Consider the following 72,089-nt stretch of genomic DNA (forward strand, 5'->3'; position numbering starts at 1 on the left):
ATATGTATGTATTATCTACAATTGAAAAGGGTGGAATATCATATACATTTTTTTTTCTTTTTAAAGAGAATATATATTGCAAATTTTTCTTTAATAGATAAATATATATATATATATATATTGCGACTTAAGTAAATAAGATTGTGAAAATGTATAAAAGTATTTTATGAGTTGAATATCACTTATGCCCTTGTTTTTTTTTTTTAACAAAATATCACTCATGCCTTTGAGGGGTTTATTTATTTATTTATTTTGACAAATTGGAAGTGAGATTACATCACTGAGCCTAATATATCGTAAAGTGTGGATTTGAAAATGCCTTTTATCAGGATTTATTTTTCATAGTACTTTTATTACGAAGTATTTCATCAAATACGTTGTACATGTTGAATAAAATGTCAGGTATGCATAATAAAAAATATTTTAAAAGATATATATAATATTTTTATACTTTAATTAATGCATTTTGGGTTACACATAATAAAAATAAAAAAAACATTTTTAAAGATATTTATGATATTTTTATAGTTTAATTAATACATTTTGTACTATTTTATTTTCATTCCAAAACATTTATTGAGAAGCACTAATCTTGGTACTCCTCTTCAAGTATATGCTTATTATTTTTTATTTTCTGCCAAGAAGGGTGCTCTTTTTTTTTTTTTTTTTTCTTTTCCATAACAACATTTATTAGAATTCCGAAAGTACTATCAACACACTCTAATCTGTCTATTCTATAAGCTTCTTTTTAATTTCCATTTTCATATTGTGTAGGGGATTTTTTTTTTTTTAACTTCTTCAGTCTTTTGTTTGAAATTTTTCAATATGAAATATTTTTTTGCTATAAGTTATATCTTTATTTGTTTGTCTTTTTTATATTATTTTGCTTTCCCTTTCAATAAATTTCTCAACAAACTTTTAAACAGAAGAAGAGAAAAAAAATGCAAAAAATAAAAAAAAATAAAAAAACCCTTGAAACAAACAAACACTATTAAAACAAAATAAAGAGGTCAAAAACTCGAAACCAAAACACTAACAACAAGGAGGCAAACATCCATCCAAGTCCAACAGAGGATCTGTCTTCAAGCGTAAAGGCTTGGAGAGGAGCTTCCTTAATCTTGTAGATCTTATGAGGCACTTTTTCGCAAGCCATTTTACATGGAAAAAAAAAAAATGTACTTACATTAGTTATATCATATGTATTATCTTTAATGATCTATAATTTTGTATAGGTTAAAATTTAAAAGAAAGCATAGTACTGTACAAAATAACTTTTTTATTTGGGATGAATTTTACAAATAATTGTCTGGCAATTTGTTTATAAGTTGTTGCGTTAAATTACTCATACAACACGAAGTGACAATTATTAGAATATGCAATGGAGATGTCATAGTCGATTTGCAATTCTCAAAATGTTCATTTACCTAACAATCGATAGCAACAATACATAATATATATATATATATATATTCCAAAGAAGTATACATTATAAATGACATGTGGGACCTGAATTCTGGGCTATACATTGTTGTAATGTTACATAAATTAAGATGAGCATCTAATCAGCTTATCATAATAACAAAACTAATTAATAATAATTGAGCAATCATTATCAGAATATAAACCAATCTTTTTTTTCTTTTTTCATGTGACTTTTATATAAGCTAATCATTTTGACTATCATATAAATCCTTCTTTATTTACTTCCTTTTTTTTTTTTTTTTTTTGCATAACCAAAATAAAAATTAAAAAGAGAAAAAAAGAAGATAACAATATTAATACCAACCTCAGCAGACACTTCCTAAATTTACTATAAGTCCATTAAGAAATAACCCCAAAAAAAAAAAAAAAAAAAAGCAAGGGCCCAGTGGGCCCAGTGGGCACGAGAAATGGCTTCACGAGCGAAATAAGCCTATTTGGACTTATGTGTTTGCTTTCACGAATCGCCGACTTTAGAAAAGCTGTCATTTTATTGTCTTTGTTTTTTTTTTTTTTTTTTTTTTCCTCCCCAGTTTCCACCGCCCTTTATTAATTATTCCCAAGGGAGCTCTACTATTATACAATTATTGTTATTTCCTCACCCAATGCCATTGGTGGTCGCCAGCTCCGATGTCCACGTGTCATATCTCTATTGGAACAACAATATGGCTACAATTCTTAACGGCTATAAAATGGCTACAATTCTTAACGGCTATATATATATATATTAGGATCGGACCGTTAAAACTCGCCGTCACCGTGACGGTAAAGCGACGACCAATATCGCAAAGCAAAATCCCAAACGCCACGTCATCTAACAACCGTTGGTTGCAAGCTGTCACTCTACTACGTTACTTCATTACCTCACGCCACGTGTTCTAAACCATTACGAAACGGCAAACGCGTCGTTCAATGGCAGTTTCGCAAATTTAGAGCGATTCCCAGGCTATTTTCTAATTTCCTTAATTTAGAGAGTGAGTATTGTTTATGTGCACTTTTTCTTCTCTCCATTTCCATTGAGAGAGAGAGAGGTAGGCTCCTTGGCATCAATCTACCAGTCTTCTTCTTCATTGTTCTGGGATTTATATTCCTTTAAGCTTTTTTTTTTTTGGTTGTTCTCTACGGCTAATAAAACCCTACGGTTCATACAAGTTGTTCCTTTTTTTTCTTTTTTCTTCGCTTAGGGTTTGTCTAATCTCCTAATCTCATTTCTCTCCGCCAAGACCCGCATCGGCAAATATTATATAGTGTCCCAACCAAGTGGGGGATTGGTTCTTTACTGCAGAGATTTTTAGGGTTTTCAATGACTTATAATGAAGAAGATGATCGCCGTGAGGTAGTGCCGGAGCTGGGTTTGAGAATTGGTGGAGGGGATAACAATGGGGACTATGTGAAATTGAAAAAGGGACCGGATGAAGTTGAATTGGAGGAGGGTTTGGATGTTTCGGTGGTGGAACCCTCTTCCCCAAGAAGAGGATGCTTTTGTTATTGGCTTCGGTTTGTGTTGTTGCTTGGGTTCTTGGGGTTGTTAGTTGGGGTTTTTATCAAATGGGTCGGACCCTTTTTATTGGATAAGGTTCGTATGTTTGTGAAATTTCTTCTCCTTCCTCTTCTTCCTGTTGTAATGGTAAATAATTATGCTCTGATTTTGATTACTTTGTTCTTTTGTAGTCCGATTACTTTTTTCTTTTCTTTTTTTAATGTTATGGGTTTGTTATGGGTTTTGTTCAATGCTATATTGCTAGGAACTTACTTCTGTTGTCAAAACTTTTTTCTTCAACAAAAAGCTTTTGATGGTTTCAGCTGTGGTGTTTTTTTTTTTTTTTTTTTTTTACCTTTTGTTGTTGTATGTTGATTGATGGGTGTTTGTAGTTTTTTATTAAATGCACATACATTGAAATTTTGTTCATAGTATTATCAATCTACTCCTTGTGATTCCTTAATCAGTCCACATTATTCAATATTTGCGTCTCAGTCTAAATTACGTAGACGACGACCCTTTTTTCCCAATAAACGGAATTAAAAAAGCAAGGGAGAGGGGGATGAGTTTGCATTACCGGAAAGGGGGTGTTAAATTCTTGTAGCTTTTGTATTTATAATGATATAGGTCATTGTATTTTTAGCATGTGATTCCTAATGTGAAGAGTATTTTGTGGGGACTGTTGGATTGTTACCGGCTCTTGTGAATTGTATCAATTACAAATAGCATTGAAATATGCTTTATAAGATGGTTAATTATCCCGTATGATAATTTATCATGTATGTAGCCAATGCAGCTAACTTTTTGGTATTTAACCGTAGTCGGTAGTTTATAGATTCCTGATATAACAAACAGGCTTTTATTCACCTTGTCATAGTGTGGTTTGCCTACCCAGCAGAAACTATATAATTAATACTTCAATGGAGAAAATTATGATTTTAAGCTGTTTGATGTGGTTTCCCCCTTATGACCATCTTTAAAGTAAAGTGAAGCACTGATAGGTAAGGCATGGGTTTCTAGTTACTACTGGAGTGGCTAGAAATATTCACATCTTTTATGATTGTTTGCTTCCTAGTTAGGTCTTATACTTTGATAGTTAATGACTTAAGTTTTTACAGGAGATTATTCCTATTTTAAATTGGGAGACATCAACATTCAGCGCTCCAGTGCTTGGAGTTCTGGTTTTTGCTTCAGTGGCAATATTTCCCACGATGCTTCTACCATCTACACCATCCATATGGGTGGCTGGAATGACTTTTGGTTATGGTTATGGATTTTTACTTATCATTCTAGCATCATCTATTGGCATATCTCTTCCATATTTTATCGGTTCTCTCTTCCGTCATAAGATTCAGGTGTGTACCTTGTGCTAGTTTTCTCCACACCCCCTTCTCTCTCTCTTCATACTTTTATTGAAGAGTGATAAATTTTATGATTTTGTAGGGATGGTTGGATAAATATCCAAAGAGAGCTTCAGTTCTAAGATTAGCTGGCGAAGGAAACTGGTTTCATCAATTTCGAGCTGTAACTCTAATAAGGATTTCTCCATTCCCTTACATCATATACAATTACTGTGCTGTGACAACAAATGTTAAGTATGGTCCTTACCTATTTGGTTCATTGGTTGGAATGGTGCCTGAAATATTTGTGGCTATTTACACGTATGGCTCTCTCTCTCTCTCTCTCTCTCTCTCTCTCTCCCTCTGCGCATGAAAAAAAAAAATTGCAATATATGCACGAATTTGTCTCAGCCATTTTCATTTTTCTGGCATGAAAAGAACAAGGCGGATTGTTTATTTATTTATTTATTGTTTTCTAGCTTTACTTCCCAATAATAGTTATAGAAATATTCTTTTTTCCCTTTTTTGAAACGTTTTTCTAAGCCATTTCACATGTTTAGTTTTGTGGAAACTGTTTTTATCTTTGAACCAACAAAATCTGGTTTCAAACTAAATCAGAAACTCTGCATTTTTTTCATTTCAGTGGGATCTTGATATTGACTCTGGCAGACGCTTCACATGAGCAGCATGGCCTTTCGGCCCCTCAGATTATCTTTACTGTCATTGGCTTTTGTGCCACAGTGGCTACCACAATTTTTTTCACAGTGTATGCAAAAAGGCAGCTTAAGGAATTACAGATGGAAGATGAACTACTTTTGCGTTAAGCTTTTGGTCTAGTACAAGTCCCAGCTAACCCATCTAGTATATGATCCAAGCCATAGCTTTATATGCACTGGGCTTGGCAGGTGAAGTTTCATTATTTTAACAACTTCATCTATGGGACATTTAATTTTGTCGTTGTGGAATAGAAACATTATGGAAGGGGCTAACATGATTGACAATTTGACGTCTTATTTGAATACCACGGTTTCTTTCATCCCTGAAAGGAGCATCTACCTTATTCCTCTTTCTCCCCTTCTTCCCCAACCATTCACTCCTTTCTCTTTCTATTGTTAATTGTATATGATTGAAATATGTCCTCTTTTTAGGAGGATTGGATTGGTTTTGGACAATATTCTTGGCTGTAAATAATAAATGAGTGTTGATATATTATAGATTACGTTTAATCTATTTAGTTTTCTGTAATTTGCATATTGTGCAACTGCAACTTTTCGTTTTCTTCTTTCTTTTAAGGGAGTACTGATGGCAATGATAATTGGCTTTGTTGATTTGACAATATTTTGACATTTGCGGCTGAATATGGTGTTTGCATGAACTGCTTTGTCTCTCCTTACTATCTCTCAAGCTAGTTTGTCCATTCTTCTTCTTCTTCTCCTCTTATTTTTCCGTCTATGGGAAATATCTTTGTTTTTTTTCCTTGACAAAAGTAAAAAATATAGCATTCCAAACCCTCACAAGGCCTGGGAAAAACCAAAACATTGAAAAATATCAGTATAGTAGGTTAAGAAAACATCTCTGCATCAACCACTTACACTTTCTCAAATAATCTGAGACCGCATTATGAGAGTTTTACCTTCTGCATTTCATGCTATTTACACGCAAAGCGGCAGATTTTGCACTTTCTTTATCGTGTGTTTAAGGTATAGAGATAGAGATAGAGATAGAGATAGAGATAGCGATAGAGATTAGGATATATTTTTTGGTGAAGATTGTGTTGAATTGATTATGTCGGTGTGATAGGGCCAAGAAGACTAGTGAACAAAGCATTTGACTCGACAAAAAGGAATGTAGTCTAGCAAAGCATGTGATTGGACCTAAATAGAGGGATAAGAAGTCGACAAAAGTATTTGAGTGTATATCCAAGCATCATGCAAAGTTAGGCTTGGTTAGAAAATGATAGCCGTACAAAGTGGATATTTTAATTCTACGTTGGGAGTGTTGACTTTCATAATATTCTGCTTGTTCATATAGCCATGATTTTTCGTTAGTATATTATATGTCATGGTTCATAAATATATTTATTTCTATAAACATTATTGGGTTTGCTTTTTCAGAATGGGTCCTTGTGTATCTTAGCTGTTCGAATTTTTTTCGAGTTGCTATTTATCACTATTTCATTTAAGATGGTCATTAATTCTGATATTGACAATTATAAATTGACTTCATTTGAATTCCTAACTAAAAATTTGGTGTTAAATTTTATATTGACAATTGTAAATTGATTTCATTTAAATTCCTTTTAATTTTTTAAGACTAAAAACTTATATGAGAGTGAAGCTATAATAATGGTTAATTAAATTGTCTTGTGGATATACAAGGTCTATTGGTGGACATATAAATCTATTGGTGATCATCACCTTGGTTTGGACAACTAGCATTGTTTTTAACCTTTTATGGGACAATTAGCAATTTTTCAACCTCTTATGGGATCAAGACTTGTGAACAAAAATCATTGTAAAAAAATTCCAACAATATGAAAATACTCAACATTGATTTTTCTCTTCATTTTCTTTTTTCTTTTAATTGATTTTTCTCTTCGTTTTTTTTTTTTTCTTTTTTTCTTTTTTGGTTTCCTGTAATTGATGATAATTTAAATATTTTTACGTTAACGTACATCTTGAGCATGAATTTGGCAACATGTATATAGCTATCTGAAAAAAGAAAACGTAAATGCAGAGGTAGGTAGGTATTGTGAAAAAATTAACGGCTAGCATGGTTGAAATGCATAAATTCATGGTGTTAGGTAATAAGTGTGCTAGTAAATGTTAAATTAATAATTAACCAAAAAAAATGTTAAATTAATAGTGGAAGTGGGCTTCTACTTTCTAACACTGAATTCAACTGTATTTGACTGAAACAGTAAATTTCAAAGAAAGATGATCATGCAATGGTTGTTATTGATAACTTGTATATATATAGAAATATTCTATGGTCAGGATGGTCCTAATCATAATGATGCAGTCTAAAAATATGAAAAAATGTTCGGTTATTAAATTTCAAATATGTGGCAAACAGTAATCTGAATTGTTTGAGAAACTCATTGAAATCTAATAACTAGATATTTTTTCACTTTTTTTAACCGCACTATTATGCTCAACTGACCGTAGAAGAATTATATATATATATATATATATATAAGCACTTCCATGCTTGTGAACATTATTGCCCTGTAACACCCGTTACTCTGTTTTCCATTTTTTAATCAAATGGCATTTTTTCCTTTTTTTTTTTTTTTTTTTTGGTTTATTTTCTACATAATCATGTAATGAAGTGCTTCATTTTGAAATTTCACACACATTACTAGTGCAAATTAATAATAGTACTAGACATTATTATTTAACAATTAATATGTAGAACACATCAACATCATAATGACAGTCTTATTACTTATATCTCTACTTAATATGGTAACAGCAATCTTCAAAAGAGTTCATGGTGGATCAAGATAACAACTTTCTCCTGAAACAAAAATGAGAAAAATAGAGGCAATTTAGCATCACCATGGGAACTTTTTTGTTTGTTTTTTAAGAGCAATTTTGACTTCTTCTTTTTTTTTCCTTTGAAGTAAACAATTGATATTGACTGAAACATTCTTGTCGGAACTGACCTTTTTTTTTTTTTTTTTTTTTTGGGACCATTGGCAAGGTTGAAATATACTTTGAATTGAAACAAACCCGATTTTCCTTGCCAGAAATTCAGATTGTGCACCTGCAACTTAAAAAACTGTTCAGTCAAAAATAAATAAATAAATAAAAAAACTGCTACTTGTCAATGGTCGCAGTGACTACCACTAATGAGGTCGGTAGTTTAATATGACAATTTAATTTTCAAATTATTCTAAATTCACATCTAAACAGATTGTTAGTTTTAGAAAAACCAAAAGCGATATAAAGCCGATTAATAATCTCACCATGGATTAGACTTTTCCAAATAGACTTTTACTTTTTGAAAAAACAAAAAGATATTAATAAAGCCAAAAAATAATCATGTTTTGAATTTCAGCTGTGATGATTACAACCAGTGACAAACGAGGGTACTCAAAAATGATAATTTTCAGTTTTCCCATCTCTTTTTTATTTTTTTATTTTGATGTATTAAATTTATGATTTCCTAATTACGGACATAAATAATTTATCAACTAAATCAATTTTAATTGATATATTTTATTATATAAAATTATTTAGATGGTATTTTATTAATATTTTTATTTTACTTTTGGATATAATAAATGATTAATTTTGCTAAATTTATTACAGAAAAATTATATAATTTTACAAAACATAATGGGAAAATAATAGTTTATGGGCAAAGTGAGTGTTTTTGTAGTTTGGAGACAAAATACAAAAGTATGGTATAATATGGTTAATCTTTTTTTTATCTTTTGAAACACCACATGTGTGAGTTGAGTTAAAAGCATCGAATAGGCATACTTTAAAATATTACTCTTTAATGATATTATCAATTTTGAATATCAAACTGATATAATTTAGATATTATCAAGGTAAATGTTTAGAGCATTTTCAATGACTTTATCTATTACTAATTTTTTTTTTTAATCATATAATAAAATAGACAGTCCTACAATAAACCTCTTCAATGAATCTAGAATCTGTCCAATAACAAAACCTGGATAGTCAACTTGGGGTGGCCACAATATAAAGGAAAAGAATGTATAGATATATGTATTTTTTATTTATAATATACAATAATTCAAAATACAAAATAAATAATAATTTATTATAATAAAATGGACGAAAAGGTATAAAAGAAACAATACAAATATCAAGAAAAAAAATGATATAAAGAAAATGGGTAAAAAAATTAGATTCTAAACTAGTTTTATTCTATTTTAATATTTTAACAAAAAATTTATTGATTCATAAAAGAAAATAATTGTTTATGAGTAAATTTAATTTTTAGAATGATTATTAAATTGATATATTTAACAAGCACATATATAAAGATATTTTTCCCAAAAAAAACAAAGGCATCTATAAAGATAGACCTGACAATTCATGTTCATGAGTCGTATTCGTGTCAATCCATTTAATAATTATGTTAAAAATGTCTAATCCGAACACGACCCATTTATTAATCGTGTCAGGTACCTAAAACACTCACCTGACCTGTTTATAAATAGATCAACACGACACGACCCATTTAACACGATTACTTTAACCGGTTGTATTGACCTATTAATCTGAAATTGACTCATTAACCTAAAAACTAACCTATTAACCCGAAAATTAACATATTAACAAGAAAACTAACCTATTTTTTATGTTTTTATTTTTGTTTTGTTAAAGATTTATTTTTTGTTTTTAAAAAATTAATAATAGAAAATTATTTTTATAAAGTTTTTAATTTATATATTTTTTAGTTATTAAATATTATGTTATGGATAAAAGTATAATTTAAAATTAAATTTAAATGGGTTGTAATAGGTATATAATCATGTCGGATTGAAATTGACATGTTTAATAAATGGGTCATAACGGATCAATTTCGAGTTATACGAATCAATCCAAAAATGACACGAATAATAATCGTGTTAAATGAGTTGACTCGATTATGATCCGAACCCATTTATAATAAACTCAAACTCATTTATTCCGTGTCTTTTTCTAGTTGTGTCGCCGTATCATAACACAAATTGCCACCTCCATATAAAGATATGTTAAACTACATTAAAAAAAACCAAAAGAAAAAACATATTGAGTAATTAGAATTTAAACAAAAAAATAACATTAACTAAAAAAACTAAACTAAAACTATAATAAAATATATTTACCTTGGTTTATCACTTTTATTATTTAAAAAATGCATAAAATTATTAATTGAGTATCTTATAATTTAAGGTATAAACTAAATTCCTTCCATTTTTAATGTAAACAATATTTGAACCTGAAACTTTTAAAATAGCAATCGGTTGTAGCGAAATTGTCTTTTACAGGTTGCCAAACAATTCTATAATTAGTTAATATAAGTAATTAGTTAATAACCATAATTAGTTAAATAATGTTAATTTGTATACCACATAGGGAGCAATTCACATTCATGATTGAAGATATTCTTAAAGTATTTTCAATGACTCTATCTATTATTATTATTTTCTTTTTGTCACATCAAAAAAATAGACAGCCATTAAAAAAAAAAAAAATCTTCAATGAGGTTGTTTAAATACTTTGTTAAGTTAATATGGAATGAAAAAAAAATAAATAGTGTTAACGTGATATTCTACATTTGGAAGATCTGTTAGACATTCTTAAATTTTATTTAAAAATTCAATTCTTTTAAAAAATAAATAAATAAATTATTATTCACTTAATTAATTTCCATATACAGTTTTTATACACATTATCATTGGAGAACAATTCTAAATATTTTATCCACATTAATGGCCATATATAACTTTTATATACATTATCATTTACCAAAAGTTGCACTGTTTTGGCATGAATGAATTGTTTTGCAACAAATTTGGTGCATTACTATTCACTTACCAATTTATTATCCTTTTTTTTATTTAAGTTTTTAAAATTTACAAAACAACTCCCAACCTTATAACAGTTTTATAATTTTTACACCAAATGCAAATTTTTAACAAAATCAATTACTTTTTGATATCAAAAAATAAAAATATTGCGCTTATTAAAATGTTTATAAAATTTATTTACCAAATGATATAGTAAATGATGTGATAATATTTAATTAATTTATTTTTTTTAATTTAATTATTCATTTAAGAGTTAATATTTATATATTTAAATTATATGAATATGTCAAATAATAATATTTTAATATATATTATTTGATAAATAAATTAATAAATATTTCAAAATATGTAGCATTATCATTTTACTTAATATTTTTAATTTTATATGGAATAAAATTAATATGAAAAAAGTGGGAATTAGTAAAAAAATAAAAAGTAGATAAAAAGGAATATGAAGATAATATTCTTTATTTGATGTTAGAAATGATGTCTGGGATAAAGAGAAATTACTATTTGACATAACTTTTGGACCGTATTGGTGCCAAATTTGACCCATTTTGCTATATTGGATTGGAGATGCTCTAAGAGTTTGTCAATTATTCTCTATTTTAAAGCCAATTTTTTTCTAAAATGTTATTTTGTTTCAAAAAGGAAAAAAGTTGAAAAAAGTTGACAGGATATATAATTAATTAATAGATATAAACAGTTTCACATTAATTATATAATAAATTTTGATTTGATTGTATATTTATCCTGTTTGTATTAAAGTATCTTCAACGATGATACATGTGAATTGTTATTTTTTTTTTGGGAACATTATAAAATTATCGAAATCTCTATATTTATAATGATATAAGTATAGATATTCAATCATTGAAGTTATTCTCTTTGTTTATATGAATCGCTATTTACATAGTATAAAATTAATATTATTTAAATTTAAATATAAATAATATAAATATATGATCAATTTTAAAATTGTGTATAGAAAATTATTTATGAATAATAATCAATTAAATATACTTTATTAATTTTTGAAAAAATTTTAACTTTTAAAGAAAATTTTTTATTTTTCAAAAAACTTAATTTCTAACGAAGCTTAAATATAACAATATTTATTTGATAAAGTATTTATACAAATTCACCAGCGAAGATGTTTTTTTTTTGAATCGCTATTTAAAATAGAAACAATAATCAGAATCATATGAGATAATCTCCATATGGTAATCTTTTCTTCTTTTTTTTTTTTTTTTTTCCAAATAACCACTGAAATCTGCATTTAAGGCCCACTATTAAAATTTAACCATGGCGTTAGTGTTTGACATGTGACAAAACCGACTAGAAGCGGAGGTGATTTCATGGTTTAAAACGTCTAAAATTTTTTCAAAATTTTTATTTTTAAAAAAAAATTAAAAAAAATAATTTTTTATTATTTTTTATAATTTTTTATCAATATTTAATATTTTTTAATATTTTTAGAAAAAATTTTATATTTTAAACTTGTGAAATTTTCATGGATTTTTTTAATCCACGCGCATGGGAAGTATCCAGCAGTGTTGCGGTGTAAAGTGTAAAACCTCTCTGTTTTCAGTAAGCAAAGGTGGTGAATAAGACGCGCTTTAAAGTACGTTTAGGCTTGGACTTTCAATTACCAATATTGTGGTCAATATTAAAGTGCTTCGCATAGTTGTATGCTTTAAAGTATTTTGCATGACGTTGATAGGAAAAAAAAAAAAATATATATATATATATATATAAATAATGATAATTAATAAAAAAAAGAAAAAAGAAAAAGAAAATTTTACAAGGCTGTGATACGCCTGTTTGGGACCACCCACGAAGTTGCCAACTGTTATTGTCACATTCGATGCATTAAAAGCAATTTCTTAATCCCTCACTAATACCATTTTATGTAACAACCAAACGAGGAATAAGCAAATTAAGCATTTTTAGAAACAAAGCGTCCAGATCACGTTCAGACTATCATCAGTCTGCATTAAATAAACGGTCATTAATAAACGTAGTTCTGTGTTGTACTTTTCTCCAACCTATTTTTTTCATTTTTTATTTTTTTATTTTTTTACTTTATTTATTTATTTGGGGTTTGGTTGATTGGTTAGTGAGATTCTTCATGCCAGTGTTAGTCAAATGCAAAGAGAAAAGCTCTGAAATTGAAGAGAGTAACGTTAAAATAAAATAAAATAAAAAAGATAAAAAACCCAAATAAGAAAAAACAAAATGCAAAAAAAATGTTCCCAAAAAACCCATTGAACCACGTGGCATGAACCCATATTAGTACTAGACCTTGTATGGTTAGAGGAAATACAGAGGATCACCTTTTTATTTCTTTTCAATTTTTGGGGTTTTTCCAGCTGGAAAATACTATGTAAGCTTTACTTTTTGTCAAGTATCTTTTTGTAATTTACTTTTACCAAAAAAAAAAAAAAAGAATATCTTTTTGTAATGTCTGTATGTTTTATAATTTATAGAGAGGGGGAAAAAAGAATAAAATTGACGTCTCATCTGCTACAAAAGATTTAACTAAAATTTTCTACCAAAAAAAATATTTAATTAGAACCTACTAATAATATTAAAAAAATTAATAATTTGTTATAATAAATATATATATATATATATATAAAATAAATAAAGCGACGAATGTCTTCTCAAAAAAGTCCCAATCGAAACGGATAGAAGAAAGTTTCAATGCAAAAACCAGAAGAAAGAGAAAGAAAGAGAAAAAAAAAGAGTTGGTTACTAACCAGTAGAGACAAAGAGAGAGTTAGAGAGAGAAAGAGAGAGAGCCTTTTTTTTGGGTAATAGAGAGAGAGAGAGAGAGAGAACTTGGCTTGTGGTTTGTTCGTCCTTCTTTACTGTTAGGGGATAGAGAAAGATAGTTAATTGTCGTGGTGGTGTGGTTGGTGGGAAAGAATAAATGCAGTGGAAGAGAAACAGGGCCTACATGGTGCTGAGAGACAGAGAAAGGGAAAGAGAAAAGAGAGAGATAGCCAGAGAGACAATGGGGTTTCTTTGTTAATTTCATATCATTGTTTTTATATAGAGAGAGAAAGAGCAACTCTGTGAAATACAGAGGGGAGAGAGAGAGAGAGGGAGTAAAGAGAAAGAGTGAAATTAACATGCACGTGGTTCAGCTTCAGTTGGGTGGTGGTGGCAAAATGCTTTGTATTTGAAGGCTTTTATAATCTGGGTTTTTTTTTTTTTTTTTTGTTTTTTTGTTTTTTTGTTTTTGGTTCCTTTTTCTTTAATTTTATTAAATTTGGCTCTCATTGCCTCTGACCTGTTTTTCTTTGCAGTCAAGGCAGAGAAACGAAGCTAACCATTTTTACTATTTTTTCCCCCATAACTCTTTGTCTACTACCTTCATTCATTCCTTTCACTATCTCTCTCTATCTCTTTCTCTCTCTCTCTCTCTCTCTTTTGCAAAGCTTGAATCTTTTAACAATTTTGATTCAATCCCAGAAAAGGAAAAAAGTTGAAAAAGGCTGTGGATCTTTTGCTTCCAGAAGATATTGACAACGGGTACTTATATTTCTGATTCTTTCTTTGCCGAAAATGTGTTTAAATTTTCAGTGTTTTCCTCAGTTCCATTAAGTACCCAGAAGGTAGAAAAATGTTGTTATGCGGTCATGATCGCGGTGTTGTACTTTTTTTCCTGGAAAACTCAGCAATCAATCAGGAAAATCTTTGCAACACTACGACCCAACTAGCGGAGGAATTGGGATCTACCCAGAATCGGATTCAACTACCATAATGCCAAACGGGTAACAAAATTCCTATTTAACCACAAACCCTTTTTTTTCTTTTCGAGCATGAGAAAGCTCCATTTTCTCCGTCTTTGTCATGCTCTTCTTCTGTGCTTACTTTCTTGCTTCCTTGGAATCCATACGGTTTTAACTCTAACTGAGAAAGAGATTCTGCTTCAATTCAAAGGGAATGTCACAAACGATCCGTACAATAGCTTGGGCAGGTGGGTTCCAAGTGGGAATCCTTGCTTGGATTACAGTGGTGTGTTCTGTAATCCTGAAGGGTTTGTAGAGAAGATTGTTTTATGGAACACTAGCTTGGCTGGAGTGTTGTCTCCGGCTTTGTCGGGGTTAAAATCTTTGAGGATTTTGACATTGTTTGGGAATCAATTCAAGGGAAATATCCCACAAGATTATGCTGGCATTCAAACATTGTGGAAGATTAATCTGAGCTCCAATGCTTTATCCGGGTCGATCCCGGAGTTTATTGGCGATTTATCTAACATTAGGCTTTTGGATTTGTCAAGGAATGCCTTTTCTGGGAAAATTCCATCAGCTTTGTTTAATCATTGTTTGAAAACCAAGTTTGTTTCTCTGTCTCATAACACTCTCTTCGGTTCCATTCCTGAATCATTGGCCAATTGCTCCAACCTTGAAGGGTTTGATTTCTCATTCAATGAACTAAATGGTGGCATTCCTGCTCGAATATGTGATATTCCGAGGTTGGATTATGTTTCAATGAGAAGCAATTTATTATCAGGTAGTGTCGAGGAACAATTTTCCGCATGCCAGAGCTTGGAAGTGTTGGATCTTAGTAGCAATTTGTTTACTGGGTCTGCCCCTTTTCAGCTTCTTGGATCGAAAAATCTTACCCATTTGAATGTGTCAAATAATGGGTTTACTGGAAAGCTTCCTGATGTGACAACTTGTAGTGAGAGAATGGAGATTCTTGATGCTTCGTGGAATGATTTGGAAGGGGAAATTCCTCTGAGCATTACAAATTGTAGACGCATTAAGCTTTTGGATTTTGGGTCTAACAAGCTTACGGGGACTATTCCACCTGGGCTTGGAGATCTAGAGAATCTTTGGGTGATCAAATTAGGTAATAATTCAATAACCGGGACAATTCCTAAGGAGTTAGCTAGCATTCAGCTGCTTCAGGTTTTGGATTTGCACAGCCTCAACCTCGCCGGGGAAATTCCAAGCGATGTAAGCAATTGCAGATATCTTCGAGAGCTGTGAGTCCAATAACACATCTTATCTCTTAAGTTTTGGAATAATTATTGTTTTGTGTCTTAACCATGATGAGTTTTTAATGTGCATTGTTGCTGCAGGGATGTTTCTGGTAATGCTCTGGAGGGAGAGATTTCTAAGAACCTTTACAACATGACTAACCTTGAAATACTGGACCTGCATCACAACCGGTTAAATGGAAGCATTCCACCTACCCTTGGAAACTTGTCAAAATTAGTTACTCTTGATCTCTCTGAAAATTCACTTTCTGGGCCAATCCCTTCTTCTCTTGGAAACTTAACAAAGTTAACCCATTTGAATCTTTCGTTTAATAATCTCTCAGGGACTATTCCTACAAATATCCAGAATTATGGTGCATTAGCGTTTTCTGACAACCCATTGCTCTGTGGTTCTCCTTTGGACAAGTCATGCTCAGCAAGTGGCAATAATACAAATTCCGGGTCAAAAAAAACCAAGCAACTTACTGTATCTGCCATTGTTGCAATTGTTGCTGCTGCAGTGATCTTTACAGGGGTGTGTCTGGTTTCCATTATAAACATTATGGCCCGGCGGAAGAAGAAAGACAATCAGACAATGTTTGTTGAGAGCACACCTCTCGGTTCAACTGAGTTGAATGGTATAATTGGGAAATTGGTTCTTTTCAGCAAAAGTTTACCATCAAAGTATGAAGACTGGGAGTCTGGCACAAAAGCTTTGCTCGATAAGGAATGTCTAATAGGTGGTGGATCCATTGGTACGGTCTACAGAACTACTTTTGAAGGTGGAGTCTCAATTGCAGTGAAAAAACTCGAGACTCTGGGAAGAATCAGAAACCAAGATGAGTTTGAGCATGAAATTGGACGGCTAGGCAATCTTCACCATCCCAATTTGGTAGCTTTTCAAGGATACTATTGGTCCTCAACAATGCAGTTGATATTATCTGAATTTATCACAAATGGGAATTTGTATGACAACCTGCATGGTCTTCACTATCCAGGCACCAGCACCGGCGGTGGCAATAGTGAATTGTATTGGTCTAGGAGGTTTAAGATTGCTCTTGGAACAGCAAGAGCCCTTGCCTACCTTCACCATGACTGCAGACCTCCAATTCTCCATCTGAACATTAAATCAACTAACATTCTGTTAGATGAGAATTTCGAGGGAAAGTTGTCTGATTATGGGTTGGGAAAATTGCTTCCTATCTTGGACAATTATGGTTTAACCAAATTCCACACTGCTGTAGGCTATGTTGCACCAGAGTTGGCTCAAAGTTTGAGATTGAGTGATAAATGCGATGTCTATAGCTTCGGAGTAATTCTTCTAGAGCTAGTCACTGGTAGGAAACCAGTTGAGAGTCCAGCAGCAAATGAGGTTGTAATTTTGTGTGAATATGTAAGGGGATTATTGGAGAGTGGTTCTGCTTCAGATTGCTTTGATAGAAGCTTGCGTGGTTTCGTAGAGAACGAACTGATTCAGGTCATGAAGTTGGGGCTGATTTGCACGTCCGAGGTTCCTTCAAGAAGACCAAGCATGGCTGAGGTTGTTCAGGTTCTTGAGTCCATTAGAAATGGATCAGAATCATAGTAATCAAAATGAAAATCAACTAGTCAAATTCTTTACCTCAGAGTTGGAGTAATAATGCAGCTTATCAGAGCAGCGGTCACTGATAGTTTTTTAGCCTGATCAGATTTTAAGCCACTTCATGGAGAGGGTAAAAAAGCTTCAATTTACATAGGAACACAGAAAATTCTTTTGCATTCAATTGGGGTTATTATACTCGATTGTTGTTAATATTTGTAATTCTTGTAATAAAAAAACCCATTTGTTTATTGCATCTTATTCTTAGTAGAATAAATTTTTTTTCCCGGTTTCGTTTATAAGCAGGTGAGAGGAGAGAGAGGAAAATAGAAGGGCTGCAAGTCAGAGAACCTCAGCAACATTGTAAACAAAACCAGTAATTTGCAAAAATTATGTTACATTTTCTGGTTACCATTTGAAAGTCCTTCCAATGGGAGATGGTTTCTTGGGGTTTTGAATAGTTGAATCTGTGTCCTGGTAGTGGGAGAAAAATATGTAAAATCTCACTGTTCAACACTTTTGTTGTCGGTTCAAAGTGAATGGTGAAGAATCTTCAGCCTTCCACTGGTGATTTTGTGCAACCAAACCCAGACACAATTATCAGAACAAAATCTCTTTTTATGGTGTTAAAGTGTTTGTGGTGGGGCAATTGGTGATGATACTTTTATATAAGATGACTTGAAACTGAAAGCCATGGGTCAAATCAACCTTGGGATATTCATAGAATTAATCAGGATAGCCATCGATTGCTTTCAGCCACGTTTAAAGTAGTAAATAGGATTACAGATTCTTTTAATAGGAGGCAGTCAAAGAAATTTATTATTGTTATTACCTCAGTTCACAAAAATACAATTACATTTACCAAATTAAATAATTTCTATCCTTAAAAATCAGTGAAAACAAAATCTTCTAGCTTTTTTAACTCTACTCTTAATTCTTAAATTACCAATTCTATTTCTTGCCTTTTTGTTGATTTGATAATTTTTTTTTTTCTTTTTCCCTTATCATAATATCTATTGTCTATGACATTGTGAGTAAAAAAATAAAAATGTTAAAACTCATGTTTGAAAATGATGGAACATCGAAAGCATATTGTACCAGGGTTGAGAATAGAGAGAAAACGACAAACACAGAGAAATAGAATAGCAAATCTTGCCAGTTTTTCACTGCTTAGACATAAGGCACGAGCAATCCAAAAATGCCAAAATTTGTTAAAATTGTCTTCTTTAAGCCTACATGGTCTAGAAATAAAATAAGATTCTGCTTACCAAAAATCTTGTATAATGAATAAATGACATTTCAACTATGAGATTTACAATTTTCGGATATTTTCCGAATTCGTTCGATAACAATAGGAATATCATTTTCAGTCAAGGTAGTAAAACAGAAACGGAACCATCCATGTTCAATACAATGACAAGAAGATCCAGGAGTTACATTGATCTTAGCCACACTCAACAATTTTTCCCAGAGCTCTAGCTCCCCTTTCTCACTGTAAGAAGGGATTAACCCACTCATGTCTGCCCAACAGTAGAAGCCCCCATCGCTTTTTGTGGACTTAATGCCTAATTGCTTCAACCCTGCAACAAATTTAGAGTACATTCGTCGAAGCCTTTGTCCATTTATCTCGATGAATTTTTGAACAAATTTTGTATCTGAAAGCATTGAGAAAAGCAACTGCTGGGATGGAGCTGAGATGGATGAGAACCTTGTCAACTTTTTAGCAGCTGCCAGAACATCGCGATTGAAGGAGTAGATTACACCCACCCCAAACCCTGGCAGAGAGAGGTCATTTGATAGACCATATACTATATGCACTCTGTTCTTGTCAAGATCTTCCAATTCAATTATTTGTGCCATACTTACAAACTCTTCACTTCCATGAGTGGACCCAGCAAGTATTTCATTTGAGACTATATGAATGTTCTTCTCTCTGGCAAAGTCTAGAAGGCTGTAAAGAGTTTCCCGATTGAGCAGATTGCCAACAGGATTTGAAGGATTCGAAATTATAATCCCACGAATTTTTGAACCACGTTTCTTTGCATGGCTGAATGCTCGGTCAAGAGCAGTTACACTTAAACTAAAGTTATCAGCACTACGGCATGGGACAGGTATTATCTCCACTCCAGATCTCCATTTTACATCCCTGTCCAAACTGCAGATCATATTCAAATGTAAGTTTACCCAAAGAATAGCTTGTTACCTGTATAAAAAAGTTCAAAAATGGTGATATTAATGCTAACCCTGGGTAATATGGCGTTGGAACAAGAAATGCATTTCCACTGTCGGCTAGGCAGAAGCTCAGAATTTCAATTGCAGGGGATGCTCCAGCTGTCAACACTAGTTGGGAGGGGTTGAAGGAAACTGCATTTCCCATAGCCTGAGACATGAAACCTGCTACAGCCTACAAAGCTAGAAAAATCAGAGATGAAAAAGAAAATATAAAATGCAGTACAAGAAGAATCTTAGAGAGAGAGAGAGCAGCTTACTGCGATTGATCATAAATGTACAGCAGTTGAAAGAACAAGTGCAACATTTAATATGTATGTTCATGATCACTTCATCATGCACGAAAGAGAAATATCAGACCATAGAGACCTACATTTTCTCAAGAGAGTTACGCGTCAAGGCTAACCCAAACTTCTAAGCAATTACAACTGCTCTTTGTAAGCTGGGTTGCATGGGAAAATCCTAGTTGCCTAAAATTTGTAGGAAATATTGCAAGCAATCAAGTCTAAAGAAAACCAATAAAGTTAAATTTTAAAATGACAATACAGTAAGTAGTTCATATGTTCTTATATTATACATCCAGTAAGCCACACATAGATCATTGATTCTTATCTACTGAGGCAAGTGCCAAAATAAAAATTTAATCGTATCCAAATGACATTCCAAAAATTTCATCGCCATTTTTTGGATTCAAAAGGATCAAAGAGAAGCCACGTTTTAACACTGCTGGAGATTCATGGGCTTGAAAACCATCCAATTGTTTTGAATCATTGAGAATCCACTTATTTGGTTAACCATAGAAAGGTCATCACCAAGACAGAGAAAAGATGTGAAAAGAACCCATAATTGGAGAGTTATGACCTCATATCCACTCAACTAACCCCGAAGCAACTAATTGAATCCCATTTCTCATACAACAAAAGCATTTAAAACAATACCCCAACAATGTCAAAATCATGCGAATATGAAGAGTAAACACGACACTTACTATTCCCAATGAATATGGTGCCAGTTAGCCTAGTCAATCACTCTACAGAAGTTGTACCAAAAGACTTGAAATGGTGTTTCCCTTAAAACGAAGATAAATATCTTTCACTATGCAGCACTAAAACTGAATACCCAATTTCCTCAAATGGAACACAAAAACTACATCGATTCACTAATTGTTAACAAAGCCGCCAAAAACATGAATTGTGAATAAAAAGTTAATAAAACTAACATACCATTTTCAATTCCAACAAGCCATCAAAAGGCTGGTAACTTGCAATCCCACTAATACTCAGCTCCGAACCACTTCCTCCTCCTCCTCCTCCACCCAACATAGCCTCTCCCACATTCTCCACCAGCCAATCCCGAACCAAGTCCAACGACAACTACACAACCCCACCAAAAAATTGGTCCAAATTATTCCTATTACAAACTAAAACAAACAAAACCCAATCAAACAACATAGGCAGAGAGAACAAACGCAAACGGACCTTGTTTTCGGCCAAACCAAGTTGGATAACGCCATTCGGATTATCCAACTCGTGGTACGGATCCTCCGAGACCTTCTTCAACCCAACATAGTAGGGCGAAGAATCATCGTCACCCTTCACAATCGAATTTGCCCGACCCGACACGTAAGCCGGCGCGCAGGAGCTTCTCGGCGAGAGATGAATCCGAGACAAGGAACGGGGCAAAATCGGAACCTCCGTCAACTGCGCCGTAGACGCCGACGGAGAAGGACCGGGAGACGAGCTACCTTCCGGCGACGGAGGAGGTCCTCCGGGAGGTGGGTTGGGGTCGCGGCGGTTCCTTTTGAGGTAGAGTTGCAAGAAGTAGAAAAGAGCGCAAGGTATAACCGAGCCGAGAACAAGGCCTCCCCTACCTTGAACCACACCTTGCAGAGGCACAATAACTCTCATGGCGGTCCCTCCTCCGCCAGAACTGGTGGTGGGTTTCGTGCCTTCTTGGGGTTCAGAGCTCTGGGTCCGCCGGAAACCCTTTTGGGTCATTATAGAGTCATGAGGAAATGGCCGGAGCTGAGGGCAAGAAAGCCGGGTCTGGGTTAATGGGCAATTGGGTATTGGGTGGTCGGAGATTTAGAAGAAGACGGAAGAGGGTTCTCTTCTCCCTCTGTGTGTGCTTGTGGGTGGAGGCAAAAGTGTGAGAGTGAAGATTTTGATTTTGGATTGTTTTTTGCGCCGTTCCTTTGTTTGAGGCGAAGATTGGATGTAGTCGTTGGGATTTTTTTATTTTTTTATTTTTTTATTTTTTTCCGCTTTGGTTCTTTGATAATAATTTTACTGAAATAACCCTGCCATTGAAGTGAAATTTTCGGTTCCTACTGACATTACTGTGTTGCTATTGCAGACCTTATTATTATTATTATTATTATTTCTTAAAATTTTTTTAGGGGCCATTGCCAGCTTTCTTTGGCAGCTTCAGTGAGAATGATATAATCACATATTCTTTATTTATTTTATTCTATTTTTCCCACTCTTTTCAACATTTGTTCTGAAATCTAAAGTATAGGAATAGAACTTTATTATATTCTAACTGGTTTTAAAATCAAGGTATGTTAAAATACAATGTGAAGAAATGATCTTTTACATTGCAAAATTTATGTAGGACAATGCTAATGCAGCATTATGTTATTGTTCTTCTCTTTTCTTTTTTTCCACCGACACTCCATGTAAAAAAAATGCATTTGTAGCAAGTGAAAGTAGCAAACTTCCAAAAAAATAAAAAAAAACAATAGTAAGTGAAAAAAAAAAATATATATATATATATACATATACATATACAATTTTAATCACATCAAACTTTTATAATTTTATAAAATTAAAATAAAATACAAATCAGTCAAAATATTTTGCTATGTATCATGAAAAAATATAATAATAAATGTCACATTGATATTGTTCATTTTTGTTTTTTTTTTTTTTTCCAAATCATCAAAATTGTTAACAATGTTATATTAAAGGTCATCCATATTAAAATATGTAATATTGATCTTATACAATCACGTAACTTGGTTAAGTTTAAATATGAATGTATTTTAGAGAACCTAGAACTTATGTAAACGAAAAACAATAATAATAAATAACATAAACTTTATTAATTTTTCAAAAAAAAAAAAATTGGTTTGACGTATAAATATTTGTATTTTTTGCTTTTGTCTTTCTTTCTTTCTTTATTAATTGTTAGCATTCTATTTCCATCACTATTTAGTTCTGGTTTTCCTTCAATAGCAGTAAAAATGAATAAAGTTTCTTTCATAGTTTATATTAATTTTTGGAACTATGTGTTTTCCCTAACAAAGCATTGAGACTAGAGATTTTTATTGTTATTTATTTATTATTATTATTATTATTTGTTTAAAGAGACTTGAGAATTAAGGGATGCAGTTCATATGACATTGTCTTCTTTTAGAAGGGGAATGGATTTCCATATATATTCCCCATTTGCAAAATAATTGAAAAATTGAAAAACTTATTGGTTCCTATGGGAGGCCCCATAATCAAAGTTGTTTACGAGAATATACTCTAGTAACAGTGATAAAACCTTGAGAAGAGACCAAATTACTTTTATCTAAATGGGTCACTCTTTTTTTTTTTTTTTTCTAAACCACTTTGTTATGTAAACCATGTGGGTCACTCCTCTATATAAAACAAATATGTATATATATATATACACATAATATACTGTATTTTGGTATTAATATATAACATATTGTATGCCACAATTTTGTTCATAGAATCAAAGTTGTCGGGGGGGTGTTTCTAGTAATTCCATTCAGTACCGCTAATAGAAGCTATTATATTAGAAATGAGACATTGTTTATATCCGGCTATATTGTAAGGTTCTCAATTCATTTGAAATCACGAGGAATCTCCAATTCTCAACCCAAACTACACAAAGTCAGAATCTCATCAAATTATTGGTTCTAAAAAATTCCTTGTCTTAGCACTAGAAAACAAAACTTCCGGATTTGTCCCTTCCCATGTCTACCACAACTACAAGCTAAGCAGCCAAATAGTCCATCAAAACATGGCCACAATAAAATATCCCAAAACCCATCAGTCACATAAAATCAAACTAATACCACAATTCAAACTTTGCTCCTTTTATTCACTCTCTACCCAAATATACACATGATAAGGTCTTGTCACTTTCCCAAACCTTTTAGATTGGACCATTTTTCAGTTTTGAAGAAAAATAAAAAGATTGGGGAATGTGAGAAAAAAAAAAAAAAGGTTTTAATTAGTAAGTAAATTATAATATACGGTTTATTAATTTCTTTTGCTTTGCGTACGGAATTGGTGTGTATATATATATATATATATTGGTTTTTGGGCAGTCAAAGCGGAGGGAGTTGGCGAGCGATCCAATTAGGGACAGGACAACTAACTTGTTGTTTCTGGTTTACAATTACAAGGATGACTACGATAATGATGCTTTTTTTTTTTTTTTCCTTTTGTATGTCTGTTTTCCAGCTTTATACCCACATGTTCTCTGTTTCTCCGAGTTAATTCCCTTTTATTTAATAATTCACCAACCATGTGATCTCAATTTTAGGAATAATTACTATGTGAAACAAACTAAAAAAATTCGTAAGAAGAAAGTTACTCTAGGGAAATTTGATAAAACAATAATATTAAGGAACTAATTTCTTTACACTTTTTGGATATATAATTCTAAAGCTCACTTGCTGTTTTATTATTTGAAACCCAAAATGTTGGTAAAATAGTTAATATTTGTATTAGTACTTTTGGTGAAAAGATATCATAATTTAGTACTATTCTTGATGGAAAGATATCATGATTCGAATTTGGATTGTCAAATCAAATGGTTTCTTCCACTCTCCTCTAATTTATGTGAAGCTTTTTGTACAAACTAATTATTTAATGCATGTTTTGAATGCATAATAGATTTAGGATAATAACTCATTTGATATAGTTAAAAGTTTGGTCTATATTTTCTTTAAGAAGAAACTCTATTAAAATGCTAATAATTAATTGATTATTAATTAAAAAAGTGTTATAAACGTTAAATTGGATATTTGGTAACATAACTATAAAGTCTGTTCAACTTAAATATGTACAATTTTATTTTTTTATTATACATTCATTAATTTTTTTATATATTACAAAAGAAATAAAAAATAATATTTAGTTCTTTAAATATATTACAAAATAAAAATAAGAAAATAATATTTAGGAAACCCAAGAAAGTAAGGTGAGGAGCCAAAATATTTTTGGCAATTGAATGTTATGCAGGGTTTAATTAGGATACGTTGGATAGTTTATTTAAATCTATAGTAATATCAATAAGTGTCAATAAAAGGTTAGATGTCAATTATGGAATTTTTTCAACTTTTATGGCTTTTTAGTAAGTATATGGTGTTACTACTTCTATAGCTTTTTATTTTTATGATTTGGTGTTTATTTTACAAATTTGCTCTTTAAATTTTTTGTTTTAAATGGATAGATATGGTTTTTAATTGATCTTATTTTGCTTGCTCTCCAATTAATTAGTACTGTTTTTATATATTTATCCTTTATATTTGTGGTTATAAAATAAATGTGTTATGGTCTTTGAATCTTTTTATTTAATCTCATCTCCTATATTTTCAGATACTTATGTTACTATTGGAATTTATCAAGAAAGAATTTGTTTGTGCTCTCAATTTTCTTCATTTTTCTGGTAATTCTTCTTTTTTCTTGCTTCATTTTTATTTTATATTTTAAAATATCTTTTATGTTGTATTTTATTGTATTTGCTTGAGTAACATAGAAAACTAATGGTATTCAGATTAATATTTGTCCTTATAACTTTTTCCTTTTATTTCTTTTCAGCACAACATGCAAAGCCCAACAATATTCTTTGTTTTATACAGACCATCACTATTGTATTTAGTTGATTAATTTCTTTCTTTCTTTAACGAGGACACAGATACAATTTAAGTTAAAACGTTTATGACCACAACATACTTTTCTATATTTTTAGTCATATTCCAAATTGAAATTATAAAACATATTATCAATCCTTTCTTAGACAAGCAAAATTCGAATTATTACAATAGCTACTGTAATTATAAACACCTAATTTAATTTTGTAATTTTTATGCAAAATACCTAATTATTCTACATTTTCTTATTGAATTTGGAAGCAGATAATTCATTTACTCTGTAGGAAATCGAATATGAGAATCTCAATTTTTCAATAATTTTAATTTACTTTCATTTCTTAGTAATAAAAATTCAAAGATTAAATAAAAATAATCTGAAAATAACTGATTTGGTATTATTTATTATTTTGTTTTTTTTTTCCATGTAAAAGGGGAAAATTCATTCGTTTACTACTTGATACATATATATATATATATATAAGATTGTTGTACTTTTTCTTTTAAGAAAAAAAATTGGTGATTTCTTTTCAAAATCTCAAATGTATGTTTTATGGTTTTAAAATGAATTTTTAAATACTACTATTGATATAAAAATAAATTATATTAACTAAAAGTTTGACAAGCAAAAATTATAATGAAGATAAATTAATTGCAAAAATTATCATAAAGATAAATTAATTTATGTCGGATTTACGTTAAAAGTATTAATCCTCTTATAATACTACCACAACTTATTTTCAAATATATATATATATATATATATTTTTTTTGTAAAAAAAAAATGAAACGCCTGGTAGGTATGGTCAGCTCAGGATAAATGGGAACTATGGTCCATTAGTAGTCGTGTCTTTTCAACCCGATGGCAGTCCACGAACTATCCAGTCCATCATCACCGGTTGTTTCAATCTCCTCCCTCATATTACTTTGCATATGGGATCCACAATAAGGAGCAGAATGGAGTTACTGGGAATGTTTTGCATGTGAGATCTATGACAAGGCACAGAATGGGGCTACTAGGAATTGAACCCGCAACTCCTGCAAGCAGGTGTGATGGGTCACAAATTTCTACCACTTGCTCAACTCTTATGCTTGTGTGTGTGTGTAACACCTTAATAGGTTTGATTTACGAGAATATGTTTCCATGTGATGGATGAAATAAGATGTGTAGCTGTGTCGTTTCAACTCGGTGGGAGTCCACGAACTATCCATCCCATCACAGTCCGGTTGGATTGTGTATGCGTGTGTGTGTATATAATATCTTAATATGTTTGATTTATGAGAATATACTTTCATGTGATGGATGAAATAAGATGTGTAGTCACGTCTTTTTGATCCAGTAGGCGTTCACAAACTACTTAGCCCATCACCACCAGGTTGTCCCAATCTCTCTGCTTCATAGTGTGTGTGTGTGTGTGTGTGTGTGTGTACAATATCTTAATAGGTTTGATTTATGAGAATATACTTCAATGTGATGGATGAAATACGGTACTCAGTCAAGTGTTTTCAACCTGGTGGGAATCCATGAAATACTCAGTCCATCACCACACGGTTGTCCCAACCGCCCTCCCCCACAGTACTTTGCATGTGGGATCCACACCAAGGCCCAAAATGGGGCTACTAGGAATGCTTTGCAAGTGGTATCCATACTAAGGTGCAGAATGAGATTTTTGGAAATCGAATCCGTATCTCCTACAAACAGATGTGATGGGTCATCAGTTTCTACCACTTGCTCCACCCCAAATATATATATGTGTGTGTGTGTTTGTAACATCTTAATAGGTTTGATTTATGAAAATATACTTTCATGTGATAGATGAAATAAGGTGTGTAGCCATATTTTTTCATCTCGGTGGAAGCCTATGAACTACTTAACTCATTACCATCCAATAGGGTTGTGTGTATGTGTGTGTATAACAACTTAATAAGTTTAATTTATGAGAATATGCCCCATGTGATGGATGAAATAAGGTGCATAGCCGTGTCTTTTCAACCCGGTGGGAGTCCACAAACTAACTAGCCCATCACCTCTAGATGTCTCAACCTTTCTCCCCCATTGTGTGTGTATAATATCTTAAAAAATTTGATTTATGAGAATATGCTTCCATGTGATGGACGAAATAAGATGTATAGCTGTGTCTTTTTAATCTAGTAGGAGTCTACAAACTACCAATCCCATCATTGTCTGGTTATCCTAACCTCTTTCCCCCACAGTACTTTGGACGTGGGATCCGCACCAAGGCATAGAATGGGGCTACTATGAATCGAATCCGCAACTCCTGCAAACAGGTATGATGGATCACCAGTTCCTATCACTTGCTCCAACCCCTATATATGTTTGTGTGTGTATGTGTGTGTATGCGTAACATCTTAATAAGTTTGATTTATGATAATATACTTCCATGTTATGGATAAAATAAGATGTGTGGCTATGTCTTTTCAATTTGGTGGGAGTCCAGGAACTATCCAGCCCATCATTGCTCGGTTGGGTTTTTTGTGTGTGTGTGTGTGTGTGTACAACAACTTAATAAATTTGATTTATGGGAATATGTTTTCAGGTGATAGATGAAACAAGGTGCGTAACTGTGTCTTTTCATCCTAATGGGAGTCCAAAAACTATCCAGCCCATTACTGTCTTGTTGTCCCAACCTCCCCTCCCCCAACAGTGTGTGTATGAGAATATGCATGTATTTGGTTTATGATAATATGCTTCCATGTGATGGATAAAATAAAGTGTGTAGCCGTATCTTTTCAACCATGGGAGTCTACGAACTATCATACCCATCACCGTCCAATTATTCTAACCTCCTTTTCCCACAATGCTTTGCACATGGGATCCACACTAAGATGCAGAATGGGACTACTGGAAAAGCTTTGCATATGGGATTTACATCAAGGTGCAGAATGGAGCTATTGGGAATCAAGCCCACAACTCCTGCAAGTAGGTGTGATGGATCACCAGTTCCTACCACTTGCTCCACCCCTTATATATGGATGTGTGTGTGTGTGTAACATCTTAATAAGTTTGATTTATGAAAATATGTTTTCATGTTATGAATGAAATAAGGTGTATAGCTGTGTCTTTTCAATTAGGTGGAAGTCTACGAACTATCCAGTCAATCACCCCCAAGTTGGGTTTTGTGTGTATGTGTGTAACATATTACTAGGTTTGATTTATAAGAATATACTTTCATATGATGGATGAAATAAGATGTGTCGCCAGGTCTTTTAAACCCAATGGGAGTCACCACAAACTACCCAGCCCATCATTGTCTGGTTGTCCCAACCTTCTTCCCTCATAGTGTGTGTGTGTGTATTTGTGTGTGTGTGTGTGCGCGTGTGTATAACATCTTAATAGGTTTGATTTATACGAATATGTTTTCATGTGATAGATGAAATAAGGTGTGTAGCTATCTCTTTTCAATTCGTTAGGAGTCCATAAACTACCCAGCCCTTCACAGTCTGTTTGTCCCAACCTCCCTACCCCACAATGCTTTGCATGTAGAATCCATACCAAGGTGTAGAATGGGGCTACTGAGAATCGAACCCGCAACTCTTGCAAGCAGGTGTGATGGGTTATCTGTTTCTACCATTTGCTTCACCCCTTATATATATGTGTGTGTGTACAAGTGTGTGTGTGTGTTTGTATAACATTTTAATAAGGTTGATTTATGAGAATATGCTTCTATGAGTTGGATGAAATAATGTGTGTAGCTGTGTTTTTTCAACTCGGTGGGAGTCCACAAACTTTTTAGCCCATCACCGCCTGGTTGGGAGTCTACGAACTACCCAACCCGTCACAGTCCGTTTGTCCCAACCTCCCTACCCCACAGTGCTTTGCATGTGGAATTCACACCAAGGTGTAGAATGGGGCTACTGAGGATTGAACCCGCAACTCTTGTAAGTAGGTGTGATGGGTTATCTGTTTCTACCATTTGCTCCACCCCTTATATATATGTGTGTGTGTGTATGTGTGTGTGTGTGTGTGTGTTTGTGTGTGTGTTTGTATAACATTTTAATAGGGTTGATTTATGAGAATATGCTTCTATGAGTTGGATGAAATAATGTGTGTAACTGCGTTTTTTCAACTCGGTGGGAGTCCACAAACTTTTCAGCCCATCACCGCCTGGTTGGGTTGTGTGTGTGTGTGTGTGTGTAACATCTTAATATGTTTGATTTATGAGAATATGCTTCCATGTAATAGATGAAATAAGGTGTGTTGCAGTGTCTTTTCAACCGGTGGGAGTCCACAAACTACCTAGCTCATCACCGTCCGATTGTCCCAAACTCCTCCCCCACAGTGTGTATAACATCTTAATATATTTGATTTGTGATAATATGTTTTCATGTGATGGATGAAATAAGGTGTATAGCCGTATCTTTTCAAACCGGTGGGAGTCCACAAACTACCCTGCCTATCACCTCCCGGTTGTCCTAACCTCCCTCCCCCATAGTGTTTTGCATGTGAGATCCACACCAAGGCGCAGATGGGGCTGCTGAGAATCGAACTCGCAACTCCTGCAAGCAAGTGTAATGGGTCATCGATTCCTACCACTTGCTCCACCCCCTATATATATGTGAGTGTGTGTGTGTGTGTGTGTATTTATAACATCTTAATAGATTTGATTTATGAAAATATGCTTCCATATGATGGATGAAATAGGATATGTGTGTGTGTGTGTGTGTGTGTGTGTAACATCTTAATATATTTAATTTATGAGAATATACTTCTATATGATGGATGAAATAATATTGTCTTAACCTTTATTGAGGTTCTAGTAAAAAATAATAGAAAATTTTTAAAACTAATTTTAATTTTTTCATTTTAAGATGCAAATTTGTCAATTAAATTTTTGAATTCAAGTTTTTATGGTAATTTTTTTTTTCCATTCATGAACAACCATGTAAAAGCGCTAAAAATGATTGATTAATTTTATACTATGACCTTCCATACATCAAATTTAAAAAAAAAAAAAAAAAGTTCTATACCATGTGTTACAACAAATCTTCTAAATAACTACAAATATGAATTTAAGCAAAAAATAAAAATAAAATAAGAAAGATTTTGAGAATGAACGATGAATATAAATTTATTAAATAAATAATAACAAATAAGATCATGTTGCTTTTTGGCCCTTTGGATTAAAATGTATAAATTATATAACAAAATTTAACAACTTTTCGATGTGTAATATGAGTAAAAGAAGAGAAAGTGAGCGTGAGAAGATGGGAAAGCTTATTAAAATGGAGGTTTTTCATTTTTTTATTATTGTTATTCTTTTATAGTTAAAGCTTGAGACAAATATAGGAAATAGAGAATTTAATTTTTTTTATAAAGAAAATTTAATAGTTGACTTGTGCTCTTTCAAAAATTAAAAAACATATTAGTAATAAAAAAGCTAAAAATAATAAATTAGAATTAATGTTGAATTTTAAAAAGTCAAAAGTATGAAAAGTGCTAAAAATATATATATATATATATATATATGCATGAAGTCATATATAGCAATTTTGATATGAATTTTTTCAATGTTAATACACACACACACACATATATATATTTATATATATTCTCCTTTTGGTAAAATAATATATGAAAATTATATATATATATATATATTCCTTTTTGTAAAATAATATATGGAAAATTTTTGGAACCCTCTTTTTTTGTGGGTTCCTAAGCATAAGCCATTGTGACCTATGTCTTCAATCAGCTCTGAGATGAAATCTTCATCTTTTTTAATTTAGACTATGTAATATATAAGTATATATATTTTTTTCTAGTTCAAAAATTCTGAATGAATCTTTTGTCTGTAACAATGGGCATTCTGAAAAGGATATATGCATAGATAAAATAGATTCATATCCTAAAGTGGCTAGGGATAATGTTCCAAAAGAATCAACATGACTTCATTTTAAGGAAAGCTATTACTATTTGAAACTTTAGAATTATCATTTCTTTATTCTAATTTAGATAAACATTTGAAATATCTTTACTATATTTTAATAAATTAAGATTTGGATTGATTTATTTAAAAAAACATTTAAATGGATTATCATATGATAAAAATACATAAATAAATATAAAATTTAACTTTTATCAAATTTAACAATGTTTCAAAATAAAAAGATATTTAGAGAATATTTCTTTTACACCATAAAAGGTTTGGACAGAATACAAAAACATTCTTCAGGTTTCTAATAATATCATTTACATTTTCTGGAGGAGTTCTAAATTATCTTTATACCCTAATTTAAGTTGAATTAATTTTTTTTATTTCTTTTATTTTTCCACAATAATTAATTTGAAATTTTCAATTTTTTTAAAATTTATATATATTTTTTTAGTTTGAAAAAAAAAACAGAAACATTTAATGATTTTAATAAGATAAGATTTTTTTAACCAAGTGATAATTTATCAAATATATTTTACTAAATGTATTATAATTTGTCAAATATATTCAACTAAATATATTATAATTTTTAAAAATATACTCAATAAAATATATTTTTCAAATATATAACTTACTTAAAAAGCTTATATAATTAAAATTATCATATATTTTTTTAATTAAAAGTTGAAAAATTATTACATAGTTTAAATAAAAATTAATTAAAAATATATAAAAAAGCTTTAAAGTTTTCAAATTAATTATTGCAAAAATAAGAAATAAAAAGAATTTTGAAATGAACTAACTTAGTAATGGTACAAATATAATTTAGATTCCTGTAAAAAGTGTAGATGATATTATTAAAATTTTGAAAAATATTTTTGTATTTATTCTAAATATAAAAAGATTTAAATGAAATATTTATAATATTTATGAAGGTTAAATTTTGAAATTAATGCAATATTATTATCAAATATATAAATAAAAATGGTTATTTTTTCTTCTTTTCTCATAATTAATTACCATATTTCTGTTTGTAATTCAATATTAATATTTTTTTTCTAATATTAATTATGAGAATTCAAATTTAAATAATTATTTAAAAGAACAGTAATTTGCTATTAGATTGTTGAATAATTGTTTAAGACAAAAGTGATTTGCTATTTACATGGTGCTTCACAGCATTATTAGTTTTTCCAATATACTATCATTGACATATTTTTGATTCTTATGATATGGTTGAATTGATGAAAGCCATGACAAAAAAAAAAAAAAAAAAAAAAAGGGAAAAATTTCTTGATAAATCCAAAAATAATCTCTGGCTTCCATTCAATATTTCATCTTTGACATGTGAACATCCTTTTTCTTACGAGGAATGATAACGAGACAGATGGAAGCAAGTACACCCTTCTTTTTTTTCATTTTTTATTTATTATTTTTTTTGGGTTAATGGAAGTACACCCTTTATACATCGCTTTCGCATCCAATTTAAATCCGAGCCGTTAATTTCTTTGTTTATGTACTTTATAGAAATCATTATTATATCATCCAAACTACATCATCTTTTCCAGCCAAACCCCTTTAGTCACAATCAACCCACCAAATTTGAATCGCAATATCATATAACTTTTTTTTTTTTTTTTTCATGAATAACAATGTCAAATTATCTAGAAATCTACCAATTGATCATGTACATTGTCGAACTCTATCACATCATCTTTATTGCCCTTTGTGTCAAGACATCAATAATTGTCATTATAAGAGAACGATAATCGTTACTTATTTTGTTTCCTTTTAAAAAAAAAAAAAAACTTTAGTTATTTCATTTTATTTTCCTTCCTCTATTTAAAAAAAAAAAAAAATTGAAACCCATAACTTGTAGCGTTTGGAAAATAGCTTGAACTTGAATTAGAAGTTTAAAATGGGATTGGGTTCATCTACCGTATAACATCTTAATAGATTTTTTTTTTTTTTTTTTTTGGACTTCTCTAGTATTTTGGTTTGTTTAATTTTGGATTGAACTGTGATTGTAAATATTTCTAACCAATTATTCAAGTAGAATTATTATAATTGTCACTTTTTTTGTTTTTTTTTTTGGGTAATAATTATTGTTGTCACTTAACAAATAAAAGATAATTGATTCAGTCAATGATTGATCTTGATATCAAATATCCACCTACATGATTTAAAAAATAATAATAAAAAATTGTATCAGCCTAACCAAGGACATATTTATCGAGGAACATGGTTGTGGATCCTATGATCATATATATATATATATATATACACCACAATGAAATAATCATATAGATAGTGATGGCATAGAGAAGAAACTGTGTAGCACCATGCAGATTTTCCATTAGACCAAGATGTTGAAGTTTGAGGCCTAACTGCAAAGTTATGGGCTTGGAATGTCTGGTTGGACATGGATGGCTATGGGTTTGGAATTGTATAAAATCAATCCAGCCAAAATTTGTTATAGCTGTCTTCGGCTTTTTGTGAGAGTAGAATAGTGCAAAACTTTGGATAAATTTAAGAGAAACATATAAATACGGTGTTTGGATGGAGATCTTTGAGGTGGACATTAATTCCTATGCTCCAATAGAATAAACAAAAGCTTCACAATTTAAAAGTAAAAAAAAAAAAGCACTGAAAAAAATAAAGATCTCTAATCTCTAGCATCTTTCATTCCTGAGCAACATGTTTTCTATAAAAGGCTGTGCCTGAAGCGCCTTGAGGAATAATATCAACTATCAGACAGTCAAAAGTAATATATCAATTCGGCTTTTGGACTAAAAATACCTTGTGCCTCATATCCTTTTTGCTAGACATGATGTATTGCAGATTGTAGGCCATGTATTATATACCATAATTTTCTAATATAATTTTTTTTAAGAGAAAAGAAATTGCTTTTATTGAGGAATGTTGGTGATACAAACATCAGCTAGATTAGAGGTCGAAGCCAAAAAGTCTCTCCTCCATCCAGATTAATAACATGCATATTTTGCTAGTTCATGGGCCATTTTATTTGTTTCTCTATGGGAAAAGCTACAATTAAGGTGTTTAATTTAGCAATTTTCCTTGAATTTCATCTACTAAACAACAATTTGGTCCTAGGTTTCTATCCATTCCAGGTAAAAGATCTATTGTTGCTTTGGCATTGATTTATTGTTTTTTCGACCATCTACTAAACAACAATTTGGTCCTAGTTAAAAAAATTTTATTTATGCTGTGTTTATTTTATTGAACTTATTTCATATCATGGTTTAAACATTATAAATCGTTAAAGTTTACTAATCTTTTTCAAAATTCAAAGAAGTTCTTATGAAATTCTCTGAAATGTTTGTCAACTACTCAATCAATTACTTATTTATTAGAATATTAACAAACGGATTACTTCTCTTATTTTATCCATACCTTTTTTTCTATGAATGTTGGGATTCATATTAAAAATACTTCGAAGTACAGGAATTAAAATCGTACAAATAAGAATTATCTTTCTATTACTTTTGATTATTAATTTAAATCAATACAAATTAAATAAAATTAGATGAAGAAACAAAATTAGGACATGACACTTCGTAATTTATAACTAATAAAATATTAGATGGATCCAAGATTTTTAGTGATCCAAGTTTTTGAATCAAATTCTATTTTTATGTATATATTAAGATTCACTCATATAAAGATCCTATTATTGAATCTAAGATGGATCCAAGATTTTTAGTGATCCAAGTTTTTGAATCAAATTCTATTTTTATGTATATATTAAGATTCACTCATATAAAGATCCTATTATTGAATCTAATCCTCATATTTAAATTTTTGTTTTTTAATAATGTATGGGGATTTGAGACAATTTAATAGCAAAAGCATTATTTTAAAAAAAATGATTTCAAATTTAAATATCTACCTCTAAGATTAAAAAATAATAATAAGAATAAAAAAATAGAATGATTCAAACCTAAAATTATTGTTTAAGTAAACAATGGATGATTCAAACCTAAAACTATTGTTTAAGTAAACAATGGATTTATTGCTCGACTTTCACCATAGTACAGGCAAATAGAGTCGTAAATACAATTGGTTGATTATCCTAAATTAATTCAATTTTGTACCCAAAAAATGCTTGTTTTCCTTCATCACTGTACCCTCACAAGTGTCACGGACTTGTTTGTTTACCCTTCAAGCCGTGCGGCCTTAGTTGCTATTCCGACCCTTTGTTGCAACTAAGTAAGCCTTTTGCCCACTAAAAGAGAAAGCTAAGCAAAGAAAGCTAGAGCACAAAGAGAGTTTGGGAGAATGAAAGTATATTACTTGAAAGAGAGCTTTACAAGTATAGATGAGATTTCTTGGATGGTTTGGCCAAATGAGGCCTCCACCTATTTATAGGCATACAAAGCTTAATCCTACGGCTATAATTGCTTTAATCCTACGGTGGAGAATGGTTCCCACCTACTCCCACCTACTTTACATAAAATATCTAAAGAAACATCTAGAATGGATATGTACATGGCTTGGCCCATTGTAAGGCCCAAAATAGGCCCAAAGTGGATTATAAGGCCCAAAATGGATTGTAAGGCCCAAAATGGAGAGAATGCTCACCAAGTGTTTGATGAAATGCTTCAACCGTGACATTCTCCCCCACCTATGCCGTCGACGTCCTCGTCGAGCTTGTTTCATGGAACCTCTTGATATGATCTTCAAATTGCCAAAGCGCGATAGCAGGTTCCCAACTTGCTTCGCTATCGGGAAGTCCTTTTTCACGGGACGTGACACTCTCCCCCACCTAAACTCGCGACGCCCTCGTCGCACCTTCTTCCTTGCCCGTCGAATGTGATCTTTGAGTTGCCGTTGTGTATCTTCGTGCTCCCCACTTACTTCACCATCCGGCAGGTCCTTCCCCTTCACCAAGTATTTGGTGTAGTTGGGTATGCCTTTATGTTGACCGACTCGACCCGCAGGTGTGGCTTCAACACTCTTGGCGGGTGAAGTCACTATCGTCGAGGGTGCCCCTTTTGACTTACCTTTCGCCAGGGCCTCTGTGCCCCCTTTCCTTACAATGGGAAGTGACTCTTCATAGCGTCGTGCCTTCCCGTCATGTACCTCATTTTGTTGAGGTGATGGTTTGGCTAAGTTCCCTTCCTTAGCCTCTTCGTGCTTTCTCTTGTCGTCTCCACGACTTGAAGCCAATGCACGCAAGCTCCCTTGGTGCAACTCCTTTGGCACATGTTGTACCTTAGGAGATGTCTTGGCATGGGTTGAGGCATCCTCACTAGGGTTTTGGGCAGCAGCCAAGTTGATTTGCTCCTCCCTCTCAACTTGCAATGCTGACAAAACCTTGGCCTCTCGCTTGTTAGCTTGTTCCGTAGGCACCATGCACGTCGTTCCCCCATCCATGATGCATAACTTGCTTGCAAATGGGAGTGGGAAAGCCTTTACTTGGTTGAAGAAGTCCATACCAAGGACAACCTTGTAGTCATCCATGGACACAACCGTTAGATTCAATTGGCCCTCCCAATCGCCGATGGTGGTTTGCACACCTCTAGCAACTCCTTGGAGTGGCTTTGCATCCGAGTTCACCGCCTTTACGGAGCCCCTTTCTTTGGTTGCCTCGATCCCAAGCCTTTGCGCCTCCTCCACCGATAGGAAATTATGTGAGGCACCCGTGTCCACCAACGCCTTGGTGGGCACCCCATTGAGTTTTGCCTCCACGAACACTAGGCCACTCTTCTTTGTCTCCTTAGGAGCAGCCTTTATAGCATTCAACAACTGTAAGGAACCTATTTGTGTTTGCTCTTGAGTTTCCCTCTCTTCGAGCATGGCACTTAAGGACTTCCTCTTCGGACAATCTCTTGCCCAATGGGCACCGTCACATAGGAAGCAATTCCTCCTTGGCTTTAGTTCGGGCTTGGCTTCTTTCTTCCAATCTTTGCTAGGTAATGGTGGCCTTCTTTGATGTTCCTTGCTTTGGGGACTTTTATAGAACTTGTCTCCCCCACCTGTAGTATAATTATTCTCATCTAATTGAGCTTGCATAAGGGACAAGGTTTCAATTACCTTTGTTTGGAAAGCTTGGCTTTCATGACGCCATGCCTCGGTGTTGGCCTCGTTGGTGCTTTGCATGGTACCTCTAAGCTCCCCCACTTGGTCACCCACACGACCATCGAGCTCCTCCATGCCTAGCTCCACACAATCAAGCCGCTCCAACATGTCGGCAACGGCCAACTCCATCTTGACCACCTTGGTCTCCATGGCGGTGAGAACGTCCTTCGACTTTGAACGCCCACGTCCCTTCCTTGCAGCTTCGGGGATGACCTCCCTTCCCCTTGCTTCTTCAATCACAACCTCTGAGGAAGACATGTTGCTCTAGATGCTAGCTTTAACCTTGGCTCTGATACCACTTGTCACGGACTTGTTTGTTTACCCTTCAAGCCGTGCGGCCTTAGTTGCTATTCCGACCCTTTGTTGCAACTAAGTAAGCCTTTTGCCCACTAAAAGAGAAAGCTAAGCAAAGAAAGCTAGAGCACAAAGAGAGTTTGGGAGAATGAAAGTATATTACTTGAAAGAGAGCTTTACAAGTATAGATGAGATTTCTTGGATGGTTTGGCCAAATGAGGCCTCCACCTATTTATAGGCATACAAAGCTTAATCCTACGGCTATAATTGCTTTAATCCTACGGTGGAGAATGGTTCCCACCTACTCCCACCTACTTTACATAAAATATCTAAAGAAACATCTAGAATGGATATGTACATGGCTTGGCCCATTGTAAGGCCCAAAATAGGCCCAAAGTGGATTATAAGGCCCAAAATGGATTGTAAGGCCCAAAATGGAGAGAATGCTCACCAAGTGTTTGATGAAATGCTTCAACCGTGACACAAGGCATGCAAACTTGGTCAGAAAGTATAAGGATGCTGAGATAACAAGTAGCAGAGTTCAATAAATGAACATTTATATTTTCTGATACACAACCTCATTGAAGACTAGAAAACCCAGAAAGAGTGAGTAGTCAGCAAATAAATGCTCCAAAAAATTGGCCCTTGTTTCTGTTCAAAAGGATCTCTATTCTCTACGGACATGGATTTCAAATTTCTTTCAAAGAACTACATAAAAGTCCACAATTTAACAGTGCCTTTTTCAGTGATGCATTATGTGTCACTTCCTCTTAACTTTTTCTTCAATAGGGATGCTGCAGTCTTGGGCTATGTAGTTCTTCAAAAGTCACACACAATAAAGAAGAAAAATAAAAATAAAAAAATTAGATAAAATGTAGACATTTTTAGATTTGCTTCCTTGACTAAGGGAACCTATATATCCTATGCTATATTGCTTTTAAATTGTCTAATGATTTTATTTGACTAATTTGAAGGGCTTGCTCAATGAAGCTGATTAGAAGTAATAAAATAATTTTGAAAAAAATGAGGATTCGGTTGGTTTGACTATTAAATATATATATTAAATTACAATTTATTTTTCAAAATTGAACATTGCCTTGTTACATTGATCTAAATTTTTTTTAAATAATAAAAGAAAAATACGCTATCTCAAAGGGAACATTAGGGCAGTGTTCATGGAGGTTCCAAAATTTAATAAAAAAATTATTTTTAGCCAAGTATTTTATTTGAAAAAAGTTTAAAAAACAAAATATTAAAGAAATTAAGGGGTTTTGATGGTTTGCTAATAATAGCCAAATATTATTCATAATATAATTTATCTTGAAAAATTGATTATTGCCTTACATATGGATGCAATTTAACTCCATGATTATCATGAAAATCATATAATTTTTATACAGTTTTAAGTTATAAATTTGTATTATTTTAACAAATAATATAAAACTAAGCCATCTTAAAATGTCATTTCGGCAGTGTTTAAAGAGGTTTAATATTTGATAAAGATTGATTTTTTTAACTAAACTTAATTTTTTTGAAACAAATAATTAAATTTAATTAAGAATAATTATTTTTGTAATAAATTGATCCAATTAACTCTTAGCCCCCCAAAAAAAAAAAAAAAATTATTGATCCATTGACGTCGGCCAACAGGTGAAACTGTAACTGTTAAGACTGAGAGAAGACAAAAACCAAAAACTCTAACAAAATTCCATTCTTACCCTTTTTGTAACGATCGCATTTTTTGAATTTCCAGCAGTGGGACCCAACAAAATCCTTTACACCCTCCGTCATCATCGGGACAAAGGAAATACAACCGTTAGTGGCAAAATTGAAATATCAGCAGAATCGCGATGGCAAATTCAATTGGCGCCGAAATTTCAGAGTCGTCGACAGGATTTTCACCGTCCGAAGCAGCGCTCTCCAAAACCCGATAACAATTTTGCCCCACACTTGAAAGACACACAACGAATTCTCTGAATTTCTTCGAAATTACGGTCTTGCCCATCATCGTATTCAAATTTCAGAGCCATATCTTCCAAAAAATCAGTGGCAAAGTAGTCATAAAATAATTTCAATAAATATTATTTTCAGAGCCATAAATTCAAAATTTTGGATCGTTACGAACCTCGACGCTATAAAACCAGAAAAAACAAAGAAAAAAAAGAAAAGAAATATGCATCCAAACAAGCAGTAGCGAGATACCTGAGTGCACTAAAGTACTTGTACCACATGCTATGAATGATTGTACTTAATTGGGCGTGAGTGTTAGGGGGTGTTTTTAAAGATAATTTACTTAAATGATTGTAAATATAAAAAAAGGGCTTTGAAAGCTTTTCAAGTTACACAGGGTGTTGTTTGGCTGTCGTTTTTTCTCTGCGCTATGAAAACGGAGCTCGGATATCCAGATTTAGGGTTTTAACGGGTCAGAACTCGGAGCTCCAAAGCTCCAAAACTCCATAGCCCAAAAGCTAGAGAGAGAGAGAGAGAGAGGTAGATTGGAAATCCATGGTGGTGTGGTTTGGTTCTGGTTCTGGTTCATGCACGTGAAGCACTGGCATTGGCTTGCGGAAATAGAAAGCGAAAAGAGGAAGAGTGAGAGCGAAAGAAGATAATGGAGACGGAGGATGATATGGAGGTTGAGCATGTCTTCGTGGCTTATGAAATCGACGTTGATTACGAGTATGATGCGGCGAGATACTTTGATTTTTCAAGGGAAGAGACTGAAGCTGAAGCTCGAGAGGCTGAGTGTTGGTTTGAAACCGCTATAAGCTATCCACCTTCTCGTGAGTCTTTTTTTACTAGCTGAAGCGTAATCTTTGAAAACTGATTTTTGTTTTTGATTGGAATTTCTGGTTTGGGGACGAAATCATGAAAAAGTGTTTTTTAGCTGTTTGATTCATTTGGAGATAGTGAGCTCGGTCGTAATCATTAATATCTCAGTGATCTTGGTTTGATTTTTTTTTTTTTTTTTTTAGTTCCATTTTTTTCTTTTTGTTTTTGTTTGTTGTGTTTTGTAATGCGTAAATGCTTTTTCGACAATAACTCTAAAAAAATGCTTTATTTTCCATTATCAGTAATATTATTGCTGTTGTTCTAAATGTCTGGCAAATGCTGATTTTCGTCTTCGCCGTTTGCTATCTTCTTATTTCAGCTTTTGTAGCGAAGTTGTTTCTGAGGGAGGATGTTCTACTGGAAAACGTAAACACCTCTCCGAAGCCTAAAAACATTGAGAGTACGACTTCTTCTGTCGATGGTGACTGTAATTTAGGTGTGGGCCAAGAATTTTATGCAATGGATGTAACTAATAGAGGTATTCTGTTGCACTGTATGCAAATAAGTATGACGTTTTATCAGTTTTTATGCGGATTTGAAGACTAAAACGTTATATATGTTGGGTATTATGTTTGTCTGCTAGATTGTGGAGGAACGGAAAGAGGGATCTTTGGTAATTTGCAAAAAGTTCTTAATCAACCATATGGATTAACTACAGGTGATGGTTCTATCTCAACTCTTTGGCTCAACTTACAAAGGGATGCTTAATGTGGAAAATGCCTTATTTTTTGCAATATTTAACCCTTTAGATAGTATATATTTCTAGTTGCTTTGCATTCTGTTTAGGAAACCCTTTCAGCAATCTGAAGAGCCTGAACATATTAGTTGTTTTAGCCAACTCATTAATTGCTTTTGTTATGTTACATCCGATATTAATGTATCTACCTATGTCTTTTTATTTTTGCATTACAGGATTGACATTCTACAATTACCTAACCAGTAACAAGCCAAAAGGTAAGGTTAACTCTTCTGTCAAACCATCATTTGTCAAGACCTCAACTTTGATGAAGCCAACAGCATGTCAGCTGGCCAAACAAAATCAAGCCCCTCAAGTTGGTTCTAGGTGAGTCTTGGAAATTCTCTGCTTTTATCTTATGCAGTTTGTAGCCTTTTGCATTTATTTTTGCTTATCCCTGTTCTTTGTTATCAAATATGACTGAAAACTTTAAAGCTGATAATCTTCTGAAATACTTTGTGGTCCATCGGATTACTGCTTGAAAAAATCATGGTTTTGCAGGTATACCTAATATGCAAACCATGTTCTTTGTTTGTTAATATGCAGTGCGGTTTAAGTGCCCTGCGATTATTCATAGGCTGTTAAAAAAGTTTTATGTTAGAGATTATTTCCTGTATTATAAGAAATATCTGCTTTCTATGCCTTCATCCTAATGCAGTGCAAAACTAGTATATATGGGAGGCCAAAATGATTCTTTTGCTGCATCATGCTGTTGATAACTCTCTTTTAACCTTCATTTTTAGATTTCAGATGTTATCAGCTCAAAACAAGGAGAAGAGTTTATGTAGTTCTTCTGGTGTTGAAAGTCAAGCTCCCAAGAGGCAAAAGCTAGAGGGAGGTCACTTGCGTAAGGTACAGAGATTGTGTCATTGATGAATTGTGCTTAGCTTATTAGATTTCTTCACTAATGGTTTGGGAAGCAAATTTTTAGTGATGAAGAATTTTGTTTACGACTAAATGAACTTGTAAACACTAAATAGAATGCTGCATGAGTGGATGTTATGAACTTATCCTGTTTGAAAAGTTACATTAATATGATCCAAATGTGGGGTTGCTATTTTCTGTTTTTCTAGTTCAGAAAATATAAATTCTATAAGAAAATGTCCAAAGGACTGCCTTTGGGTTGAGCACTGTAGCTAGCCTGATTGTACATTGTTTTTATATATTTTGCTCAATGAGGTTGGGCCATTCTCAGATTTCTTCAATATTTCAGGACACTGATGTGAAGCAGCAAGCTAACTTAGTACACAAGGTGCCAAAAAAGGTACATATTGGTACAAAATTTGTTTATCAAGTCGCATGTTTTATATTTTTGCCTTTATAGCCTCATAAAAATTAATATATCTTGTGGACATGAATGTTTGTGTGTCCTTTGGAGTTTTAATAACACCAAGTAATGCTGAAATCTTTTAAAAAAGATCCAATAAGCCGGTTTTCGATAAGTCTCCATAATAGTCACCATGGTTTTGTGAACAGAAAAAAAATTCTGCCACTATTAACATAACATTTTAATTGTTTGGGAAGAAAGAATTAATTGTTCTTTTTTTTTTTTTTTTCCTTCCTTTTTTTGATACCAGGCAGCTTGTTTTTTGTTTTTTGTGTCTAACTTTTCTTTGATATATCTGATGAAGATGTAGCATATTATTTCATATTGGTTTCTATATGATAGACTCATTCAAGTGATACCTGGGTGGTCTTGTAGGATGGAACCATTGATAAAAATACTGCACATTCCAAGTTGAAGCTTACTATACCTAGAGAACCTGACCTTGAAACAGCACATCGGGCACAGCGGATTAGGTTACGTGCTTTTCATAATTATTATGATATATTATCAGAGAAATAGTCAGGTCACCAGCCTGCAGGATGTGAATTAATATGATTGTTGTTTCAGGTCTAAGAATGGTGCAGAACCAGGACAAGTGATACTAACTACTCATAGATTCAAAGCACGACCATTTAATAGAAAAGTTGGTACTTTATTTGTACTAAAATTGGGATCTTTGTCACCTTGTTTTTCCTTTTGCTCAAGTTTTTGTCTATATTTGTAGATTTTCGAGGCCCCTTCTCTGCCACTACCAAAAAGGAGTGCTCCGAAGTTGCCAGAATTCCAAGTAAGTTATTTGCACTTCATCTTCTGACAGTAGTTTACTTGAAAATTACTCTGCTGGCAGGTTTATTGTCTCCTGTATCCTCCTCAGAAGGGGCAAAGACCAGGAAAATGATTTTGTTGTATGGTTTTCACTAATGAGATTACTTGTATCACATGGCTTCTTTAGGAATTTCACTTAAAGACATCGGAGAGGGCTATGCAGAATGCATCTACTGTTTCATCATCATCACAGCACTGCAAAGAGTCTGAGAAGGTAATTGTTTATTTAACTGGTTAATTTGCGCTGGCATATATTTAAGTTACTTGTACTTAATAATTTTGTATTCGTTGCTGCAGGGGCTGGAAAAATCTAGTTCTATTGTTGCAGAAAATGGAAAGAGAGATTCTAAAAGGTAATTGCATGAAAAATTTGTTATATGATACTTAATATGAGAAGAAACGAGCTAATGTACATTTGTTAGTATTTGTTAGTACTTTTTTACATTAGAACTAGTATTTACTTTGGAATTGCACCTGCTTTTATTAGACCAAATGTCATGGAAGCTCCAAAGCAAGATGGAGGAGATGTCATACACCAATTTAAAGCTCGTCCGCTTAATAAGAAGGTTAGATGTTATAACTGTTGCTAATAATTTACTTGAAATTCATTTTTTGATTATTGCTTATGGGTTTGTTTCTTTGTTTGAATGCAGATATTTTCTAGTAAAAGAGATATTGGTGTTTTCCGAAACAGCAAGCGCGAAACCACAGTACCAATGGTAGTTCATAGAAGTTTGTTTCTATCTTTTCTACTAGTGATGCTTGTTACTTGTTTAATAGAAAAATCTGATATGGTATCATGTTTTGACTTCTATACAGGAATTTAATTTTCATACAGGAAAGAGAACTCAGCATAATCCACCAACAGATCTTTTCAGTAAGGTAAACCTGATATCAATTTGTGAACTTCTGCAGTGCTCCTTTCTTTCTTTTTGATGTACTGTTTTTTCATATTATTTCCTGGTTGTCTCTTTTCGAATTCTAGCTCTCTCTAACAACTGAACTCCAGCCAAATAATGGATCTCAGTTGAAAATGCATCAGCGTTCGTCTATAACTGTAAAGGTTATCCTTGTTCCTTGTTACGTTCTTTCTTTCCCAAATATCTCATATATTTAACATTTGATATTTTGGTTACTGTACTGAGTTATTTGTTCTTTTTTGGCACAAGGGCCCAAAAGAAAATAGATTGAATTCTTTCCTGCCAGAACATAAGGTACCCTGTATGATGCTGTTGTTTATACAATAGCAATCTTTATTTTCCTGTTTCTTTTATGTTATTTAAAAAAAAAAAAAAAAATTCCTTTTATACTTTATGCTATTCTGATGAATAGTATATAGTCTCATATAAATATATAATTCAGTCTCTTCTCATATGAATGTGTATTCTCACATCCTACAGATTACAGATTTAGTGAAAGAAAATCCTCCTGTCTTTGGTGGAAAGCAAATCCAATTTGGGAGTGATGGGTCCCTTGCAGATGTTGGTCACAAATTGCACATAAGGTTTGCTAACTGATGAGCTGTTGATGCTGATAATATGTTTGCCCAATTCATTCTCTTTTCTGCTTTAAACAAATTTTGACATTGAAACTGATGCAGGAGTTTGGGCATCCGCTGAGGTTGAAAGAGGGCAATATTTTTTGATTGGCTTTCTAAATGGGCATGCTAAATGGAAGATAAATGCAAATATATATGGCATTGGCTATCAGAGAGCAACTTATCAAAGATTGTCAAGCTCTCTCGCTGTATATGCATCGACAGCAGTCCAGGTTATTATCCTTGGGCTAAGTCATCACAAATTTACTTTTGACATTCCCAAAATTTGTAGGTGTTCAGATTCAATAATATGTTGAAAGGCCGGTGTTGTACAGCCACTAGGGCCACTTACCCTCATAGCATCTTCTTTCAGTCAGCCACTAATACATGTAATGATTCAGAAGTTGAGGAATATACATATGCAAACAGTATGTTCCACTTTGTTATAATACATGCCGTGGAACTTGTTCAGTCTTTCTTGTTGTTGCTACATCAACTTGGTTCCTGCATATAATTTTTAAAAACCAACATGGAACGAAGTGCTTGAATTTCTTTTGTTCTATCATATAGTGCAGTGGTACTATCATAAAGTGTTCATACTTAAGTTCAAAAGCTACTGGACTTATCATAGTCCAAACACAGCAAAATTATTTGTTTTTGATTGTATGGAGTCAATAGCCTTCTTCTTTGTCTTCCTCAAAATCCTTGTTTGCTGAGCCGTGCTTTGTTAGAGCTGTCTTCGTCCAACGTTTAATATCATAGGCTCTTTTGAAGGGTTTCTTATCCTTGACAAGTCTTTTCTTTGTTATGGCGATGGCCAGATCGTTTGGAAACAATGTGTGCCAAACAAAGGCATGGAGAAGAGTTGACACGAACAATACGAACACCATTGTTGATGACATGAATGAAAGAGTAAGTGCTAGGCCCTTGCTTAGAAATGAAGGGACATGTTCAGCATACTTGATGGTAGCCACTGAGGCAGTTGTCATGGGGAAGGTGTAAGACCACCATGCCACCGAAAATCTGCAAAATCATAAGCGAGAAAGTTTGACTGATTAAGTGCATTTTGACTTACTATGGAATGGAAAATAATCGTGTTCCCTAAAATAATAATCAAATTTACTTGCAAAAATTACTCTACTTACCTAAACCCTGTGAAGAAGTTAATCCTTACAACCAGTGAAACATAGAGAAACAGAGCAATGAAATAGCAAGTCCTCGAACACCCATCGAACTCTCCATAAATTGTTTCCCAAGCAATGCTTGCTGCTGATGGGGCTGCAATAAACATGGAGTACACAGGGTGTAACTCCTTGGGCAACGCTTCGCTCGTAGGCAATCTCTGATACAAAGTAACAAATAACACAAGATAATGCGCGAATCCTACTGCCCATAAGAACTTGGCGGCCTCTTGCCATCCCACTTTGGAAGCTAAAATTGCCCCAACAAAATTTCCAACCACTGATAGATGAGAAGATGGATTAGCCACCTTACAAAGACGTCTCTTCCCGCCGGAAAGCCACTGGCCATAGATCTTCAACTCGAGAAGGAAATAGGGACCCATGAAGGTGCACCAAAGGGCAGGGTGAAGGGTTTGAGGGGCAAACATTGGTGGTACGCCAATGGCTAAGAACATGCAGACAACCCATGGGGCGAAGAAGAAGTTGACCCGAACAGGGTGGAAATATTCTCTTTTAACAGCTTCAAAGTAGAAAATGCATTTGAGAATGTAGGTGAAGGAGACAGAAAACAGAACTGCAAGAGCTAAAATCCAGAGGGCAAGGTTTATAAAGGGGCTAATATGGAGAAATTTTGTGGCGGGGCTTGTTGCCAGGCAACGCCACAACACTGCTTGGCTGCTTAGACCTAGACAAATACCAAAGCACCCAATTGGAAACCTGAGGAGAAAGGGCCATTTCTCATCTTTGGGCAGGAGAATATCTTCATAATCCTGCAAAGTACATAGTTTTACATTTTAGTCGTTGTCCTGTCAGGCTTCCTATACATTATTTTCGAGTTTTCTATTAGCTTAATCACAAAAACCAAATCTTAATTACTTAGCAAGGTATTCTCATCTTTGGGCGGGCCAAATCTTATTTACTTGGCAGGTATTCTCATCTTTTGGTGGAGAATATCCTTATAGTCCTGTAAAGTACATAGTTTTACACTAGTCTTTGTTCTGTCAGTTTTACATTAGTCTTTGTTCTGTCAAGCTTCCTATAGATTATTTTTCAGTTTTCTATTAGTTTAATCACTAAAGCCAAATCTTAGTACTTAGCAAGGCATTATAACTTGTAGGTAGCCCTGTCTATTTCACTCAAAGTTTCATTTTATGAAAAATTTCAACTTAGAAATCACTAATGCCCTGTTTGAGATAACTTTTAATTCTGCTTCCCCCCCCAAAAAAAAAAAATCATCTTAAAAAGTTGCACTTACATTGATTTTGGTTTCAAGCCTATTATGGAGGCCTATAGCTCTTCCAGAAATTGTCAAAACAATTTTACAAGCTACTTTTGAGCCTCAAAAGTCAGAGGTAACATTTTAAAAGTCATGACAAATGGAGTGTAATTTTAGATTATATAACCTTCGAATATTACATTCTTAGCATCAAAATAATTCCTAAGAAAGAAGAGGGAAAACGGAACATTTGGTCTTGGAGCATTACCTTGACTTGATCAAGCTCAGGTCCTCTAAGGGCAGCAAAGTATCTCCCAGCAGGAACACTTCTATTAACAGACTCATCACCCCCGATAGACCCCTCAGTCCTCTGAGACTCCATCTCTCTTTCCTTTTTATGTGGTAACAAGGAGTTCTGCTTAGTGAGAGTTGATTTAGTCTTGAACATGCTAAAGTGATCTTCTTTCCTTCCATCTATACCAATCCTGTTTGCAGAATCAAAACCTCCAAAACTTCTTCCACTTCTTGGTAGTGACCTCCTCTCATCTTTAGCTTTTGATTCTCTGTTAAGCACAGAAAAACCAGTCTCTAGAGAAACTTGCCTGCTGAAACTCCTATGGTTTCTCTTCATTTCTCGACCTTTAATCGGTCTGTTGAAGCGTTTCTCGGCTTTATCAGCCATTCTAGTACTACAACCTTCTTCTTCTTCTTCTTCTGGTAAGACTTCATGAATGTCAACAAAATGACTGTCAAGAAGTCTTGGAGAAGATTGTTTTTTGTCCATTTTTGTTTTTGCTTTCTTCTAAAGTTGAAGGTAAAATGAACCCAGTTGTAGAACTTGGTATGCTGTTGGATTGAAGTCTTATATTGCATCTTGGTCCGTGTGTATAATAGGTTGTTTAGGTGGTGGTTGTTTGGTAGATGAAATGGGAACCAATGCTTTTTTGTCTAGTAAAAGTGGATTTTTGGAGGGAAATCCCGTGAAAAAGAAAATCAGTTACTTGGTTTTTGTGGTTTGAGAGCTTAGCGTGACACCAACTTGGATATTGGAACTGTGACAAAGAAAAGAAGAATAGAGAGCTCGTAACATTAGTTCACGGGCTTGGAGTAGAAAACCAAACAAGCTCTGACTCGAATTTGAGCCATTTGTCCGGGGCTAATTGGCTTCCATGATAGGATTGATTGGAGTCGCACCAAAAAAAAAAAAAAAAAAAAAAAAAAAAAAATTATACCATTCCATGCATCGAAAAGAAATTGCGTTTATGACAATTGTCATATAACTGTTAATTAACTTATAACTAGGTAATTATGACAAAAAATTATAACTAGCTAATTTATAACACTAAATCTCCACAAAAAATATGAATATTAGATGTTGTAGGGTAAAATGTTAGTTTTTGATTTTTCATTTTTTATTACCTATTTGTTGTACCATCTAGAAACTTGGAGAAAAGTTTGAGAGAAAAGAAATCGCACAAATACTACCATAATTAATCATTTAAAGAAAGTTTCTTTCATTATAGAAGATTGTAAGCACAAAAAGAATTAGCATTACCGAATCGAAGTTCGTTTCCTTGTTATATGGGGGTAGAGAGGGATTATAGCTTAAACAAATTGTTTAAATAGTGAATTTGCTATTGGAGTTTATTAAGAATGAAAGTTTACAATATTGGAGTACTTTCTTATGTCGATCAGGCATCTTCTTATTAGATTAAGAGGGCTAGCTGAAGGAATCTGTTGCGCGGATGGGTAGGAGGAATAAGGCATCAGAGGCAGCCCATCTGTGAGATGGCTTCCAACTTTCCCATTTACATTCTTCTTCGAATTCCCCATTTATTTGATCTGCTTATTTCTGTTGGAGAAAAAGAAAAACTTCTATTTTTAAAGTTAATTAGTTACTCAATGCGGCATAGTTGTTGTAACCAACTGGGCAAATAAAGAAACAGAAGCTTCTTTCTTCCTTAAACTTCTTTTGTTTTTTGTTTTTTGTTTTTTGTTTTTGTTTTTTTTTTTTTTGTTTTTTAATTTTTTTAATTTTTTTTTTAATTTTTGTTTTATTGTTTTTCTTTTTAAATCTTGGTGGGCCAGCAGCCAAAATGATTAACTGGTCACACGAATAGCCATATATGGTGAACAAGCTTCGGTCAATCATGTCTTATTTTATTTTATCATTATTATTTTTTGGGGGCTAAATAACTTCGACCAATCTTTAGAATGGTATTCCAACCTAGATGAAAAACCATTCATATATGTATTCATACCTAAAATGAATTACTAAGATGGAATGGGCACGCAGTGCCAGGACTACCGTCTAGGGCCCAAACTCCCTGTTATAAACTTTTAATATGGATTCCAAACCTTCAAATATGGACCTTTTCAACTCGTTGCCCACGAACAATAATTTGAATGAATTCTCAAGTAGAGAAAAAGCAACTAGTTTAAGCATGCATTATTATTATTATTATTTTTAATCAGGATCCTTTTCTCATCTAAATTTTTGATTATTTAATACATGTGGCAATTGTTAAATGAAACTGACTGAGTTGACATACTACTTACATCCACACCTGAAGGATTAGAGGATTGAGATGTCAAAATGAAAGAATTGTTGTAAATGATTTAAAAAAAGAGAAACTATTGTAAATGGTCGAAATAATACATGTGAAAATTTCCTAATAAATGATGGAATTAATATATAATTATGACCTTAATCTAAACAATTAATATATAAAAAAACTAGCTTTTTTTTTTTTTTTTGGTTGCTTCTTTTCCTCTTTTTCTTCCTTTTGTTTTTTTTGAATATACTATATCTATAACGCCTCACTCTCTTGAATTACTAATATTATTTTTCATTTATCCACTACACTCTAGATGCTTTGGAATTTTGTTCAGACTTCCCAGGAGGTTATCGATTTGCATCATCGATATTGTCTTCCATTTGCTTACCTACTCCAAATTATTTTGTGTCACCCATATCATCCCTCATTTATTCACGTATAAGGTTTTGTTCAGACTTCTCAGAAGGTCATCCATTTGCATCATCGATATCATTATGCATTTATCCACCGTACTTAGGACAATATGGGATTTTGTTCAAATTTCTTAGGGATCACTCATTTTAGGATTGCTTACAAGGAGTATGCTTAACCTTAAAGTTCTTTCGAATATTGAAATCAATCACTTTAAAAAAGTCTCGATTGTTAAGAAAATATCTACTTTATATTGGCACAATGGTGATTTGTGATTCGAGCAATCCATGTTTGTACTTTGTTTCATACAATAATAGCCATGATTTTTGTAATAAAAAAAAAAAATCTAAGAGTAAATAACCAATCAACTGATAGAATAACTAAGTGTTTTTTTAGCCATATGAACTTCGATATAATAAATATTTGTTGGAGTTTTTACCATAATATTGATATCCATCAATAAGAAATTTTAACAACTTAGAACTGAACAAAAAAAAAAAAAAAAAGAAGATATACAAATAAAAAAACAACAAGCAAAAAAGTTAAACAAATATCCAACAACTAAATTTTTATTGAATTTTTTTTTTGGGTGTTTAACTATAAAATTTCTTTCCTAAAAGTGTTCTTCGAGTTAGAAGAAAATTTACATGAAAAATAAAAAAAATCTTTCTATTTGTCACAATTGGTAATCACCATCTTAATTATATAGTATATTTTAATTCAGATATTTAATCCTACTAATTTGTATTCTAAAGCTCTAAAAGTAATTTTTTTTAATGATAATCATTATGTCATTAGACATAATGATTATTCATTGATAGTGACAAATAATATTTTTTAAATAAAAAAAAAAGAACAAGATAAAAAATATAGAATATCTGAATTAATTAAATAAGTTTATATATATATATATGATAAAAAATATATAAAAATTTTTATATTGAAAGACAAAAAAGAAAAAAAAAAATCTCATACCACTAATTTGCTAGATGCCATATTTAATTAAATTATGTAAAGTTGGACGATCGTCTCTGATTACCAAGCTTGGGCTTTGGGAAAGGTGTTCTACATAGGAGCTAAACTTGGCAAGTTCATGATTAATTAGCCCCTTCTCTATAATATATATCTTTTTTTTCCAAATTATTGCAAATAATTTCTTGCATTTTTCCATCTACGTCAATCGTTAGAGTATAAACCCAATCCTACTGCACCATTTCATGCTTTTGAGAACAGTAATATTAGGTTATGATTTAATATAGTATCGGCACAGTAGGTGTTGGATTCAATACTTGTTACATGTCGCACATTTTTTGTTTGGTTTTCCCATCTAAGAGGTGCTAATCTTCCTTTTATATTTTTAAGAACACTTGGTATCAGGTTCTTGTTTAGTAAATAGAAATTAATTTATAATCATATTTATATGAAGAGAAGGGAAAAAAAGAAAGAAAACCCAACTTTTATATATATACTACTGAAATAACATATATATATATACATAATATTATGTTGTAAACATGTTTCCAACATAATGAATGAATATGTTGATGTGTCAAATGTTAAACTTGCTATATAAATTAATGATATAATATTAAAATCCAAATTATGCAAGTAGCAATCCTTAGTACTTGTTACATTATTAAGTGCCTAACTATGATGGTAACTATATTTTAAAAAGTCAAAACTTTAAATATTATATATACAAAAATTTCTGTTGTTAGCATTTTGTGGAGATGTGACATAAATCCTCAAGGAATCTATGTCAGAAGGAATATTTGCAAAAACTTGGATCATGAGATGACATAAAGCAGGAAGAATCTTTGTGGTGCTCGAATGAGGATACGATGTAAAGTTAGGGAATCTTATCAGTAGAATTATTAATATATTGTGTGTTATGTATTATGCCATGTAGCATGTATTGTAATAGCTTGAAACCTATATAAATGGAGCCTCCTTAGTTGTAAGGGCACAGTCCCATTTCCAATTGAAATAAATGTTTTTTTGGATTTTTATTGGTGTATATAAGAGCTTTCCTTCTCACTTTAGAATGCGGATGTTACTTTATATGATGGTTTTTTAAAAAACTATCGTTTAAAGTGTTATTATTGATGACGATTTTTAAAAAATCCGTTATCTAAATCCAAGCCTACATTTTAGTAACATGGAGATGCCTGTACCAGAAACAAACAAACTATATATATATATATGATTTCGATCCTTTAAAAATATAGTTTCCACCATATATTGAGAACCTAATGATCTATAAGTTCTAAGGGTTGTAACTTGCTCAATTAAGTTACAAATATGTTTCCAACATTATCATAACTATATGTACTGCTGAAAGTTGACAAATAAATAGATTGGTTTGTGCAGTATTCAAGTATCCACAAGGAGTTCACCACATGCTCAAAGTTAAAGGCACAGGGTTCCAACAAAGTGCAGCACCGGCTGGGAGCTCTAGCTAGGGGAAATAATGTAATAACTGTTGCAACCCCAAGAAGAAAATGGTATATTTGTAGAGTTGCTAGAAACTAGAATTTTTTTGTAACCATGCTGTTGGCTTAAGTGGCATCTTCTGCATCTTCATCTTCCCTAGCTAGTTGTCGCTAGAATCTGTAACAAATTGAGTACTATTAGATATTGGTGGATGCATGGTTAGGATAATTGGCCTTATTGGAATGCCAGCTTTGTGATGAAAATAATGTTGTAGGAATTGTTTTATTTTTTCATTACATTTGAGTGTCTTAACATTTTATTTCCTAATTAGAAATTTAGAACTATATATATATTGGTTTGTAATATACTAGAAATGTTAATTACTAGCCCATGCAAGTTAAATTATTTGTAATACCTTCTAAGCTCCTAAGCTGTAAATTGCAACCACTAAGCTTTTACCAAAAATATATTTGTATGTATATATAGATATATATTCTTTCATAAAAAAGAAAATGCTGGTTTAACTTCTCATATTCAAACACAGCTACTCTTGGTGTGTGTCATCCTTATTATAAAAAAAATTATTAAGTAGTTTTTGATAAATCAAAACAAGTTAATTTTCCAAATGGACAATGTGGAAATTAATTTCTTGAATTTAATTTATGTTGGATAATATTGAAAGAAATTGAAAACCAACAATAATGAAGTTGTACTTTTTCTTTCTTTCTTTTTTTCTTTTTTTAAAATAGGAATTTCAGCTTTCTTACTTAATTTATTTTAATTTCTCAAAAATATGTATTTTTCCTTTTATAATGGTGGTATCAAGTTTTCTTTAAACTTTGGGTTAACTTAATTCCTCAAACCATTTTACTTCCTTTTAAGTTTGTATAAAGGGCCTCTTCTCCGTTGATAGAGGTTGCCTGAATTGTATGAACCTTGTTCTTACTTGAAAGCCAAGTTTTGGCTTTTGAATGAAGAAATGCTATCAGAGGGGCTAGGGATTTCTTTCCTAGAGCTTTTCATTTTATCTAAATCTCCTTCTATTGTGACATATTTGGTATCAAAGCTTTAGATTTTCTCAAGATCTACCAATGACCAACTCTAATGAGGGGAAGCAATCCTGTAGCTTTTCATTTTACTCCAAATCTCCTTCTGCTATGTCAGATTTGATATCAGAGCCTAAGATTTTCTTGAGATCTATCAATGACCAACTCTAGCGAGGGAAGCAATCACACTCCACAATGCGATGGAGGACCAAAATAGTAAAGCCAAATGGGCCACCATTCACAAAGTTGAACAACACCTTAATGAAATGACCATCGATGTAACACCCCGCCTCGATGGACTTGTTATTCTCTGCTAATATTATCCCAAATTTAGTCACTACATTGAGTATGAGATTTTTTGTTCAGAGCTTCCCAGGAGGTTACCTATCCTAGGATTACTTTCTCTTGAACATGCTTAACTTCAGAGTTCTTTTGAATCTTGAAACCAATCGCTTTGAAAAAGCCTCAGTGTGAGAAGAGTGACTATTATTATATTTGAATCATCCCTTAATCTAGACCCTGGCAATGTGGGATCAGACACTAGGTAGCCTGCAATGTGCCTCGCACCTACCCGTACTAGTTATCACAATCCATTCTATTTGAGGCCGTCCCCAATACAGCCAACATAATCGGTATGAGTTTTTTTATTCAAAGCTTCCCAGAGTTCACTCATCCTAGGATTAATCTTGCCTAAGCAAACTTAATTTCGGAGTTCTTTTGAACCTTGAAGCCAACACTTTTGAAAAGGCCTCAGCGTTATGAGAGTGACTATTATTATATTTGAATTATCTCTTGGTCTACACTCGGATGATATGGCATTGGACATTATCAATATGATTGAAATCAATTGGATTGAATACCTCTCATTGTGAGAGTTCCTCTCATTATATAGAAATGTTTGAGATTTACAAGGAATTTACAAGGCTACTTTTTAGTTACTAGATCTATCTAAATAAGGAAGTTATAGCTATGCTAGAAGTTACAGCTATATACTACTAATAAGGAAGTTACAGCTATATACAACTAAGAAGGAAGTTATAGCTATACTAGAAGTTACAGCTATACTACTAATTACAATATATTTACAACTATAATATACCTTGATATATGCTGTCATTCCTCCTCAGATTGATGCTGGTCGGTCAAGAAGCATGAATTTACTCACAAGAAACTGATGACCTGACATGTCATTGCCTTGGTAAATACATCAGCTATCTGGAAAGTAGTGGAAATATGAGGAAGAGAAATAATACGAGTGTCAAAGGCTTCGCGAATATAATGACAATCCACCTCAATATGCTTAGTGAACTCATGGTAAACTGGGTTTGCAGCAATCTGAATAGCACTAGTATTATCAGCATGGAGTAGAGTAGGATTAGATTGAGAGAAACCAAGCTCGGCTAGAAGTCCACCAAGCCAAACAATCTCTAAACAAATAGTAGACATAGCATGGTATTCTGATTCAGTTGAAGATATAGAAACACGAGCTTGCTTCTTATTCTTCCAAGAAATTAAAGAATTGCCAAGAAACATGTACTAGCCCATTACAAATCGTCGAGTATTTGGACAGCTAGCCTAATCAACGTCACTATAGGCAACAAGATGAAGAGGAGAGCCAGCTGGAAAGAACAATCCATGGCTAGGTGTCCCACGAAGGTATCGAATGATACTATGAACAACAGCTAAATGTAAATGATGAGGATGTTGCATGAATTAACTTACTGGACAGCAAAGGAAATATCTAGCTTTGTAATAGTCAAATAGTTCAAGCTGGCCACCAATTATCGATAGACAGTAGGATCAGAAATGAGATCACCCTCCTCACTACGATACTTTGTGTTGACTTCTAGTAGAGTATCCACAGGAGAGGCATCTTGAAGACCAGCTAATTTAAGTAAATCTTGTGTGTATTTATGTTGATTCAAAAAAATATCAGAAAAAATATAATGAACTTCCAAACCCAAGAAGTAAGTAAGAGGACCAAGATCTTTCATATGAAATGAGGCTTGAAGATGTTGCAAACGAGTAATTAAGGCAGAATATGTTCTAGTAATTACAATATCATCAACATAAATTAAGAGGAGAACAATACCAGTAGATGTCTTATAAAGAAACAATGATGAGCCATATTGACTTTGCTTAAATAAAAATTGAATCAAAAAGTGGATCGAAATTTATGAAACCAAGCTCGTGGAGCTTGCTTCAACCCATAGAGCGATCGCTTCAACTTACAAACATCCCAAAAAAAGGAGGAAGGCAAGCCGGGTGGTAGAACCATGTAAATTTCCTCTATGAGATCACCATGAAGAAAAGCATTCTTAACATCCATTTGATGAAGTGGCCAGCCTTAAGAGGCAGCAATCGAAATAACCATACGAACCATCGTCATTTTGGCAACCGGAGTAAAAGTCTCTACATAATTGATGCCATACTCTTGTTTGTTTCTAAGGGCAACCATCCGTGCCTTATAGCGATCTAGAATACCATTAGAACGAAGCTTGATGGAGTAGACCCATTTACATCCAATGGCTTTAACATTAGGTGCACACTAAACAATATCCCATGTGTGATTGTCCTCAACAGCTTGAAGCTCTTCTTTCATTGCCTTGCGCCAACAATCATATTTGGCAACTTATGAATAACATGAAGGAATTGAAACATTGGTCAAAGTAGTATGAAAAGATGTGTGAGGAAATCCATACTGATCAAGAGGTTGGGTGATTCTGGAAGAGCGTCGAAGAATAGTATTTGAGAGCTGATTGTCCATAGAAGAAACATTTTGAATAGGCTCAGGTGTCTGGTCAAGGTTAGGAACCTGTAAAGTTGAACGTTTTCGTGTATAAACAAATCCAGGCTTGAATCTCTCAAGAGTAGTATTGACCTCGTCAAAATTAGGAAGAACAAATGACTATGGTGAAGACTCAACATGAGTAGAAAAGAAGAATTGATTTTCAAAGAAAACAATATGACGAGAAATACAAAATTTGTCAGAACATCGATCGTAGCAAATATAACCTTTGTGCAAAACACTATAGCCCATAAAAGCACATTAATAGATTGAGCAGAAAGTTTATTACACTCATGAGGTGGCAAATGAACGAAACAAACACAGTTAAAAGTATGCATGTCAAGATAGTCGGGATGCTTATGATATAGACGATAATAGGGAGACTCAAAATTTAAGACACTTGAAGGCAAGCGATTAATTAGATAAACTGCTATCCTTAAAGCTTCAACCCAGAATTTCAAGTAATAAGGTTCGAGTAATAACAAATAAATAATGGTGCTTAAGTTCAGCAACACCATTTTGCTGAGGTGTATAAGCATAAGAACGTTGGGAAATAATTCCCTTTTGTTGAAGAAAATCATGAAATTCATGAGACATATATTCACCATAAGAATTTTATCTAAGCACTTTAATATTTGAAGAAAATTGAGTCTCAATATAGGCTTTTAAAATTCCTCAGATTTAGAATGAAAAAAATAAATCCAAGTATACTTACTGTAATCATCAATGAATGTGACGAAATACTTATAATTGGTATGAGATATAATAGGAGTAATACCCCACACATCATTATGAATCATATCAAAACAATTTTCTACACAACTAGCATGAGAAGGAAAAGAAAGAGACTTGCTTTTACCTGATTTACATGCAGAGCAATCAAAAGAAAGATGAGAGGAAAACTGATCTTTATTGCCCAATAAATCATAATCTATTAAATGAGATAGAACAACAGAATTAGGATGGCCTAAACATTTGTGCCATACTTCAACCTTTTAGTTTATAGCAATACTAGCTAAAGAAACAAAATTAGGAACAGAAAAGGTCAAAGGAAACAAGCGTCCAACTTTAGGCACTTTCCTTACTATCTTCCCTGACATCTGATCCTGCACAATACAACCATCATGAGAAAATCGAACATCCCTTTATTATCAACCAATTGTCCTATGGAAATGAGACTAGTAGAAAGCTGAGGAGATACAAGAACATCTTTAATTGAAGAATTTGTGTCCCCAATAGCATGAATAGGTAATTTACTACCATTAGCAATTTAATGTTTCCATAATATTTTTGAACATTGCTAAGAGTGTCGCTGCAATTAGTCATGTGATTGGAGGTGCCAGAATCAACAAGCCAAGAGAAAGATGGTAGAGTGCGCTTACCTTGAAGCCCTAAGGCTGAAAGGGCTGTAATAATCATCTACTGAACCATTTCTAGTGTAAGAGTTGATTTATCAACAGTTGTTGAACCAACAACAGTCTGATTAGCAACAATAGCCTGATTAACTTGATGATTTTGGGGACGAATAGGACATTCCTTGGTAATATGCCCAGACTTCTTACAATAGTTTCAAGATTTCTTTGCACAGTTAGCAGCAATATGTCCATATTCCTTGCAGCTAAAACATTGAACTTGTGGCATGTCTCTCCCCTTACTTCTCCCATGAGTTGCTGCATAAGCAATTGCATTACCATGCATTTTATTTTACTGTAAAATAGTTTGTGTTGCAAGATGCTACTCTTCATGAAGTAATTCTCCAAAGCACACATCTAAAGAAGGAGAAGGATCACGAATCATCAAATTGGAATGAGTTGCCTCATATTCAGGACGTAGTTTCATCAAAAACTGATCTCGCTTGCTCTGTTCATGCACTTTTTGAACAGCAGCTAGAGATTCAGTTGGTACTTGGACATAAATGATGTCAACATATTCTGCCTATAAGTTCTGAAATTTAGAGTAAAAATCTTGCATGGAGAGATCTCCCTGAGAGTACCTAGCAATCTCGTGCTCTAATTGAAAATTTTTGGCTGTATTGTCCTGATTATAAACCTTTTTCAAATACTCTTATATGTCTTTAACTGTCTTGTATGGCCTTAGATTAGGAACAAGTGACTGATCAACTGATCCCAAAAAGCCATGTCATGACTCTAGCATCTTTGACTTGCCACTGAGCTAATGTAGAAAGTTTAGTAGGAGCTAGATCATTACCATCAATATGACCCCAGAGTTCCTTTCCCATGACAAATAATCGAAATTGAAATTCCCAGGTAGAATAATTCTTACCTATGAAATGCACACCAAAATTATCCATATTGCTAGTTAACATGATATCTGTAACTCACCAAATGTAACAAGAGGAAAAGCAAATAAGCTAATCCAAGAGTTTAAAAACCAAGATTTTAGACATACAAGAAGACTCTCTAAAATTTTGAATTAAGGCTCCGATACCATATCAACAGGATTGAATATCAATTGGATTGAATACCTTTCATTGTGAGAGTTCTTCTCATTATACAGAAATGCTAGAGATTTAAAAAGAATTTACAAGGCTTATATTCATCCATTATATCAACTAAATCAAGGTTACTTTCGAGTTACTAGATCTATCTAAATAAGGAAGTTACAACTATACTAGAAGTTATAGCTATATACTACAAATAAGGAAATTACAGCTATACTACTAATTACAATATATTTACAATTGTAATATGCCTTGATATATGCTATTGGATATCAGGTAGCCTACTAGTGCCGCACACCTGACCACACTTGTTGTCACAATCGAATTCGTCAATTGTTATTTGCTATTGTAAACGGTCAATAACTATCCAACCTATAATAAGAAGCTGTGAGACCTATGAGTGAGAATTTCCTCATGAAACATTTTGGGCCACCATGGGACCAAGGACATCATTGCCCAACACTATCTATTAACCCAACTCTTTGAAGTTGAGCTTGAGATGTTCCACCGTTACTTGAATCATTCACTATTTCTCGGGATTGATTTCGATAAAGCATCATTAATACGAACCTAGGTCGACACGTGCTTAAACCCGTATTATATTAGTTCGGATCTCAATTAAGTTCAGATTTTAATGGATTGATCTCGAGCCTTAACCAACCTATGATTAGAAACCTTGGTATAATGAAGATGCCACAATAGGTGATGAGTATCCTATTGATAAGTAAAAACTAAAACACTTACTCTCTAATGGTATTTTAGGTGTTCAAAGAGAACAAAGAAAAATTCAATCTTACAAAATAAATTATGAATATTATTAAAGGTGTGTTCTTCCTAAAAAATAAGCTCTTAAATAGACTAGGAAAGAACAAAATAAAACCCTAATTATCTAGGTAAATCCGACCACCAAAGAATAGAAAACCTAGCTTGACCGAAATTCACCTCATTTCCTAATATAATTTGGATTAATTAATTCTTTTATTTTGAGTTAGGAATTAATTAATTTACAATGATAATAATAAAATAATAAATTTCCTAAGTTGATTTGTTTAGAAAATAAATAAATAGAAACCAAATAAAAGACTAATTTCCTAAAACAAAAAGTCAAAAAGAAATTAGGAAACTAGTTGACTAGTTTGAATACTAAGGTATCTTTGACCAATCATTGACTACTTTAAGCTCCAAATCAGCTTTCATATGCTTTGTAGGATTTCAAATAGGATTATCATGGAATCCCACGCGTTGCCCTTGCTTGGATCAAAGAGAAAATGCCAACTTAGCGAAATATAGTAAAGGCAGAAAAGTATAATAAAACCGGCCAAAATTCCTGCTATGCACACACCACCTGTTTGATTGCCTTTGAAGCTGCCTTGAGTTAATTCCATGACCTCTTAGAGATATTTATTGAATCCATGAAGTGTTAGAACCATTTCTTGCTGCCCGGAGTCCATATTTGCACAAAAATAGCTACCCGGGTCCGTATCGGCCTCCACCACTTAGATGCTTAAAACGGATTTTGTATTTTTGCGTATTGACAAGCCCTTTTGAGAATTAATTATTCCCTATATAAAGGCAGCCAGGTTGTCCTTAAATATCTTAGCTTGAGCCCTAGTGATTGGCCTGGTCTTCATCCTTATCGGGTCAGCACCCCAGCAGGTAGTCGGTTGTGCGAGCACGGGCAAATTCTTGTAAATCATTCACTATTTCTCGGGACTGATTTCGATGAAGATATAGAGGCTTACATTTTGGCTGACTAGTATTCATCGAATTGACATCAGTTTGGGGGACCATGTTTGGGTCATCATCCAAGTATAACAATCATTCAGAATCTACTGACTATCAAATCAAAATGAACATCCCTTGTTTTGATGGTTATATACATATTGAGAACTTTCTAGATTGGGAGCTAATTATGGAGAATTTCTTTGATTGTAAGCAAGTTCCTGAGTCTAAGTAAGTTAAAATAGCTGTTTACTAACTGAGGGGGTATTGCGGCTTGGTTGGAACAACTACAATCTAATAGGAGAAAGGAATGCAAAGAAGCTGTAAAATCTTGGGCTAGAATGAGACAATTGCTCCAAACCCAATTTTTGCCTGCTTATTATGACTTGCCTTTCTACTAACAATACCATTGGTCTTAATAGAGTGAGAGAACTATAGGAGAATATGTCAAAGAGTTCTATAGACTTTGCATCTGTAACAATCCTAATAAAAGTGAATGATTTCTCATTTAGTATTTGGGTTGCATGTTTCTATCTAAGAACAGTTGAAATTAAGTCCCTTTGGACATTAACTGATGCTATTAATTTGGTTTACAAAGTGGAAAAGCAACTTGCAAGGGTATCATCACCAAGATCTCAAACCAAATGGAAGAACATCTTTGATCTTTATTCCTCAAAACCTTCTCGCCATCCAAACCATAACAAATGGAACAATGTTCCACCCAATTCAACAACCAAAACCCCTTAGTAAAGATTTTAGAAACCAAAGTGTAAAAACCATGTGAAACACTAACCCTTATGTCAAATCCTTGCCCATTAGGTGTTCCAAATGCAATGCATAGGGTAATTATTCTAGTGACTACCCACTTCAGAAATAAGTTAAATTACTTGATAATAGCAAGTGAAAATGGGAATTTCGATCATGAAATAGAGAAGAAACTAAATTGCTTTAAGGGGATTAAAAAGGCTACAAACCTTTTAGTCATTTAGAAACTCTTACTCTCTCCTAAATAGTTAAATCACTCCTAACAAAATGCCCCTTCTTCGAACCAAATGCACATTTAACAATAAGGGTTTGTGAGGTTATAGTGGAGTGGACATTGGAAGTTATGAGACTATTATTTCTAAGTCCTTGATCAAATCCTTAAAGCTTTCAACAGCCAAACATCCTATTCTTTATAAAATTGGGTAGATTCACAAAGGCAATGATTAATTGTATTTGAGACTTGTAGAGTACCTTTTATATTGGGAAACACTATTTGGATGAGGTAGTCTGTGATATTGTGGATATGGATGCATGCCATTTGATTCTTAGTAGGCCTTGGTGGTTTGATAGGCATGTTCATTTTGATGAGATTGACGACATTATTACTTTTCATGGAAAGGGAAGAGAATAGTGTTGTTACCCTTTGTACTCTGTCTGGTGAATCTTGTACTCCTATGAGGGATCAGACATAAGTCTTTCTTGTGTCTGGTTCAAAGTTCCAAGATACAGCTAAACAAGCTCCATGCTTTTATGCTTTAACAATTGCTAAGCTGAAGTTCAATCTACTTGAATTCCATATGAGTTTTAGGAGTTGCTTGCTAAATATTCGAATGTGGCACTAAAAAGCTCTTAAACAATTACCCTTTTTGTACTTTAATTAGTGAATCTTCTACTCCTATGAGGGATAAGACATAAGTCTTTCTTGTGTCTGGTTCAAAGTTCCAACATACAGCTAAGCAAGCTCCATGCTTTTATGCTTTAACAATTGCTAAACTAAAGTTCAAACTACTCGACTTCCATATGATTTTTAGGAGTTGCTTGCTAAATATTCGAATGTGATATGAAAAAGCTTCCAAACAAATTACCCCCATTGAGAAAGATATAGCACCGAATTGACTTAGTTCCTTGGGCTAAAATACCAAATCTACCACACTATCATATGAGTCGGAAGGAACATGTAATTTTGCAAAAAAAAACTGATGAGTTATTGTCTAAGAAGCTGATCTGTAAGAGTTTAAGCCCATATGTTTTCCTACTCTTTTGGTTTCGAAGAAAAATGGTGATTGGCTGATGTGTGTGGATAGTTGAGCAATAAATAAGTTCACCATTAAGTACCATTTCTTGATTCCTTGCCTTGATGATATGTTGGATAAATTAGAAGGAATGACTGTATTTACTAGATTGGACATGCAAAGTGAGTATCACAAGATCCTAATTCATCCTAGAGATGGGTGGAAGATCGCTTTTAAAACAAAAGAGAGCTTTTATTGATGGTAAGTAATACCTTTTAGACTTTATAATGCTCCTAGCACTTTTATGAGATTGATGTACTAAGTCTTAAGCCTTTTACCAATTAACTTTTAGTAGTTTATTATGATGATATTTTAATCTTTAGTATGGCAAAAATTGAACAAATTTAACACCTAGAATGACTTTTGCAGCCTTGCATGATAATGATCTATATTTAAACTTAAAAAAATGTAAATTCATAATTTATTCTTTATTATTCTTAGGATTTATGATCAGAAAAGTAGCAATTCACATTGATGAAAACAAAATAAAAGCAATGTGTGATTCGAAGGAAGTGCCAATGCCATGAACAAACACCTGGCGCTTTCCATGTTCAACAAGGGTATTTGTAAAGGGACATAAACTCCGTATTCCTCATTGTTCCCTTTGAATTCATCTTATTTAAGAATTACTTATGGGTGGTCTGGCTTCACATTCGAGATGTGACAAAACCATTGCCCTATTGGAAGAACACTTCTATTGGCCTTAATTAAAGATGGGATTCAACTAAGTTTGATAAATGATGTGACATATCCCTTCCCAATTCCAACTCATATCTTGGAAGATATTTCAATGGATTTCATCTTAGGATTTCCCATCACACAATGATGTGTGGATTCCTTTTTTGTTGTTATTGATAAGTTTTCTAAGATAAGCCAATTCATGCCATGTAGAAAGATGACACATGCTACTTACATTGCTAATCTCTTCTTCCATGAGATTGTTTGCCTCCATGGAGTTCCTAAGTCCATCAAATCAAATTGAGACGTTAAATTTGTTAGTCATTTTTGGAGACAATTTTGGAAGAGGTTCAACACCGTGCTCAATTTAGCAGTGCCTACCATCCCTAAACCAATGAGTAAACAAAAGTTGTCAATGAAATTTTATGCAATATGCTACATAATATTGTTGGCATTTCTTTGAAATAATTGGAAAGTCTTCTACCTCATGCTGAATTTGTGTATAATAGCATGAAGAATAGGTCCACTTAGGGGTGGGCATGGATTGGATTGGCTTAGTTTTGGACCAAAATACAACCCAATCCATACTTTTCAGTTTACCTTATATAGAATCCAATCTAAACCATTGAAGCGTTAGATCCAAACCAAACCAAACTATTTATGATCAGTTTCGTTTAGATTGGTTAATCCATTTGAAACTTACTAGTCTATAAATATATAATACAAATTAAAAGTTTTCCAAACATAAAATATAAATAATAAATTATAGTTATCCAAACATAAAATACAATTAGAGTAATCCAACATAGAATAAATTATAAGATTGCAATCTATAAGTATGTAGTCTATAATATCCAGCAATACTCATCAATGTTAAAATAAAAAAAAAACACTCTTCAATTGAAAATAAAGAAAAGGTAGCAATTGATATACATCATGCACTTCATCAAGTAGCAAGCATTAATAGTCGTCATCTCACTCCTACAAAATCAAATTAAAATTGTTAGAACAAATAATGTAAAATAATACATTCATCAAAATTCAAATACTCAAGAGTCAACGCAGAATTCCTTCTTTTTTTTTTTTTTTCCTTAAAACTTTGGTAAATCATAAGTCAATCAACTTTGATAGGTTCACTAATTTTATTTGATTTTGTAAGCTCTACAAATATCAAAACACTAAAATTAGCAATAAATTATATTTAAGCATTTATATATAGATATAAGCAACAATTGGATACAATATATGTAGATATATAAAATATATTAAAAATTATTATATATATATATATATAAATATATATTAAAAATTGATATATAAAAATGAAAAAAAGTAGAAAATATATAATTTTTTAATTATGTAATATATGATTTTGGTTGGATTGGATTGGATTGGATTTATATTTCCAACCCAATAACCAATCCAATCCAAACAATTTATGATATTTTGAACCTAATCCAATCCAATTGATGTACAAATCCAACCCAAACTGCTAAAAATGGATTGGATTGATCAGTTTGAATGGGTTAGATTGGATTTTATTGGATTTTACCTACCCTAGGTCTACTAGATTCACTCCTTCTTTTGTTATGTACACTAAGGCTCCTAATTAAGTGTTGGACATTTCAACCATTATTTCTTCATCACCAAGTCACTTAGCATCTTCATGAAGCCCATGAACAGTATGAACAAGTTGTTGATAAGCATCACCAACCAAAAACTCTTATTGTTGGAGTTCTTTTTATGGTGCATCTTCCTAAAGAAGGATTTCCTCTTGGCACTTATCATAAACTTAATGACAAGAAGATTAAGCCATTTCGTGTTCTCTTGAATTTTGGAGAAATGCTTATCTGATTGATTTACCTTCTGATCTCATGGTTTCCAGGACTTCCAATGTTGCAAATTTGTTTGAATACTTCCCTTTTGATGATGCTCCTCAAACTTCAACTCCACTTGTGATTGAGCTTTTTTTGGGTAGGGAAGAATGATGGAGTAAGGAACGACAATGCGTTTTGGGACTATCTATTTTATGCTTTATTTAAATTATAGTTGTTATTTTAATAATTACGTGGCATTATTTTAGCTTGTCCGTTTAGTGAGAATGACAACTATTGGTTAGTTAGGAAACGAATCAGTTTGCTTTGGTTTTGAGTTTGTGTAAATGGTCTCTTCTCTTTTGAAAGAGGCAGCTTGAATTGTATGAACCTTATTCTTACTTGAAAGCCAAGTTTTGGCTCTTGAATGAAGAAACACTATACAAAGGCTATAGATTTCCTTCCCTAGAGCTCTTCATTTTACTTTATATCTCCTTTCGCTATATCTCTTTTTAATGTGGATTCAATTTCCCATTTACACTCTATTTGAACTTTCAACTTTTTTGTCCAGCTTATTTTTGTTGAGGAATAAAATGACAAATCGTACCCTGTTTAATCTTTAAAGGTTTATGTGTTTAGTTAGTTATTCAATGTGATACAATGCTTGTAACCAAGAGCATAAGTAAAGAAAAAAGACCTTCATTCTTTCTTAATTTGTTTCTTTTTTAAGCCTTGGTGGGCAAGCAATCAAAATGATAAATTGTTCTCATAAAAAGCCAATATATACATAATATATGGTGATAAAGCTTCAATAAAATCAATTTTTAGAATGGTATGAAAGCTGTTGATGCATTTATTATATCCAAAATGATATATTTAGATGCCATTAGGCATGCACTGCAAGGATTGCCGTCTGAGGCCAAACCCCATGCTATACACTTAGTTTTGTATGGAATCCAACTCTATAAATATCTAATTTTCAAGCCACATCATAGAAAGCAATAATTTGAATTAAGGCTATCTCAAGAGAACCAAGATTCATATGAAAAAAGCAACTAATTAACTACTCCAACAGCAACTTTCATGGCCATTGTAGCTATTTTTGTGCCTTCATTTTTTGTAGTTGAATATGTTATGGGAGATGAGAAAGGTCAGGCAATTAATTTCGATTACCAAGCTTTGGCTTAGGAAAGCTATTCTATATAGGAGATAAACTTGGTAAGTTCTTGATTAGCTCTCTTTACTAGCTATACCTAGACATTCCTTACTCTATCATATGTATCATTTTTCCAAAACCAATGCAAATAAATATAATTTATTGCATTTCTCATTTGAGAACCATACATTTAATCCAAACTTATAAATCCTGAAAAGGAGAAAAGAAAATACCCAACTTTCAAATATATATAATATTCATCTATTTAGAAATTATGAAAAGGAGAGAATATGTTCACGTCACTTAGTGGAATAAAATTATATATATATGTACTTGATCTCTCATTAGAATGCCTTGATTGATTTTTCACTAGGACCTCACTTATAACTCTATAGATCTTTTCAGATGTTGAGATTTAAAGATGTATTTGAACTTTACATAAGTCAAATGAAATATTAAAACCTTATAAAGGCAAAGTGAATCCTGTCAGGATTCATATAAACCCTAAATGCATATTTAAATTTCACTTGAAGAGAACCAAAGGCTGATAAGTGAAGTTTTAATGAAGATGTCTTGATGAGAAACTGATATATGTACATATATATATATATATATATATGATTTTGCAATTATGAGTGAGGTTGCCACCACTTGGTGGTGGACAACTATATGAATGAACGTGATTACATATAATTGTAGTTTGATTACATTCAAAGGTGCATATTAAATGGTGACAAATGCTTGTCATCTACTTTTTGATGGGGGACATCATCAACAATAGTCTATATATATGTATACATATAGTCTTATTTAATTGTGGGTGTCCAAATATAGGTCCAACTAATGCAGTGAGATGATAATCCTAAATTATACATTTTATTAATGTTAGTGGGATGTAAACCCACAAATTAATAACTTGGGACATCGACACCTAATAACTATTCTATATGTACATTTAATATTTATATGCGTGTGTGATGAGAATCCGCCCGTGCCAGTACAACCGACAACCCGCTGGGGAGCTGATATGATATGGATGAAGATTGGACCGATTACTAAGTGATGTGATTCTGCCCGCGCCCACACATCCATCCATGTCTCGGAGGATATCCATACCTCGGAGGGTAACCATACCTCGGATACCTCGGAAGGCATCCATACGTCGGAGCACATCCACGCCTCGGGGAGCATTTTTACCTCGGACAACATCAGTCCATTTATGTCTCGGACAACACTGGTGTCATCCATGTCTCGGACAACACCAGTTCCTTTGGACATCAACAGCACATTTATACCTCGGACAACATTACACCTCGGCTATCAACTATATCGGACATCGGATGTAACTTAGCTCGGCCAGACACAAATTAGCTCGGATAGACATTAGTTAGCTCGGCCAGACAGAAGTTAGCTCGAACAGACATCAGTTAGCTCGGATAGGCCATAAGTTAGCTTGGACATCAGGCAGACATAAGTTAGCTCGGTTGAAGACATAATTCAGCCTAGATGTCAAAGTCAACTCGTTACCTAATTTGCGATTGTCTTTATTTCTTTTTGGGTTTTTATTTATTTATTGTCTGGACAAATAACTTTAGGAAGGTTTTTATTTTATTGTAAATTAATTAATTCCTAATTTAATATAAAGGAATTAATTAATTAAACTTAGATTAGGAAAGGAAGTATAGTTACGGCCAACTAGGTTTCTTTATGTGTGTGGCCGATTTTTCCTAGTGTTTTTAGGGTTTATTTTGTTTCTTTCAAAGCCTATTTAAAGACTTATTTTTCAATAAGAAGACAACTTTGATTTGATTAAGAAAATATTTGTGAGATTAATTATCTCTTTATTCTTTGAGAACACCTAAAACACCATTAGAGAATTGGTTGTTTTAGCTTGACTTATCAATAGGTTTTCCATCCCCTATTGTGGCGTCTACATTATACCAAGGTTTCTAACCACAGGTTGGTTAGGGGTTGAGGTCCATTCCATTAGAACTTGAACTTAATTAAGATCTTGGCTAATATAATACGGGTTTAGGAGCAGGTCGTCCTAGGTTCGTATCATTTGGTATCAGAGCTAAATTTTCTTCAGGTTTGATCTATCTTTATTTGTTTTATTTGTTTTTGTGTTATTCTGCAATTTTAGCATTAGGTTAAGGTTGCATCCATCCCATACACGTTCTGCATCTTAAAAAAAAAAAAAAAATTCACTCCTAGTTGAATTAGGATTTCCTAGTTTTATCGAACTTTTGTTTCCTACTTTGTTGGTTGTTTTTCATCATTGTTCTTGTTAATTTTGATTTTGCATTCATATATATATATATATATATATAAAAAGAACGGTTTGCGGCAACATATAAAAAAAAAAAAAAAACTGCACTTTGTTTTTGTTGGAGGCCACGGGTTTGGTGGATTTTTGGTGTGGTATTGCAATTTTTGGTGTTTATTCTTGCTACTACAGTTGTGTCTGATATTCGGTGAGTGAAAAAAAAAAAAAGAAGAGAAAAAAAAAAAAGAAGAAAGCCGAATATAAATATATATATATATATATATCGGTTTGTTGAAAATTGGTGTTGAAGTTTGTTGCTGGAATTTTTTTTTTTTGTAACTGCTGCTTTACTGATTATTTATTCCATATTTGGAGTTTCTGGAGAGTTGTTTTTGCTGCTGGATATTTGAGTTTGAGTGCTAAATTATTTGGATTAAAATTAGTTAAAGGATTTGATACAAAAACTTGAATTACAAAGAGCAACAACCAACAACTATTCTATATTTTTGTTCAATTTGATTCTTGTTCGTATTTGAATTTCTTTTTCTGGAATTTTATTCTTGAACTCATAATCTACTACCATCTCGTGCAGTTTTCAAAAATTCCAACGTTTTCCCATTATTTTGTGTTTTCTTGTCTAGAAAGCCAAAAAATTAGGATTTGTTGGATTCTTTCGGTATTGCCTACCTTTTGCTTGCTGTTTGTTGATAAGTTTAATTAAAACATACTAGTGATCTAATTGCTGTTTTGTGGGTGTTTTAATTAGAACTTTTAGATATTTCATTGAGTGGAAAAATGCAAGAGTGTGTGAGCTTAAAAGAGGGTAAAAGCCGAAACTAGTGTGCAAACACGAGTGTCGAGTCCTCATTTGAGTGAAACACGTAAGGGAGTGAAATTGTAAGGTCCTATTTAATTTCTATTGCATTATTATACTAACATGACAGAATCAAGAATGAAGAGAGGAGATCCACCTTTGAGGATCAATGAGGAGGCGTCCGTAGCATTCCATGGCGATGCCCGAGCTACCGGGAGTGGAGACCAAGTGGACATGAGAGCTGTTTTGGAATCAATACAGCGAGTTAGTGCTCAAGTTGAGCATGTGCATCAAAGAGTGGGAAGCCTAGAAGCCTCACAAGGAATGCCAAATACAAGAAATAGGCAAGAATTCCATGGAGGACGAGGAGGTCGCGAGAGACCGAGAGAGGAATTTGATGAGGAGCCATTCGGTGGAGACTTTGAGGAAGGTATGGATGAAACTTTTGCTATCCAAGATAGAGCTGGCCATGGAAGATATAGGAGGGAAGATACAGATGATGATTTGGGAAATATCAAGATTAACATCCCACCTTTTATGGGTAAAAGTGATCTTGAAGCTTATTTGGAGTGGGAGGAAAAAATGGAGATGATTTTTGACTGCCACAACTATTCTGAAGGTAAGAAGTGAAGTTGGCAGCAATGGAGTTTGGCCATTATGCACTCCAATGGTGGACAAATGAGCAAAGCACCTGAAGGAGAGTTGGTGATCTTGATTACAACATGGCGACAAATGAAAGGAGCCATGAGAAAGCGGTTTGTGCCATCCCATTACCATAGATTGCTGTATCAAAGGCTTCAATCTTTATCTCAAGGAAGCAGGTCCGTGGAGGATTATTACAAAGAGATGGAGATGTTAATGATGAGGCTGAATATGAATGAGGATAGAGAGGCAACAATGGCGAGATTTCTTGGTGGTTTGAACCGTGACATTGCCAACCAACTTGAATTACAACAATACTTGGAATTGGAGGAGATGTTGCATGTAGCAGTTAAGCTTGAGAACCAATTCAAGAGGAGGGGTGTTAGCACACGGTTTGGAGGAGTTTCTAGCAATGAAAGGACAAGTTCAAGTGGATGGGAAAACAATTCCACCTATGAAAGCAAGCTGAAGCCGAAACTTGGTGAAGAAGCTACCAACCGGCCGAGGAAAGAATTTAAAATCGAATCTGTCCAAGCCATTAAAGGTGAGGTAAAATCTGAACCTAAACCTCAAAAGTCAAGAGCAATTATTTGTTTCAAGTGCCAAGGAAGAGGACATATATCCAGCCAATGTCCAAATAGAAGGATAATGGTAATTAGGGGTAATGGAGAGGTGGAATTCGAAAGTGAGGCTAGTGAGGCTGAAATTGAACAAGAAGATGAAGGACTTGATGAAGAGGCCGAACCATTAAACACATCAAATGTTGAGCTAAATTTGATCTCGAGGAGGGTACTTGCTGTCTACAAGGATGAAGAAAAAATTCAGCGTGAGAACATTTTCCACACTCGTTGTGAAATACAAGGTAAAATTTGTAGCATGATTATAGATAGTGGGAGTTGTACTAATGTAATAAGTAACCTTTTAGTTGATAAATTGGGCTTAAAAACAATAAAACATCCTGAACCATACAGATTACAATGGCTTAATGATAGGGGTGAGAAAAGAGAGCAAACCCGAGAGCACAAAAAATCTGGAAATTTCCGCCAATGAGAGCCAAACCGAGGAAAGAAAAAGAAAAGAAAGAAAAGAGAGGAAAAACCAGAATTTTTATTTGAGTTTTAGGAATATTAATAAGGCTATTGAATGTACAAAACCCTTGTTGGTCATGATTTATAAAGAAAATTATTTTAATGATCAAACTAACTTTGAAGAACTTGAATTGCCAAGTTCAATGATTTCTCTTTTGAAGGAATTTGGAGATGTCTTCTCAAATGAAAGTCCAAGTGGACTACCATCCAGTCAAGAGGGAAAAGGCGAGCTTGCTGTCCAAGGTAAGTCTTCTAATACTCAGGTTGTGTGGGGAGATTTTAATAAAATCAAGAGTGAGAAATTTGGTGCAAAAGCCGAGAGTGAGGAAGGTGAGATGACCATGAGTGAGAAAGGAAAAGGAAGACAAGAAAGGAAAAATATAAATTTTTATCTTAGCTTTAGTGATGTTAATAAAGGGATTATGAATAAGCAATCATTGCTGACCATGAATTTCAAAGATATTTATTTAAAGATGTCTTTATTGCATAGAACTTTATCTGCATTGTTGAAAGCTTTACTTAATGGAAATTCAAAAAAATTGGAAAAGATTATTTGCTAACTTCAAAGAAAGTAATTTTTGCTATAATGAGCATGTATTTTTAGTTGTTGTTGTGATAGTGTTTGATCCAGGAGATTTGCACCTAAGAAAGGAAAGGTT

The 72,089-nt window shown here is 33.1% G+C and overlaps 5 protein-coding genes across 7 annotated transcripts; 3 read left to right on the forward strand and 2 right to left on the reverse strand.

Annotated features, from left to right (window-relative positions):
• Window positions 1-2,484: 2,484 nt before the first annotated feature.
• LOC107434626 (uncharacterized) lies at window positions 2,485-5,518 on the forward strand. Its single transcript, XM_016046110.4, has 4 exons — window positions 2,485-3,055; window positions 4,078-4,314; window positions 4,403-4,620; window positions 4,943-5,518. Exons 1-4 carry the CDS (start codon window positions 2,783-2,785, stop codon window positions 5,121-5,123), a joined length of 909 nt encoding a protein of 302 aa, XP_015901596.1. The 5' UTR covers window positions 2,485-2,782; the 3' UTR covers window positions 5,124-5,518.
• Window positions 5,519-13,546: 8,028 nt separating this feature from the next.
• On the forward strand, window positions 13,547-18,261 carry LOC107434615 (probable LRR receptor-like serine/threonine-protein kinase At1g12460). Its single transcript, XM_016046100.4, has 2 exons — window positions 13,547-15,857; window positions 15,954-18,261. Exons 1-2 carry the CDS (start codon window positions 14,686-14,688, stop codon window positions 17,434-17,436), a joined length of 2,655 nt encoding a protein of 884 aa, XP_015901586.1. The 5' UTR covers window positions 13,547-14,685; the 3' UTR covers window positions 17,437-18,261.
• Window positions 18,262-18,706: 445 nt separating this feature from the next.
• Window positions 18,707-21,867, reverse strand: LOC107434621 (probable aminotransferase ACS10). Of its 2 annotated transcripts, XM_016046105.4 has the most exons (4): window positions 21,138-21,866; window positions 20,883-21,032; window positions 19,674-19,834; window positions 18,707-19,585 (listed from the first exon to the last, which is right to left on the reverse strand). In XM_016046105.4, the coding sequence occupies exons 1-4, from the start codon at window positions 21,654-21,656 to the stop codon at window positions 18,730-18,732; spliced, it is 1,686 nt and encodes a 561-aa protein (XP_015901591.2). In that variant the 5' UTR covers window positions 21,657-21,866; the 3' UTR covers window positions 18,707-18,729. The 2 variants fall into 2 exon arrangements, with proteins under 2 accessions (XP_015901591.2, XP_048320262.1); XM_048464305.2 differs by lacking the exon at window positions 20,883-21,032 and having other exon boundaries at window positions 21,138-21,867.
• Window positions 21,868-40,035: 18,168 nt separating this feature from the next.
• Window positions 40,036-45,574, forward strand: LOC107434619 (protein TPX2). 2 transcript variants are annotated; one of them, XR_009639231.1, is made up of 18 exons: window positions 40,036-40,625; window positions 40,994-41,152; window positions 41,258-41,332; window positions 41,587-41,737; window positions 42,154-42,262; window positions 42,624-42,674; window positions 43,113-43,210; window positions 43,305-43,380; window positions 43,462-43,524; window positions 43,690-43,776; window positions 43,860-43,915; window positions 44,050-44,128; window positions 44,216-44,281; window positions 44,382-44,444; window positions 44,548-44,625; window positions 44,742-44,776; window positions 44,963-45,066; window positions 45,163-45,197. XR_009639231.1 is itself a non-coding variant. In XM_016046104.4 (18 exons), exons 1-18 carry the CDS (start codon window positions 40,454-40,456, stop codon window positions 45,179-45,181), a joined length of 1,551 nt encoding a protein of 516 aa, XP_015901590.4. In that variant the 5' UTR covers window positions 40,037-40,453; the 3' UTR covers window positions 45,182-45,574. The 2 variants fall into 2 exon arrangements, 1 of the variants encoding a protein (XP_015901590.4); XM_016046104.4 differs by having other exon boundaries at window positions 40,037-40,625; window positions 44,732-44,776; window positions 45,163-45,574.
• LOC107434623 (guard cell S-type anion channel SLAC1) lies at window positions 45,468-48,527 on the reverse strand. The gene is made up of 3 exons (XM_016046107.4): window positions 47,765-48,527; window positions 46,245-47,050; window positions 45,468-46,122 (listed from the first exon to the last, which is right to left on the reverse strand). Exons 1-3 carry the CDS (start codon window positions 48,278-48,280, stop codon window positions 45,771-45,773), a joined length of 1,674 nt encoding a protein of 557 aa, XP_015901593.2. The 5' UTR covers window positions 48,281-48,527; the 3' UTR covers window positions 45,468-45,770.
• Window positions 48,528-72,089: the final 23,562 nt, after the last annotated feature.

The sequence above is a fragment of the Ziziphus jujuba genome, chromosome 6 (genome assembly GCF_031755915.1).
Source record: "Ziziphus jujuba cultivar Dongzao chromosome 6, ASM3175591v1".
In the NCBI taxonomy this organism is placed as follows: domain Eukaryota; kingdom Viridiplantae; phylum Streptophyta; class Magnoliopsida; order Rosales; family Rhamnaceae; genus Ziziphus; species Ziziphus jujuba.

Bases quoted from the DNA above. Each gene is read 5' to 3' on its own strand.
- LOC107434623 (XM_016046107.4), bottom strand. From the start codon at position 48,280: ATGGACAAAAAACAATCTTCTCCAAGACTTCTTGACAGTCATTTTGTT. The intron at 47,051-47,764 runs GTAATGCTCCAA...TGTACTTTGCAG, and splicing joins CTGAGCTTGATCAAGTCAAG to GATTATGAAGATATTCTCCT. The intron at 46,123-46,244 runs GTAAGTAGAGTA...ATGATTTTGCAG, and splicing joins AACTTCTTCACAGGGTTTAG to ATTTTCGGTGGCATGGTGGT.
- LOC107434619 (XM_016046104.4), top strand. From the start codon at position 40,454: ATGGAGACGGAGGATGATATGGAGGTTGAGCATGTCTTCGTGGCTTAT. The intron at 44,129-44,215 runs GTTAGATGTTAT...GTTTGAATGCAG, and splicing joins CTCGTCCGCTTAATAAGAAG to ATATTTTCTAGTAAAAGAGA. The intron at 44,282-44,381 runs GTAGTTCATAGA...ACTTCTATACAG, and splicing joins GCGAAACCACAGTACCAATG to GAATTTAATTTTCATACAGG.
- LOC107434615 (XM_016046100.4), top strand. From the start codon at position 14,686: ATGAGAAAGCTCCATTTTCTCCGTCTTTGTCATGCTCTTCTTCTGTGC. The intron at 15,858-15,953 runs GTGAGTCCAATA...TTGTTGCTGCAG, and splicing joins TGCAGATATCTTCGAGAGCT to GGATGTTTCTGGTAATGCTC.
- LOC107434626 (XM_016046110.4), top strand. From the start codon at position 2,783: ATGACTTATAATGAAGAAGATGATCGCCGTGAGGTAGTGCCGGAGCTG. The intron at 3,056-4,077 runs GTTCGTATGTTT...AAGTTTTTACAG, and splicing joins GACCCTTTTTATTGGATAAG to GAGATTATTCCTATTTTAAA. The intron at 4,315-4,402 runs GTGTGTACCTTG...ATGATTTTGTAG, and splicing joins TCTTCCGTCATAAGATTCAG to GGATGGTTGGATAAATATCC.
- LOC107434621 (XM_016046105.4), bottom strand. From the start codon at position 21,656: ATGACCCAAAAGGGTTTCCGGCGGACCCAGAGCTCTGAACCCCAAGAA. The intron at 21,033-21,137 runs GTCCGTTTGCGT...GGGGTTGTGTAG, and splicing joins TTGGTTTGGCCGAAAACAAG to TTGTCGTTGGACTTGGTTCG. The intron at 19,586-19,673 runs GTTAGCATTAAT...TATGATCTGCAG, and splicing joins CCAACGCCATATTACCCAGG to TTTGGACAGGGATGTAAAAT.